This window comes from Pagrus major, chromosome 7 (assembly GCF_040436345.1).
Source record: "Pagrus major chromosome 7, Pma_NU_1.0".
NCBI lineage: Eukaryota > Metazoa > Chordata > Actinopteri > Spariformes > Sparidae > Pagrus > Pagrus major.
In genome coordinates this window covers 34,600,011-34,672,099 of record NC_133221.1, presented here as the reverse complement: position 1 = coordinate 34,672,099, position 72,089 = coordinate 34,600,011, and the positions used below count along the sequence as shown (strand labels likewise).

The following is a 72,089-nucleotide window of genomic DNA, read 5'->3' as shown; positions in this document are numbered from 1 at the left end:
AGTAAACAAGAACAATAAACATAACAGTGTTCAGACAGTGTCTAAGGTATCCTGCAGGTATGGGTTAGGGTGTAACACTTCAGTTCAAGTTCAATAAAGTTTAAGTTCAGTTCAGTTATTTTTCCAACTCAGTTCAGTTCAAAAGAAATATCTCCAACACTCCTACCTCTCTGGCAGCGAGTTTACCAGTAATCCATCCGGCAAATCCTCATTGAAGCGATGAATATGAAGGTGAAGATGAAGATGTCTTTTACGAACGAAGTCTGTGGGTTTGGCTCGCCATCTTGTGTCCCACAGCCGCGTGCGTATGTGTGGTCTCCCGCACCTAGGAAGAGTGTCTCTCTTTAGTCAAACTTCATTCAGGAGCAAGCAAAAAAACCTGACCTGTACAACAGGCCATAAACAAAATAAATTACTCTATCCATGCAAATGAAATAACCTTTTACAGCGAGTTTAAATCATAATGTTACTGTTACGTGGTGTAACCGGGCCCCACTCAGTGACATGAGTACTTTTCCTCCTGCCGCTGGGCCGTATAACTCCTCTTTTTACATGAAATAAAACTCTTTGGTTGATAAACCGCAGACTATTAGCCGCTAAACAGTTTAGTTTGACTTTTCTCAGCACATTTGTTAGCTAAGGCTATTAGCGCTTTGCTAGCGACCAGTCACTCACTCAAGTGCGAACAGTACAACGAAGCATAAAACAAGCTGAAACTCACCAAAACCGCTGTGGCTTATTCAAACATGGTCCTCATGAAACACCAAGTAGGTGGGTATTATTTTCCAGGCGTTAAACCGGGAACTGCCCTCCCATTGGTCCGACCTCCCATTCGTCCGACAAAATGCCCATTGGTCCGACCTCCCATTGGTTCGACCTCCCGTTACTCCGACAAAATACCCACTGGTCCGACCTCCCATTGGTTCGACCTCCCGTTACTCCGACAAAATCAACCACAAGTCGGACCAATAGGAGGTCGAACCAATGGGTGGTCCCGTTAGTTCGACCTGTCATCCCTACTTTCTGACAAGCGCTTTCATTGCGAGCATGCGTCTCTCTCTCTCTCTCTCTCTCTCTCTCTCTCTCTCTCTCTCTCTCTCTCTCTCTCTCTCTCTCTCTCTCTCTCTGAGAGTTTGTTTTAACTCTGCTGTCCCAATGCTTTGGCAACATTGTATATCACAGTCGTGCCAATAAAGCAAATTGGTCACCACCAGAGCTGCCCGACAAGGACAAGCCCGTCCCACACAAAGAAGAAAGTGGCGGCGCTTGGAGGAGACCATTGCTCGTCTCAAAAGGGACTACAGTCAAGGGGTCAGAAACCTAAGGCAGTACTGGGATGCAGTTCTGCACTGCCTCCACAATTTTCTTTGAGTGGGGCGGGAGGTAGGAGAGAGAGGATAAGGGAGGACAGAGGAGCAGGGAGGCAAGAGGGGAGGGAGAGAGGGGATGTGTGGATGAGAGAGAGAGGTGCAAGAAGGAGAGGAGGGAGGAAAGAGAGGAGGAGGATGGAGGAGAGAGGAAGACAGGCAGGAGAGAGAGGAGGAGGGAGAAGGAGTGTTGTTCAGTTGTATTTGTTTGTTATTTATGTTTTGTTCTATTAAAGTTCATTTTCAATTGTTGCAATATTTTGTCACGTGATCATTAGAAATCCTGTCTCCAACCGCATCTTGGTCACCAAACATTGTTTGATTCTCATTACAGATTTCAGCTAAATCTAACCTGAGTGGGCCAAAAAAAAATCCCCGTTTCCAGCGTGCGCAAAACGAATTATTCCATTCAACCTGGCAAAGTAAAAACATTTTTTTTAAAAACGGTCAATATTTCGTTTTTCTATAACCAAAAAATGAAACATTGGTGTTTGTTTTCCTGTTTTCAGCTAAAAACAGAACAAATAATAAACAGGGAAACCAAATAATAAATAATAAATCAACTTTTCTAGCGAGAGAGAGACAGATAGCGCACATGTATACACGTGTGTGTGAGTGAGTGAGTGGGTGAGTGTGTGTGTGTGTGTGTGTGTGTGTGTGTGTGTGTGTGTGTGTGTGTGTGTGTGTGTGTGTGTGTGTGAGAGAGAGAGAGAGAGAGAGAGAACCCGATCCACCTGTCAATGAGACACACATGTAAGAGTACGTGCGGTTTATTGTGTTTGTGAAGTTTTTTTCAATGTTTAATTATGGACACTATAATGAGCGCGCAGCAGTGCGTAAAAGCCGTGCGTAATGACAGCTCCTCCCCGGTGAAACACAATAAACTGCACCTCTTCTCTCACGTGTGTCTCATTGACAGGTGGAGCCTATATGAATAATTACATAAATTAATATACGCTGTAACGTCGGGCTTTTCCTTGCTCAGCAGCCTCGGTGAGCGGAGAGAGATAAACACAATGTAAACAGCTGAGAATTTGGACACCCATTTCTCGCAACTTCATGATATGTCTCTCCATTCATGAACATATCATTAATAATAGAGATGTATGGCTCGAGTTAGGTAATTATAACGTATTATATACAGAAAAAATAAATATTGACCGTTTTTTTGTTTTTGTTTTTTGTTTTCCTTTGCAAGATTGAATGGAATAATCGAATGGACGATTGCGAGGTGTGGAGAGATCTGGCACCTTTGATTTTAAATCAGCAGTTGCACATTTCTGCAAAATGCTAAAAAGTAAATTGCCATAAGGCAGAAATAGGTTAAGAGATTTTTCTGGTTTGTTTCCAAAGAGTTTTTACTCCGCTTTATTTCAAACACAGACTGTACAGTGAAAGGACATTTTTTAATTTCAAGTTGGCAGCTCTCAAATATCCGACCTGTCTGTTTAGATTACAGATGCATTAGTCCAGTTCGAACTAATGAGGACCTCCCATTAGTTCGAACTCTCATTACTCCGATTGTCGGAACAATGGGAGTTCGAACTAATGGGAGGTCGAACTAATGGGAGGTCGGACCAATGGGAGGTCGAACTAATGGGAGGTCGGACCAATGGGTGGTCGGACCAGTGCCATGGACCCGTTAAACCAACTGTCTTTGTAACTATTTCACTCGTTAATTTCTCTGCTTCTCTTCGCTTCTCTTCTGCTCTTGGCTCTGCTGCTCAGCTCTGCCAGGAGCATGTGTAAACACAGGGCAACGAATGCCTTAAAGGGAAAGCGTCATCACATTTCTTAAAGGCATTTTTTAAATCATTTCCATTAAATTATTGCCAAATCTGTGTTAAGTGGCTCTTAATGAAATGTATGCATTTTAATCCAAAAACACATTTATGCTTCTTAACAAAATAACCATATTTATGCTTTTAAAATAAATATTTATGTTGTATCTATTTTCCTTCTCTGGGCTGTGGACCATCTTGGATTACACTGTAATACTGTGTAGGTAAGTGAAGACTAGTCGTGTTCTACAAAGTGTTTTACCAAAAGAGTGTGTGCGTTTTTCTTTTTAGAAATATTATATCTGTGTTGGACCAACCTGGTAAGCATTGTATTACCTGTTTCACCCACATATTGCATTCCGCACTGTTTATGTAACCAATAAGTGGATTTACCAGGGTTATGGTAGCAGTATACTACCTATCCAGTTTATTCACAACTATTAATTTCTGAACTGAAATGCATCAACTTCATCTTCACAACACTTCATCAACACACAACCACAGCTGCATGACCTTAACTCTTTATCACTAGATTGAAATAAAAATAAAAACACAAAATATATTTCCCTCTTTCTTTCTTTGTGGAAACAAATGATTGTTTACATTTCTGAACAATTCAACACCAGATGGTCTTCAACTCAAAATGAAAGGAATCCTCAGTATTTTCATGATCTGCTTCCAAGATTGTAGGTAAGAACCCACAGGGAAGGAGCATGTCACGATGCAGGACCCGTTGTCTGCCCTCTCCATCCTCAGGCTTGACCACATAGACAGGGATACTCTCATCTGGCTGTTTGACAACAACATGAACAGTGGACTCCCACTTGTCTGAGATTTTGTGCTTCTTTCTGAGACTCAGGGTCCTTACAAGGACCCTGTCCCCCACTTCCAAAGGCAGAGCGGTCACTTTAGCATCCCAGTGCCATTTGTTCAACAGCTGCCTTTTCTCAGCATTTCTTGAAGCTAGCTCATATGCATGTCTCAGTCTTTTCTTCAGGTCACGCACATATTGTGAGTGCGTTTTGGGGTTGTGGCCTTGAGGGCTGATGCCCAAACATAGGTCAATGGGAAGACGCGGCTCTCTGCCGAACATGAGAAGAAAAGGAGCTTCCCCAGTCACATAATTTCTTGTACAATTATACGCGTGTACTAGGGGCCTAACATATTTCCTTCATTCCTCCTTTTTCTCCTCCAGAGTTCCCAAGAGACCAAGCGTTCTGTTGAATCGTTCTACCGGATTCCCTCTCGGGTGGTAGGGTGTTGTGCGAGACTTGGAGATTCCAGCATGCCTACAAAGCTCTGCTACAACTTCTGACTCAAAACAGGCTCCTTGATCACTATGTAGTCTGCGGGGAAAAGTTCTCCCATAACACTGTGGCAACAGTTTTGGATGTCTGGTCTCTTGTTGGATATGCCTGTGCATATTTTGTATAGTGATCAGTTATGACCAGTACGTTTCTAGTGTCTCTTGAGTCAGGTTCTATTGACAGAAAATCTATACAAATCAACTCGAGGGGACGACTGACTTTGATGTTAACCAGTTTTGATGCCTTTTGCACTCTAGCTTTCCGTCTAACACATCTATCACAGCTTTTACATTTTGTCTCAATGTACCTAGCCATTATCGGCCAATAGAATCTAGCTCTGGCTAGTTCCGAAATTCTTTCAATGTCCATATGCCCCACTTCATCATGAACACCTTGTGACTACTGGTATGACAAGTTGATGAAAACCTTCACCTCTTTGGTTGAGAACCCTGCGGCACAACACGCCGTCCATCAAGGGTAATTTTGATCGCTCTCGTAAGAGTAGGGCTACCTCCGGCTTCTCAGCTCTCATATCCATTGTCTCAGTGTTGATCCCACTTTCAAACATGTGAATAATTTGTGCTAGGGCAGCATCCTCTCTGCAAACAATGAGTGAGTGCAATCAAAGTAAGACACTAAGCATTTTTTACAGACAGCATACAGTACCTGTACCAAAGACAATGCCCGTGCCTACCTGAGACATGTAGCAAACGCTGTTCAAGTTGCATACACCTCCACTTGAAGTAAAATGAACGGTCATCCCCGAATCCGGCACTGACCCTGTCATCTTTGGAGGGCGCGAGGGCTCTGGTTGTTACGGGGAAGTATTTGATGAAAGCTTCCCATTGGTCCTCAGGTGGGACTTTCACAGATGGAGAACTGCAAGAAAAGAAAAGCACGTGTCGCCATCAGGTAGTTGTGATGTCGGACTGGCACCAATGAATGTCTTTAATATGGATCCATCCAAAGGATATGTGTCGAATCACAAACATGCTGTAATCCACCTGGCATTTTGGCTGAAGAGCTGCCTGATGTTGGATGCAAGGCCACTATTACTATTCCAGCTGATTTATATAACCTACAAATACTTGCAGTACACTTAACCCTACTGCAGCAGTCTTCATCCATCACAATATTTAAACATTCCACCAAAGAATCCCGTATATAAATTCTTGATAGGAATGGCAGTGTTAGCTCTCTGAACAAGTTGGAAACTCTGTTGAAGGTGCCCAGCATTGTCATATCCATCAACGGGCAATACTGGATAATGGGTGACAGTACGCGCAAAGGCAAATTAGGGCTGTGTCAGGGTGTGTCAGGGTCAGCATGAAAGATATGTTTTGGCACTGTAGGACATGCAGAAGGAACAATATCAGGGTCAGTGTGACGGACGGTGTTGGGGTCACCATGTGGGACATCACTGGGGTCACCATAAGGGACATCACTGGGGTCACCATAAGGGACATCACATGAGTCACCATGAAAGACATCACTGGAATCACCATGAGGGTCATTGTTGGGGTCAGAGTGATGGTCAGAGTCAGGGTTTGAATGGTGGTCAGAGTCAGGGACAGCATCAGAGCCAGTATTATAAAGAAGCACCTTCTGCTTCAAAGGTCCTTGATGTACCTCTAAGTGTTGCTGGTTGATGGCAGATGGCAGACTGAAAAGGTAGAGCAGAGAAAACTTGCTTCATGATAAGGTGTATGCCCACCATTGGCCCGACCAATCCGCCTATTCCAGACTTTTGGCTCTTTATACTAAAAAAATGGCTGAAAACATTTTGTGTTGACACATGAAAAATATAAATAATATAGGTGATGGAGCCTAGCCGCTAGCTAAAACATACAACATTATCCCAACAAACATCTTAATACACAGAATATTTAAACAGATAAGGCAGATGGCTTGGTTTAACAAAGATATTAATTGAACTTTAAAGGTCACAAATAGTGCTACTTACCTGCAATAGTCACAGTAGAAGTGAGCACGGCATTCTCAAAGGCCCAAAATAACTCTCATGGGTGCCACCTAGTGTCTCAACTTTAAACATCAATAAAATGTCAGAATGCAATTACTATTAAATACTTGGTTTCACTAATTTAGTTTACTAATGCACTGAAGCCCATGCCTTTTGCTTTACTTGCAGCTTTATTTGAGAGGTAAAATTATGATAATGCAACACTTTTCTCACTACATGAGCTATTATTACATTATGAGCTGTTATTACATTATGAGTCGTATCAATAAAGCTCTTAATGTAATAAGTTATTACATTATTACATTATGCGCAAAGCCCTTATTACATTATACGTCCGTGATTTCATTACATTATGAGCCGATTATTACATTATGAACTTTTATTACATTTAAATTATTACATTATGAGCCGTTATTACATTATTAGCCATTATTACATTATGAGCTGCTACAACAAATGTGAACATCACAGCTAGAGCTATATGAACTAGAATATATTTTTGATATTTTCTTATTTGTATTTGTTTTTCAGATGCTGCAGCCAAACAGGCAGCCGTTTCCTCATCCTCTGTGGCACATCAATGTACTTCAGTTCAACCTCCTGAACTTCCTGTTCTCCCCTCTTTTGATGATGTCACTGTGTCACAAAACCGTGCTGACGGTGAGGAGAAAAAGACATGGATCAGGAAAGGTTGTTCTCAACAGGAGTCTGGCTTGTGGCTCCACCCTGATGGCTGGCCGGTCTGCTCCCGCTCTCTACTTCATGTTTTACCCTGCGTTGCACACGGGCCTACACATGAAGGTAAAGGGGGGATAAATGACAATCTGATCGCAGTGGTTTGCACCAGGCATTACAAATGTTGCACAAACACTGGTGAATAATTGCATGATATGTCAACGGACAAGACGAGCAGGTAATACCATCAGCCATAACCATTTGCCGCTGCCATCAGGTCCTTTTGTAAATATGCAGATTGATTTTGTACATATGCCTAGTTGCCAAGGGTAGAAATACTTGCTTGTAATCACTGATATGTTTTCCAAATGGGAGGAAGCGTATCCATCAAGAAAAGAAGATGCATGAACAGTTGTAGAATGTTTGATAAAAGAGCTTATCCCGCATTTATGGGTAACTATGAGAATAAATAGTGATAGGGGCCCTGCTTTTGTTGCAAAAATTAGTCTTGCATCAATACTGGGGATCCAGTGGAGATTGCATGTTCCCTATCACCCACAGAGCTCAGATCAATTGGAGAGAATGACCACCATTAACAAAGATGATGACAACAGGGCTAAAATGGCCTGATGCCCTTCCGCTAGTGCTGTATGCTATTCGCAGCACGTCAAACTCCACAACAGGACTTAGCCCCCATGAAATCTTTTTTTTTTTTTTTTTTGAGGATTTAGCTCTTTATTTCTCGCTTTGTCAGTACAGCATGAAACACATGAACACAGATGCCTACAAATACTTACATCCCTGACAAATATAGCTCTTATTCTTTTTGTTTTTTAGAACTTACTCTCCACACATACACGCAAAAAAAACAAAAACAAAAACAGACGAAAAAGAACAAAAAAAACAGAAGGTTTACACAGTCAAAGTACCAAGGAGGATCAAACACAGCAATACGCCGACAGCACATCAAGATCTAGGAATGCATCCTGAAACCTCAGTCCATGCCAGACCACAGAGACCACTCCGGAGAGCCCGGGCCCCATCGTCTCCAATATGTTCTAGAAAGGGGTCCCAGATTTGAAAAAACGTTTATCATTAAGCCAGAAGCTTATAGCTTCTAGGGGGAGAAATTCCATAATACTCCGGATCCAGTGTGAGTCTGAAATCCACTGTAGAAGAATACATCTCCTTGCATTAAACAGCAGCACCTTAAGCAGCTTCAGTGAAGGGGGGGCTGAGGTTCAAAGCTGCTGGTTGTACTCCCAGGATACAGGAAATAGGTTCCAGGGCTAGTTTCCTCTTGAAAATAATATCAATTTCTTTACACACTTTGATCCAAAACGTCATTAATAAGAGGGCATTCAAAAATACAGTGGAAATATGAACCTTCAGTAATTTTACATTTATTACAGTATTTTGAAAGCAGAGGACTGAATTTGTTATGTTTCACAGGAGTAATTTGAAGCCTGTGTACAACCTTAAACTGCAACTCCCTAGCTTTGTTGGTAAACAGGCAGCCTGCGGAGCTCGACCAAACACGGTCGCACTCCTCATCTGAAATAGCCTCTCCAAAATCGGCTTCCCAAAGAGCCCTATCATGAGCTGTACATACGTTATTTGGGCTTGATAGGGCCCTATAAAACCTGGAAATAAGTTTTTTGGAGCCTGGGTTTTGGATGGCCTCCTCCACAGCCGAAAGAGAAAACCCATTAGGGTGTAGTTTAATAATAGAGGTAATAAAGCTACGTATTTGTAGGTATCTAAAATGATGGTTCTGTGGGAGATTATATTTGTCTCTCAGCTGCGCAAAAGACACCACAACATCATCTATCAACAAATCACCCACAGTCTCTATACCCTTACTGGACCACGAGGAGAAGGCGTGGTCTATCAAGCCAGGGCGGAAGTCTGGATTTGAGCGGATAGGTACGAGGCGAGAAATGAAGCCCTCCTGGCCCTCAAGTTTTCTTGCCAGTCTCCAGACCCTTATAGTATTCTGTAACAAAAAGTTGCCTTTTACATTAGGCTGTGTCCATTTCTTAGACACATATAAAATGTTACGGAGAGGAATAGGGGCCACTGGGGTAGCTTCTAGAGTGAGCCATGTAGAATCAGGGTCACCTCTGAACCAATGCCATAAATAACTACAAAGGCAAGCAATTTGGTAACGTTTAATATTCGGCACCGCCAGACCCCCTTCCTCGAAAGGGCGATGTAGGGTGGTGAGTTTCAGCCTAACACATTTATTTCTCCAGAGAAAGGGAGATAGAGAGCTATTTAAAACTGAAAGTGATTTCCTTGTTAAAAGAACCGGGATCATTTGAAAGGGGTATTACAACCAAAGAGTATGTTCATTTTGAAGAGGTTTACTCTCCCCAGAAGAGAACAGTGGAAGAGCCGTCCAGTGGGCTAAGTCTTCTTTAATCCTACGAATTTTTTTCGAAAGATCTAATTATCTCCACTGCTCTTACAATAGAAGCCTCAGGGTTACTCAGATAGAGAAGGACGTCGTCCACGTAAAGCGAAATTTTGTGCTGCAGAGGACCCACCTGTATGCCAGTCACTAATGGATCAGTTCTAATGGCCTCTGCCAAGGGCTCCATGGCGAGAGCAAACAAAATAGGGGAGATTGGACAGCCCAGTCTAGTGCCCCGCCTCACTGTGAATGCAGGGGATCTCATGCCATTTGTAATAACCGAGGCACGAGGGGCAGCATATAGAAGCGATATCCATTTAATAAAATTATCACCAAAGTTAAATTTAGAGAGAACATATAACAGGTAAGGCCATTCAATCCTGTCGAAGGCCTTCTCTGCGTCAAGGGAAATCACAAGAGATTTGACTTTTGACTGTGTGCCATGTTGTATAAGATTTAGGAGTCTTCTTACATTATTATAAGAGTTACGACCTAGAATAAAACCAGTCTGGTCAAATGAAATAATATCTGGGAGGATACTTTCAAGCCTTCTGGCCAGTATTTTAGCAAGTAATTTTCGGTCCACATCCAGCAGAGCAATTGGCCTGTAGGAAGCACATTCATCCGCAGACTTGTTTTTTTTAAGGATTAATGAAATATTTGTGTCCATCATAGTATTGGGAAGAGCTCCAGATTCAAAGGAGTAAGACAGCATCTTGAGCAAGGGATCACTCAGCAGGTTCTGGAAAGCTTTATAGAATTCAGGAGTCAAACCGTCCGGCGCTGGGGCCTTGTTATTTTGTAAATTCTTGGTAGCCTGCATGACTTCCTCTTTTGTAATCGGCTTGTTCAGCAGCTCTTTTTGTGTATCAGAAGCTCGAGGAAGATTGATGGATGACAAAAATGTATTCATCAGGGTCTCCGAATTACTACCAGATTCAGAATTATATAAACCTTCAGAGAATTCTGAAAATGAGTTGTTAATATTCTTGTTATCATAGACTTTTTTGCCTGATCTGTCTTTTATAACCGGGATGGCCTAGGAATCAGCCCTTGCCTTAACTAAATTTGCTAAGTATTTACTTGATTTGTTCCCGAATTCATGCATCCTTTGCTTCGCAAACAAAATGGATCTTTGAGCCTCTTTAGAGAGGAGAGTGTCCAGAGCTGCAGTAGTAACATCAATTTGAAGTCTCAAATCCTATGACGGGTTGAGGTTAAACTCTCCCTGCAGATTACATAATTGTTGTTCAAGCTTCTGCTGTTCTGCCCTCTGTTTTTTCTTTACGCTTGCTGAGAATGATACAGTAAGACCACGGATAACAGCCTTAGCGGTTTCCCAAAGCAGACTAGGAGAAACACCAGGGGTGTCATTTTCAGTGATAAAATATTGTCAATTGTAATATTGACTGTATCCCCATATAATGTCCCTTTAATCATAACATACCTGCCTGCACTATCAGCTCTAACCTCCACCCCTGGGGCAAGGACTTATGAACCAGGATGGCCACACCCCTGCTCCTAGTGGTAAAAGAGAAGGAATAAATCTGGCCCACCCATTCTCTCTTTAGTATTGAATGTTCGCTGTCATCCAAATGAGTCTCTTGGATCAGAGCTATTTGAACATTTTCTCTCTTTAAATAGATAAGTATTTTCTTTCGTTTAATAGGACCATGAATCCCATGGACATTCCAGGACCAAAGTCTAATTGTCCTGTTGTCAACCATAATCCCAATCGGCAGATACAATAAATCTGACCGAAACCCCCGATATTATGTCAAGACTCTGTGGAGAAAACCTTCTGACCAAACAAAAAATAAGACATAAAAACAGTGAAAACAGTGTGGAGAAGAACAAAACCCCAGCCCACCCACCCTCTACACCCCAAACGCCTCCCCAAACGAAGCGTCTACTACACTTCACACGGTGTATCCTAACTGCACTAAACCAGTGCTCCAAACCTAACAATATATAGCACCAAACGTCTAGAGAAAAAGAAAAGACAACTTGTCATGGACATTATCTGTATACAGATTCAAAATGAAATAGCCTACTCTCAGCATTCATCACACTTAATCAAATAATATAATATATTAAATTGAATTGAATTGAAATGGCGGCTTTAAATGGGAAAACACAGTTTTAAACAGTTGTGAAACAGATTTAAGCCGCCCATATTGGATAGTCTGTGGGGCTGTCATGGGGGGAAAACAAACCATGAGCCCGTGAAGAGTCACCCGTTGTCGGCGGTGCCGTCAGCTCGACCCGCCGGGAGCGTCGGGGCGATGGTCTCCGCGTAAAATCTCTCTGCCTCGTCCGGAGCAGCGAAGCTGTATCTCCCACCGCTGAAGGTCACCTGCAGCTGAGCCGGGAACAGCAGACCATATCGGATGTGGGCAGCCTGGAGCTTCTGCTTGACATTGTTAAAAGATGCCCTCCGTTTAGCGACTTCAGTGGTTAAGTCCGGGAAGATATGCACTGATTTTCCACGAAATGTGAGCGGGCCTTTCTCCCTGGCCAGCTGGAGGATTTGCTGCTTTACTCCGAAGTGGTGCACCTTCACGATCATTGGTCTGGGAGGAGTGTTGGAGCCCGCACCGGGCCGCGAAGCGAGGCGGTGCGCCCGGTCCAGCATCTCCGGTCCCTCGGGAATATCCGTGGCCAACGTCTCAGCGAAGAAGTCGGTCATGAATGTCGTGACTCTAGGCCCCTCCATGTCCTCCGGGATACTGACCACGCGTAAATTCTGGCGGCGGCTCCTTGACTGGAGGTCCTTGGTTTTCGTCATTAGCAGCTTGTTGCACTTCTCCAAAGTCTCACACTTCGCCTCCAGTGTAGTAATCCTGTCATCACAGTAAAATGACGTTTGGTGTGCTATTAATGATTAAATATACAGGAGCTGGCAAAGACGTGTCTACACAGTGGCCATGTTGACACGCCCCCGCCCCAATGAAATCTTGATGGGCATAGCGATGACCATTGGAGTCAGTGCACCTCTGACCCCGCATCAAGTCACCCTATTATGGATGGATGATTACATGTGTAACTGGGTCAATGTTTACTTTGTTTTATTCATCTGATCATTCATTATTGTCATTATTTATTTATTTTCCTAATTAATTATGGTGAACATTCTCAAAACCTGGTCAATGCTAATATTATCTAAAAAAAAAAAAAAAGTTTGAATTTCCTGCATTGTTTTATATCAGTTCTATTTCTAAGTTCCGGGTTCACCTGTAGCAAGGGGGAGCCTTATTGGGATAACACACAAAGGGGTACGTGGGTGACGTCGGACCAAACTCCTGGCAAAAATATGGCTGCTCTTGTTGTGGAGGCAGACTGTTCCTACCTGCAACTGTGTGTTTCCTGACTCTGCCCTGTGCTGCCTTTGCAGAATAAATGAACAAACTCCGATCCATGGTGTTGTCATCCTTCAGCCTATAAGCAACCATTTCACAACTGCTACATAAAACTGGTGCCGTGACCCGGATCCATTGGTCAGCCGCCACCGATCGCAGAGGTTCTGCTGTGTGCTTGTGACATCTGGGATATCAAGTTGGTGGACCTGTGGATCCTGTTAGTTGCTGAAGTGTTTGCTAAGACTGTTTAACACAGGCATTCAGAAAAAAAATCAATAACTAACCAAGGAGTCATATTGATACAAGTTGCATTTTCTGTGATATCTGTAAAACTTATTTCTGAGGGTTTTTTTTCCCATTATTGTATATGTGCATTAAATGTGTGTGATATGGCAGGCAGAGGTCAGAATACCTTTAATGTATCTACGCCAGCTTTTGATAGGAACAGGGGTTTATTCAACACAGATGGGGTAGTTTGTAGTAAGGCTACAGTGTTAATTAATGAAGAGCCCTTAGATTCAGATGATTTCACTGACACCCCTCCACTTGAGCCCTTGTTTTCCACACCTGCTGCTAACACTGAGAACACAGTCCAACAGCTACGTGATCTCATTGGTGAGTTGGGGAGCCAGATAGGTGAATCAATAGCCAGTCGTCTACTAGCCAGTCAGTCCCCATTCACCTCACAGCAGTCCCCTGCAGCTAGTTCAGCAAGGATTGAAGCACAAGACACGACCATTGACCTTTCCAAGGCAGTGGCGGATCTAGGATTTTTCTGAGTAAGGGGCCATAATATTCATAGAGGGGCCAAGTATTTGTCCAACATCCTTGCACACAATCCCTGGTTTTGGTAAGGTGTATACATTTCTCCAGTCACACCATGTTCAAACACTTGAATATAATTAAAAAAAGCTTACACAGTAAAATATCCTTACCAATTTTACATGCATTTTTACTGTACATAGACAAAATACTCTCAAACACAGACAGCATGTGAGAAAATCCAGCATTTTATTTATTTTTTAAAACCTTGCATCTTGGGGAAAACCTTAAGGACAGGCTGCACAGGACCCCCTGCTCTTAACTGGGAAATGTCTGGTGAGAAGCAAATTAAATAAAAGTTGGAGTCAATTGTTTATATCCCTCAACTTTTAACTTTCATGGCATTAAGAAACAGTAAGTGAATGAGTGCATAATTCACTGAAATTTAAAGACCATTTACAGAATGAAAAGCATACCATCAGGTCCTATTGGAGCAGAACAATCCTTTGACGTCTGCACAGGACTCTGTGCACCACACTGGAAGATGTCTGAAAGCAGCAAATGACAAATTATTTAACATAAGCCTACTGTCATAATACATACGCAAGCAGTTATTACTTTCCAAGATAGCCGCTTACCACCAGATCCTTCAGGATCAGCACTGATCGGTGACTCTGGTGGCTCAGCAGAATGGGGGGTTAAGTCACCAACTTCACCAACTTCACTCTGGTTGTCTGTTTCAGAGAGAATCCTGTCCCAGTTTGTGGCTAAAACACAAATATTTGTCACAAACTCCAAGCATGTATTCAGCTGAAAACATGTTGTCTATAAGACCACATTATTATTTATTCAAATCTGAAGGAAAGACTTGAAAGCTTGAAATATAAAAGTGAGTTGTGGTAGATGTGGTGATATACGAACCAATACAAATAAAAGCGATTACATTAAAGTTGTAGTGGCGGATTTGTTCTAAATAATAATGCCCTTTGTCCAAATAAAAAACATTATCAACAAAATCAAAATCAAAAAGGGCCACTGAGGCACTTAAAGAGTGAATCTTACGCAGGGTTGTGACAAAACAATTTTCCAGTCATTTGGGTACAGTTTTGTAGTTTATTTTCCATTTGAGTGGCAAACAACTGACATTGGCGTCTGCGTCTCTCTTGCCCTGTCACCCTGGTAAAAAAACCATAAACCCTTCCCAGTGCCTGCCTCCCACCACCTGCCTAGTCATATATATAGAGTCACCTGTGCCAGTGCCTTCAAAACAAAAGCCTAATCAAATATTCAAAATCACAAAAAACAATGCTACTAATATTGTAATCAAACTAATTAACTAACTTATACTCATAAAACATTAACAAAATAAATAAATGTTGAAATTATATTACAAACCAATAAATAGCTCCAACAAAAGTTATGGTAAATCTTATCACCATGAGGTGTAAAAATTCAGTGAACAATATGTGCCATGTCACAAGATAACAATATCAGACATTTCATACATTACTGCGTTAACTGTTGTTGCGCTCCCTAAATGATTTCTGACCTGATGAAGAGGGACTGGAGGTGCCCTGCTCTTGACCAGCCTCTGGTCTACCTCTTCTACTGCTCTCTCCCTGCTCTCACCCTGCTCATAACATTAGTTAACATTACTGTTAACTAATGTTAACTTTGCTTCTTAATTTAATGTTTGTCAGACTTAAGCTACATGACAGCTGTGAATAAATAGGGATTTATGACTTACCAACAAACTCCTCAAAACGTAGACTGCCACCGGTTGAAAAACTTTCTCTGCTGGATCGTTCTTCGATCTTCTTCTTCTTCTGTAAGCTTTATTGACGCTGGACATTCCTATTTGGCTCATTAGCGCCACTAGTGTTTGGGCATGGAATTGCATCCACCTACAATCTGATCATCGCTCTTGGACAAAGGACAGATGAGTGACAGGACAGGGGCACTTCAGGGGGCCAATCAGATTTCAGCTGGGGCCAATGCCCCTGTGGCCCCGCCCCTGTTCCAAGGTGAGCCTGGTCGTCAGATCAGATGTGAAGGAACCTCCCATGTATCGTGGCGATGGAGATGAAAAATATTCCATTCAGGACTGAATTGATATGATAGAGGTGTATTTGCACAAGAAACAGTTCTCGACCCACGAACATAGAGATGAGATTCTGAGTCATCTTCTTGGCAAAGCTAAAATTATTGTCAAAGTAGGACTGAAGAGCAGTTCGTCATCTGGCACAGTTGTTAATCCCGAGACAATCTACAGCATACTGAGAGGTTATTTCAGTGAAACCCCTGGGTCTTACCATTGGCTGACTTTTATGCCACAAAGCCAGCGGCAAAAGAAACACCAGTAGATTATTGGGTTAGGCTAAATACAGCTGCTGAGGCAGCAGACAGACACCTGAAGTGCCAAGGGAGCAAAATGGACATTATGGATGCAGAAATAGCTATGATGTTCATTAGAAACTGTCCTGACCCCAGTCTTGCTTGTGTTTTCAAGTGTAGGCCCATAAGTAACTGGTCTCTCACAGAGGAGCAGGAGGTCATCGATGAACATCAAAGAGAGTGTCAAGTTAAAAGACCAAATGTAACCACGGCCAAAGCACACGTTCTGCAGGTAACTACAGCAACAGCATCCATTAGCCCCCCCTGAACCCGACACTGATTTTGCCCAAGTGAACACGGCCAGATGCACCCCAACTAACCCAACCAAGTCAAATGAAGCAGCTGCTTAATAATTAGGTGCTCTGGAAAGTGTGTTGACTTTGCTAGAGAGAGTTTTAGAACATACCAACCAGTCTGCCCCTGCTGCTGGACCTCAGTTCATCCCATCAGCTCAGTTTGCCCCATGCAGAGTTTGTGGTAACAGCTCCCACTCAACACGAACACACTGCATGAGAGAACGGAGATGTTTGAGCTGCTTAGGACTAGGACATAGATGAAAAGATTGCCCCCAGGTCACTGCTACTCAGCAGGGCAACAACTCACCTGATCAGGGAAACTAAATCACTCACGCATGGGAGGGGACAGTGTGAGTGACATCGACGAGACCCTCAATCCTAGTGAAGATATGCAGTCAGTGTATGCAGAAAGCCTAAAATCTGCTCCACCTGGTGCCATTGTATTGTTCCAGAACATAACCCAGCTCAATAAATCTGACAGCCTATTCTATGCCAGTGCACAGGTGGATGATAAACTGTCATTACAAGCTCTGCTAGACACGGGCTCCATGGCTTGCACCATTAGTGAAGAGGCTGAACAGATGCTTAAGAATGTTGGTTCAGTATCAGAGACCAACTCTGCCCATCCTGATGTTGTGCTTGTTGGCTGTGGTGGAACCCAAGTCAGGCCCAAATCCATTCACAACCTGAAGATGGAAGTGTATGGTTGTACATTTATTGTACCTATTTTAGTGGTTTCGGGGCAGAAAGATCAGTTGATTTGGGGCACAAATGTCATTAAATATCTCTTGAAGCAGTTTAAACAGTCTCCCCATTTCTGGCAGGTTCTGAGCAAACCTCAGTCTACAAACGCACCTGAGATAATGCAGTTTCTTAACATGTTGTCTGGCATCAACAGATGGAAAGGTGACACTATGCCAGATTTTATCGGGTCTGTCAAGCTGGTGCAAGCAGTAACTCTTCTCCCAAAGCAAGAGCACCTGGTTTGGGGTAAGTTACCTGGAGTCTCACCCCTCTCTGAAGGCAGCGCTGTTCTGGTTGAGCCATCGAAGAACAAATCCACAAGAAAAACATCATCGTCTGTCAATCTGTTGCTTCTATGAATGGTGAGAGATGGATCTCAGTCAGAATCTTGAACACGTCTAACAAGGCTGTCACATTAAAGTGCCACACCAAGGTAGCAGATGTGTCCTCTTGCATTGCTATTGAGGATCTAGATGTGGCCTCTGAGCAAACATCAACTGCAGAGGTCAGAATGCAGAACCAGACAGTATGTGGTGAATCAGCCCACAGCTCAGATCCTCCACCATGTCCCAACTTTCGTGACATCTTGTGTAATCTGGGATTGGATGATCTGGATATTGATTCATGTGAGGTGACAGACCACTGGAAGTCACAACTGTTGCAACTGATACAAAAGTATGAGGACATTTTCTCAAGGAGCAAGCTTGATTGTGGGATGGCTAACAATTTGGTCCATCGCATCCATTTGTCCGACCAGCGACTGTTCAGACTCCCGTACCGGCGTGTTACACCAGAGGAATATCACAAGCTCCGACAGGTTCTCACGGAGATGGAGGAACGTGAGATCATTCGCAAGTCCAACAGCGAGTGGGCTTCCCATTAGTGCTTATATGGAAGAGGAACGGGGATCTCGGGATCTGCGTGGATTATCGCTGGTTGAATGCACGCACAATCAAGGATGCACATCCCTTGCCCCATCAATCTGTCTGTCTGGCAGCTCTGGGAGGTAATGCCATTTTCAGTGCAATGGATCTCACATCTGGCTTTTATAACATTGCCATGGCAGAAGAGGACAAAAAACTCACAACCTTCACAACACCTATGGGGCTTTATGAGTTTAATAGACTCCCACAGGGGTTATGCAACAGCCCTGCAAACTTTATGAGACTAATGATGGGCATATTTGGAGATGAGAACTTCCTAACTCTACTCTGTTACCTGGATGATGTGCTTGTGTATGCTCCCAATGAAGCTGAAGCTCTCAGGGGGCTTGAAACAGTTTTCAGCAGACTTCGTGTTCATGGACTAAAGCTGGCCCCTAAAAAAATGTCACCTACTGAGGAGGAGCGTGAAATTCTTGGGTCATATTGTGGATGAAAACGGTGTGTCGACCGACCCAGATAAGGTCAAGGCAATCGCCTCCATGTCTGAGTCTGATCTTATGATGGAAGATGGCGCTACACCGTCCCAAAGAAAGATCAAGTCATTCTTGGGTATGATCATGTACTATCAGCAGTCCATTCCTGATTTTTTCCGCATAGCCAAACCTCTGTTTGCACTGACTGCAGCACCAAAAGGAAAGAGAGGGAATGCAAGAGGCGCTGCTGCGTTCAGGAAACTGCACCCCAGTGACTGGAGAGAGGAGCACCACAACTCATTTGAACGTCTGAAAGCTGCACTCCTGGAGTCTGTCGTACTGGCACACCCTGATTTCAACCAACCATTCATTCTTTGTACTGATGCCTCCCAGGATGGCTTAGGCGCTGTGTTATCTCAGCTCCAGGATGGCGACAGCAAGGCACGTTCTATTGCCTTTGCCAGCAAAGCACTGACCCGCGCTCAGTGCAACTATCCTGCGCACCGCCTAGAGTTCTTGGCATTGAAGTGGTCCGTCTGCGACATATTTTGCTATTGGCTAAAAGGGCACACCTTTACTGTTTGGACAGACAATAATCCACTGATTATCCTCACAAAACCCAAACTCGATGTGTGTGAGCAAAGGTGGGTAGCCAAGTTACCGCCGTATAATTTCCGCATCAAATACATACCTGGTAGCAAGAACATTGTCGCTTATGCTCTGAGCAGGCAGCCATTCGTTCAAACCCGTGTCAGCCAAAGGCTCATAAAGGAGCCATATGCCGAGCTTTTGGAGGAGTCTCAACAAGTTCGAGAGGGTGTTGTTCAAGAAGTGTTCAGGGCTGGCGCCAACCACCAGAGCGTCGAACACCCACTTTCACTAGAGAGTTTCGAATGCTGCTCTATGACTGATGTTGAGGTGTCTGCAGTGTTGGCAGGACATGTTGAGTGGGATCAGGGGTCCAAACAAAGGGTGGTCGCTTGTCTTGCGCAGGATCTGGAGCAACTCATCCCACCAGGCCAAAGCACCCTGCCTGTCTTCTCTCTCCAGGAGCTCCAGGATCAACAGAGAAATGATGCCACACTGTTGCAGGTCATTCCGTTTGTCACCCGTGCAAGGCGGCCTTCAAGGAGAGAGCGAGCCGGATTGTCAATAAGGGTGCTTAAAACTTTGAAACAGTGGCATAGGTTGAAAATGCTTGATGGTATCTTATACCGAGTGTGTAAGGATACAGTAACTAGGGGGAAGCGCCATCAGTACATGGTACCCACCTCTTTGGTCAGCGGTGTTCTGCGAGGCGTTCACGATGATGCTGGCCATCAAGGTCAGAGCAGGACTTTGTATCTGGTATGGCAGAGGTTCTTTTGGGCTGATATGGAGCGTGATGTCAGAGAGTACGTCAAGACTTGCAAGCGTTGTGTTGTCAGTAAGACCTTGGAACCTGAAGGAAGAGCCAAGCTTGAAAGTATTAAGACCACAAGCCCCTTGGAACTAGTCTGTCTGGATTTCTGGTCTGCAGAGGATGCTAAAGGAAGGAGTGTGGATGTATTAGTGGCAACAGACCACTTCACTAAAATGGCCCACGCCTTCAAGTGCTCTGACCAGTCAGCAAAGCATGTCGCACGTCAGTTGTGGGATAAGTACTTTTGTGTCTATGGATTCCCTCAAAGAATCCATTCAGACCAGGGTGCAAATTTTGAAAGCCAGTTGATTCAGGAGCTGTTGCAGGTTGCCGGTGTAAAAAAGTCAAGGACAACCCCTTACCATCCCATGGGGAACGGCCACACTGAGAGATTCAACCGAACCTTGGGGAATATGATCCGGGCTTTACCCCCCAGAGATAAACAAAGATGGCCGCAGATGCTACAAACGCTGACCTTTGCATATAACTGTACAGCTCATGAGTCGACTGGCTATGCTCCCTTTTACCTGATGTATGGACGCATTCCCAGACTGCCAGTAGATGTGATCTTCTGCAATGTGGAGAGAGATAATGACATCACGGACTATGACAGTTATGTCAAAAGGATGAGAGATGACCTCAAGGAAGCCCTCACACTGGCCCAGGTCAATGCCAATCCCAGCCAACAACGACAGGCAGACCTGTATAACAAAGGGGTTAAGGGCACAGATATTGAAGAAGGGGATCAGGTTCTCTTGGCAGATAAGGGTGGACGCGGACGCAGGAAGTTGGCTGACAGGTGGGAGTCTACACTCTACACAGTTGTTTCCAAAGACTCAAGGTGCCATACTTACCATATTAAAAATCTCACCACCAGTCAAGAGAGGGTTGTCCACAGAAATATGCTGTTGCAAGCTAACTTCTTACCAGTGGAAGTGGAGCATGAAGTTGAGTCAACCTTTGACAGTGGCTCAGAAACAAGTAAAGAACACAGGAGACTCCTGTTGACTGAATCCGAGGTTGACCGGTCAGATCGCACTGCCAGTTGGGTAGCTGAGTCTGCTGCTCCTGAAGGCCCCCCAGAAACTGAGCCTGTGCCCTCAATGGCCCCTTGGTAATCCTGTATCACCCTCTTGGGTGTCACAGATAAGCGACGGTGTCAGCACTGAGACTGACGGGGAGAGCGTCAGTGCTGCGTCAGATCTTCCCATTGAAACAGACATGGACAGTAGCAGTAAAGCAAGCAGCAATGTGGCAGAAACTAGGCAAAATAGTGTACAATCAGGATCAGGCGACGGTCAACCAAAGAGTCAAACAGCCAAGGGAGTAACTACTAAACTAGCCTTAAAACCTGATGGACTGCCACCAAGTGACTCGGTGGGCCATATTAGGACAAGAGTAGGCAGGATTATAAGGCCAGTTAACAGACTGATACAGAACATGACACAGAAAAACACACAGCCAAATGGCATAGTTTCATAGTTTGTTATGTCTCAGGGACAATTCTAAGTTCACCATTAATGTGCTTTTTTTGTGTAAACATACAGTTTGGGTTATAGTTATCTAGTCAGCTACAGGGGATTGTGTATAAGGCACTTTCCTAAGCAAGAGTACATTAAAGAAGTCTGGCCAGCTTCTTCATGTTACTTTCCCTGCTAGTTGGGAGACATTCATGTTGCGTGTAGTAATGTATATTTGAGAGTGATAACTGACTATGTTGAGATTACCCTTAAGCCAGCTATTATCCTGTACTGGAGCTGTTTTGAGGAGTTCAGGGGGGAGTATGTAGCTGGGTCAATGTTTACTTTGTTTTATTCATCTGATCATTCATTATTGTCATTATTTATTTATTTTCATAATTAATTATATATATATATTATCTAAAAAAAAAAAAAAAGTTTGAATTTCCTGCATTGTTTTATATCAGCTCTATTTCTAAGTTCTGGGTTCACCTGTAGCAAGGGGGAGCCTTATTGGGGTAACACACAAAGGGGTACATGGGTGACTTCGGACCAAACTCCCGGCAAAAATATGGCTGCTCTTGTTGTGGAGGCAGACTGTTCCTACCTGCAACTGTGTGTTTCCTGACTCTGCCCTGTGCTTCCTTTGCAGAATGTAGGAGATACACTAATAATAAATGTTATTTATTAATCACTGGTGAATGAATAACAACAGGTAACAGGAAATATGGAATAACTAAGTAATGGGTTATTAGTGGAATATGGGCTGATGGTGAGATCACGAGTTAGGTTGAAGCATTTAAATATTGCAGGAGGGCTAGAAAAACAGAGAAGAGGCCCAGAGTACTTTTACTCTGGAGTGGATTCATTTGATGATGAACTCAACTGACCTGAGAGAAAGGAGTGTCAATATCTTGAGTGGGGGAAGAGGACAAATGGTTATCCAGAGCTGTAAATAAAGGAGAGGGGTTCTCCTGTGAAGCGTCCATCTGACGGTTTCTTGAAAGCAAAACAAGTCAGGTGAAGAGGTGAGAGACTTCATGGCGTCTCTTTCCTGAAAACAGTCAGCTTGCAGATGATAGGAGTAATTAATGCAAGAACAGAACCTCAATGGAATGCAGAGGCGATGGACATGTGTTCCTACACATGCTTCATGTCACAAGGGAAGATGATAATGAAGCTGTTAAGAGCAGTGAGAAAAGCACCACAGAAAACATGACAACTTGTGAAACAACACACAACTCTAGTGGAAATTGTTGTGCCACCGGGGCACAACAATTCCAGAGAGCAGAAAACCTGGAAAGGAAACTTGTCAAAAACAAAGACTTTCATAAAGAGTATCAGAGATTCATGTCTGACCTGATCAGTAAAGAGTATGCAGTGGAAGTACCTAAAGAAGAGACTGTGTCTGAAAATGATAGTGTGTGGTACATACCTCATCATGGGGTATATCACCCCCAAAAAGGGAAACTGCGAAGTTTTTGACTGCGCAGCATCATTTCAGGGCAAGTCATTGAATACAGAACTTTTACAAGGACCAGATTTAACAAATACACTAATAGGAGTGTTAACAAGATTCAGACATGACCACATTGGTTTAATGTCAGACATAGAGGCAATGTATCATCAAGTGAGAGTACCACCAGAGGATCAAGACCTCCTGCGATTCCTCTGGTGGCCAAATGGAAACCTGAATGAGCCCTTGAAAGAATACAAAATGGTTGTGCACTTGTTTGGGGCGACATCCTCTCCCAGCAGTGCCAACTTTGCATTAAGGAAGACAGCTGAGGATGCTAAGGACAAAATGGCACCTGCTGCAGTTAAAGCATGCACTTTTGCAATTTTTATTTAGATGACTGCCTTTTGTCAGTGTCAGATGAAACCCAAGCAGTTGATGTGGTCAGAGACTTCACAGCACTGTGTGAGAGTGGAGGATTTCATCTTACAAAATGGATGAGTAATAGCAGGACTGTTCTAGCCTCCATTCCTGAGTCAGAAAGAGCAAAAGAGGTTAAAGATTTGGACCTTGATCATGATGCATTACCTGACGGAAGAGTCCTTGGAGTGAACTGGTGTACAGAGTCAGATGTTTTCAAGGTCAGAATTAATGCAAAGAATACACCATAAACTAGACGTGGCATCCTGTCATTTGTAAGTGCTGTATATGACCCGTTAGGGTTTTTGTCACCTGTCATCCTTCCAGCTAAAATGATCCTGCAGGAGCTGTGTGGCAGGAAAGTCTCCTGGGATTAAGATATCCCTGCTGACCTGGCTCAAAAGTCACAAAAGTGGATTTTGGATCTTGCAAAACTTCATGGTTTCACATTGGACAGATGTCTAAAACCAGCTGGTTTTGGAAAAGTCACATCTGCACAAATGCACCACTTTGCGGACGCGAGTGAGAAAGATTATGGAGTTGTCACCTACCTTCTCATTAAAAACAAAAAGGGTTCAGTTCACTGTTCATTCATCATTGGGAAGTCCAGAGTGTCTCCATTAAAACAAACAACATTTTTACATTGCTGCTGCTGTCGCTGTAAAAATGGACAGGCTTATGACAAAAGAGCTGCAAATGCCACTGGAAGAATCCATGTTTTGGTCTGACAGTACCACTGTGTTGAGATATATTGCTAGTGAGAATGTTAGATTTAAAACCTTTGTAGCAAACAGAGTGTCACTTATCACAGACAACACTAAGCCAAGTCAGTGGATGTATGTGAACTCTGAGCTGAATCCAGCCGACCATGCATCCAGAGGCATGAATGCAGACACATTCATAAAGTGTCAGGACTGGACTGGTGGGCCAGATTTTTTGAAGAAAGATGAGAAACACTGGCCAGTTTCACCTGATATCAAAGAGATACAGAAAGATGTTGTTGAAGTTAAAGCTGCAGTGAGTGCGAATGCTACAAATGCATATGAGAATACACTTAACAAGCTCATTTGTCATTATTCAGAATGGCACAGATTAACAAGAGCAGTTTCCTGGATGATGAAGTTGAAACAACTGCTCCACAAACTGAGTGTACATCGCAAATTACTCACATTACAAGCAAGTGGGAGACTGAGTCATGAAAGGAAAACTGAGATTGTTGCAAACCAGATGCAAAAGTTCAAAACAACTATCAGTGGATCTTTGCTCACTACTGAAGATATTGCACTGGGAGAGATTGAAATTGTCAAACTGTATCAAATGCAAGGCTTATGTGATGAACTGATGACTCTTCAGAAAGGTGACAAGCTGAAGAGAAGAAGTCACATCATCAAGCTTGATCCTGTCGTGCAAGATCAAGAAAGATATCAGCAAAACCTGGTGAACAGAGAATGGCAAATGTGCCACAAGATCGCCTGATACCAGACAATCCTCCGTTCACTAGTGTAGGAATAGACTATTTCGGACCCTTTGAGGTCAAGTGTGGGAGGAGTATGGTCAAGAGGTATGGGGTCTTGTTCACATGTCTCACAGTCAGAGCAATTCATATAGAAGTTGCTAATTCTCTCGAAACTGATTCCTTTGGACGATTTATAGCCAGGAGAGGCCAGGTGTCTATAATGAGGTCAGATAATGGCACGAATCTGGTGGGTGCAGAGAAAGAAATGCGTGAAGCAATCAAAGGCTGGAATCAGTCAAAAATCTCAAATATGCTCATGCAGAAAGGAATCACTTGGATATTCAACCCACCAGCAGGTTCACATTTTGGAGGCATCTGGGAGAGGCAGATTCGTTCTGTGAGGAGCATTCTTAACCAGATACTGAAACAGCAGCCTCTTGATGATGAACGTCTCCACACATTGTTCTGTGAAGTCGAGGCTATTGTAAATGGCAGACCTATAACAAGAGTGTCAAATGATCCACATGACATTGAGGCTCTCACACCTAACCATTTACTTCTTCTGAAAAGCCAACCAGTGCTGCCTCCTGGAGTGTTTCAGAAAGAGGACTTGTATGCCAGGAAGAGGTGGAAACAGGTACAATACCTGTCTGACATTTTCTGGAAATGCTGGACCAGGGTACCTGCCGCTTCTGCAGGAGAGGCAGAAGTGGACTGAAATCAGGAAAAATCTGAAGGGAGGACATGTCGTTCTTATAGTGGACGATGGTGCACCAAGAAGTTCACGGGTGATGGGAAAAGTTGAAAAGGCAGTTTCTGATGCAAAAGGTCTTGTTAGACGTGCTTTTGTGAAAACTAAAACTAGTGTTTTGGAAAGACCAATAGATAAGTTATGTTTATTGCTTGAAATGGATGAATAAGTTCTTATTCCGTGTGTGATACACTTGTGTTTAAAGCATGTGATTTATGCGCCACACTAAACTTGAGTGATTGTTGAATTAAGATAATGTTAGATAAATGTGTACTTGAAGTACTGTTTATGTGAAGAAATGTATATTGGTTCATGTAAACAAAAAGAAACAAAAGTTCACTATATAGTCAGTGTTTCAGATTAAATGACGCTTTAATGTGTAGAAATGTAATTGTTATGCCCCAGCAGTAACAATTAGGGGCTGGAAAGTAAGCACCATTTATTATTGTTTAGTTATTTGCGAGTGCCAGTGGCACAACTTACCCCCAGGGGCGGAGCTTCGGGAGGGGCTGGGAGGGTTGGAGCGGGGACCTGGGGGAGTCAGGCCCCTCCCCCGGCTCCGGGCTGGGGAGGGCGGGCCTCTCCCACGGCTTGGGCCCGGAGGAGCTCAGATCATGCAAACAGTTTTTTTCTAATCACCACTATCAAGAGAGCTGGACGTATGTGGGCTTATATAGGTTGCCCCAGTCAGGATGAGTCATGGTTGCTAAAAACTTTACAAGACTGACTTTAGTGATGTAGTAGGTGTAAAATATTGAATAAAATGTTGTGCTGTATGACTGGCTTTATTTTCACTCTCACATTTCACTTTACGATGTGCAAATTTACCAGTGGATCGCCGATATTGTCTCCAAGTGTATTTTGGGCAAAATTGTCATCAACCGTCCACCAACGTCATCAGTCACTTGTCAACAGAGCGCAAGCTAGGTGGAGCATTTTTACTACGAAGTTAACATGAGTGGCAGTTCATATAAACATAAAAGTGGAGCGGGCAAAGTGCAAAGAAAAGGAAAAAAGAGAGCAAGGAAAAGCCAAATTACAAAAACTGGACACATATTTTGTTCGTCCTCCTGGAGATGAACCCGACATTGTTGTTGGCAGCGATTCAGGCCCGCCAATACTGCCAGCACAGTCAGGGAGCCAGATTTACAGGTAGCAATTCTAACAATCACTACACTATACACAATGTGTGAGTTAGTTGTAAACTGTTGATGGTTGTTATTGTAGTAGCCCAGCCGCCTAGCTTAAATCCCCTTCTTTCTCTCTCGGCTGTATAGCGGTGATGTTAGGGACTCAGCAGTTGCTAGCTGCTCCAGGGTAGAGCCAGACATGGTGCCTGACCAGCAGCCCCCCTCCTCACCCGCACTGGACACTGGAAATGAAAGCAGCAGGTCTCCTCACGCTACAGGTGACACGCAGACCGTGGATGATGAAAACCCTCCTCTGGAGTGTTTTCCGACTGATCGAGCCAATTTTGCTGAAAACATCCAGGACGCCAACATTAAAAGATATATCCTTAAGATGGGCCCATACAGACCCAAAGGTCCATTTCCCACTGATAACGACAATCGGTGTTTTTCGGAAAGTTATTACACCTCTACCACTAAAGTTGGGATGAAACTTCCCCGCAGCTGGATGTACCCCAAATTAGACTGCTGTTACTGTGAGCCTTGCTGGCTTTTTGCCAACCGAAATGCCCCGTATTACAACAATGCATGGGTAAACGGAATAAGAGACTGGAAACATCGTTCTGCCAAAGTTGAGAAGCATGAATCCACGCAAATACATCTTGCTGCATGCATAGTCTACGAGCAGTGGAAACTCAACAACACAATAGATGAAATGTAGAGGAATGTACGTAATGCAGCCTTGTTTTGGAGACAGGTCGTGGAGTGCATTGTAAATGTAACTCTTACTCTGGCTTCATGCAACCTGGCATTCAGGGGGCACAGGGAAGTTCTAGGTCAGGGAAATGCTGGCAAATTTTTGTCAATAATTGAGTTATTAGCTCGCTACGACCCTGTTTTGAAAGAGCTAATCAACCGACCAGAAGGGTCAGCGAAATACCTAAGTCACCAGATTCAAGATGAGATTATTTACATATTATCTCAACGCGTGAAAGCTGACATAATTAATGAAATAAACGAAGCCCCGTTTTATTCGATTATTATCATGGACACAACGCAAGATGTGTCAAAGATAGACCAGCTGAGCCAGGTGTACAGTTACGTAACTGTTGTTAAGAATGACATGGATATTGCAACAGATATACAGATCAATGAAGTGTTTTTAGGTTTTGAGGCGACTGTGGGCTCATCAGCATTAGAGCTTGAAAACCAAATCCTGGGCCCATTAGAGAAAAACGGAATAGATCTGACAAAATGCCGCGGACAGGGCTATGATGGGGCCGTGAATATGAGTGGTGCGTATTCAGGAGTACAGGCAAGAATAACAGAGAAGGAGCCCCTTGCCTGTTATGTTCATTGCGCTGCTCATAATCTCAACCTAGCTCTCAACGAAACGTCCCTGGAGTGAAGCAGTTCTATGACACTGTAGAGATCCTGTACAACTTTTTTGGTCACAGTAGCAAACGATGGGCACTCCTCAGTGAGTTAATGAAGCCAGAGAGCAGAACTGTCACATTAAAACGCCTCTGTCCCACTCGCTGGTCATCTTGACATGATGCGCTTTTTGCGTTAAGGCACAGATATGGAGACATTATAAAAGCCCTCGTCAAAATATCCCTGACCAGTGACAAAAAAGATGAGTGTGGTGAAGCAAGTGCGCTCAAGAATGCCATAAGCAAATTTTCTTTCATATTTTTAGTCAACATGCAAACCAAGATTCTTGAATGTATAAACGCTGCCTCACAGTTACTGCAAGCTAAGGACACGGATATTCTGAAAGCATCTACTCTTCTGCAAAATGCCATCAGTGTTTTGATGGAGTTTAGGGAGCAATTTGATGAGGCTAAGTCTGCCACTCTTGCTCTAGCTACAAAATGGGGAAGTCAAACGCAGTTTGAAGCAACCAGGGCCAGAAAAGTTGGGCGTCACTTTGATGAACTTTCTGAAGACAGTCGCCTCACTGACGCAGAGAGCAACTTTCGGGTGAATGTTTTCAATGCTTGTCTTGATATTATCATCCAGCAACTGCCCCAAAGATTGACCAGCTTAAATAAAACTGTGAATATGTTTGAGGCAATTCACCCCAACACACTGCTGCAAGCAGGAGATGAGGAGTTACACCAAGCTGCCCAGCGGCTTAGTGAGCACTACAGTTGGGACATCGGCCCCAGCTTCCCTGGCCAGCTGCTTTGTTTTAGAACCTCTTTCAGGGACAAGATACCAAAGCAAAAGTCTGTTGCGGATCTGGCAAAAATACTCCTTGTCAACCACTCAGCAGTAACTTCTACATTCAGTGAGGTTTGTACCGCCCTCCTTTTATTTTTGACTCTTCCTGTCACCGTTGCAGCCTCTGAGCGCTCATTCTCCAAGTTAAAACTTATTAAAAACCACTTGAGGAGCACAGTGGGACAGGAGAGACTGAGTGGACTTGCCATGTTGTCCATAGATTGAGAGACCAAAGAAAATGGACATACAGAGCATCATGGACGAGTTCGAGGAGCGCAAGGCTCGTCATATGCCCTTCCAATAGTGGTGAGTAGGCCTATAGTACTTCATATTGAAATTGTGTTTGTACGTGAACATGTGGGCCGCTGTGCCAGTTTTACTAAACTTTATAGCCATTGATATAGGCTAGTAGCCTACTGTGCTCTCATTAGTTGAAATACTTAAAGTGGGTGTCAAAATGATGTGGTCGCTATCCGTGGTGCTGAACTGCTTTGAATTTGTGTTGTTTTATTATTAGGAGCCATGTAGCCTAATGTTTTTGTTGTTCTCTTGGTTTGTTATACTTCATGTCCGTTTGATGGACTTCAAAATGACATAGTTGCTCTCCGTGGTGCCGAAGCTTGTAAGCCCCGCTGTTGCGGGCATGTGTATGTTGTAAAATGATGTTATGATGAGCTTTATTATTTGGGTTTAAAGGGCCCGGTCATGTGCCCTGCCCCCGGCCCGGCTCTGATTTGTTCCGCTGGTGCTTACCCTAACTTATGATTATGTACTATATATTACTTTATTGTATTTTATTGTTATTGTACATTGTATTCTTACATTTGATCACTAAATCTATGTGACATTCTTAATTTTAGACCAAAATCCATCATGCCACACAAATACAAACGGAAGACAGACAGGGTTTCTGGTTACTCCTCTTGAGGAGTTGGAAAGAGCAGTGAAAGAGGTGCAACAGAAGAAGACCATACGTCAGGTTGGAAAGGTGATGAAGATCTGTAGGATGAAAATAAAAAGATATATGGATAAGAAAAAAAAATAGGAGAAGTAACTAAGCCAGGCTATGTAAGAACAGCAGTCGCCAAACAAGTCTTCAATGAGAAGATGGAGAAAGAGCTAGCTGACCATGTCTTCTGATGTCGTACACTATCTTTAAGTAAACCACCCACACCACAAAACTTGGTGGTACAGCCAGAAGGGAGCAGAAGTTCATATTTCCCTGCAGTATTGACAAGTAGGATGTTAAGTTGTAAGCCTAGTAGGCTGGATCTGTGAAGAGTAAGAGTCAATTAAGTGTTCATGTGATGGTATAGGCCTTGTTATAGAAAAGTGGCCTTTGATGTTGTTAAAACTATAAATTAAGATGGGTACTCCAGCGGCCATGTTGGAGAAAGCAGCATAAAAAGTTAGCTCTCCAAGAAACCAATTAAAACTAGCTCTTATAAACATCATTAACAACAGAAAGCGGGCCAAAGTCAAGGAAACTTGACAACGAAAGTCAACGACAAGAAAAAACCCGATGGAGACGAGGTCTAAAAAAGAAAACACGAACATTGAAGAGACGGACTTGGCGAGGGGAGCCATGCCGGAGAAGGGAGTCGACGGCGGGGAACAGGACTCCGTAATATTAGCGGAGCTACGCAAGTTAAGACAAGAACACACAGAAGCGGCAAATGAAAACAAGAAAGCTCTGGTGAGACTAGAAACTAACGTAAGGGAGCTTGTGGAGAGAACTGCCTCGCTGGAGCGGCGAACTGTGGAAGTGGAAGACAGGTTGGGGGAGACTGAAGACAGGGCAGCGCGGCTGGAAAGATCAGTCGCCTTTCTCCTCCACCAGGAGGCCATGTTAACCGCGAAATGTGACGACTTGGAATCAAGGGCGAGACGCAACAATATACGGATACACGGGATTCCGGAGGGAGCAGAGAGAGACGACACCATAGGATTTGTGACTGACTTCATCCGCTCAACACTTAAAATCCCCATCGCCGTGGACATCCGCATCGAAAGAGCGCACCGCTCGCTGGTGACCAGACCGACAGGGAGCACGACCCCCCTGCCCCCGCGAGCCATCATCGCCCGCTTCATTAATCACCAGGTGAAAGACCGCATCATACAGCAAGCATGGAAACAAAAAATAACATACGAGGGACGGACCATCTACTTCAATCAAGACTACACCAACGACGTACAGAAGAAGAGGAAACAAGTGCGGGATGTAATAAAAAAGTTGAAGGAGAAAAACATAAAGGCACAGTCTCCATATCCTGCACAACTGAAGGTGTTTCTGGAAGGTGGGACTAAGACATTCGCCACACTGATGGAGGCTGCACCCATGCTGAAGGACATGGGGATTCACGTGGATGAGGACGAGTGGGAGAAACTACAGAGAGTGAGGATGCAGAGCAGCTGGACCGTGGCAGCAGGACCGAAGGGGAGGAGGAGAAAGCCACGCATCACAGAGGCAGACCTACAAGCCCTCATGCAGTGAACTCTAAGGTTCTAAGTGGTAAGGACCAGACAGCAGTCTGGAACTAAAAGTGAAAATAATCCTGAATAATGCGGACAATCTGAATACCTGCTAATTAAATACTAAAAGAGTATTAAAGAGCTAGTTATGGGATTTATACTACCTATATATTAATGTCAAAATTGGTTGAATGAGCGAAATTTGAGCTCAAATTGAGCAAGAAGCAACTTAATTACATCTGAGAAGTTGCAGGAGCACATTGTGCTATTCCCCAGAGAGACTTTGCCACACCTCTCTGATGATGGGATTTTTGGGAGTTCATGGTTGTTGTATATTAGTTCAAAGGGAGATGTGTATTATTTGTTTGTTTTTTCGCTGTGTACTGTTTTGCACAGTTTTTTTTATTTATAGGAGGAACAGAGCTGGTCTACAATTTAGAATATCATGAATAAGCTGAACCTGATTTCTTATAATGTGCATGGTTTAAATCATCCCATCAAGAGGAAGAAAATATTGAGTCAGTTGAAGAAGCTACAATGTGCAATTGCACTGTTACAAGAAACTCACCTGAGTGAAAATGAACATAAAAAACTGAGAAGGGAATGGGTAAACCAAGTTTTCCATGCTTCATATGGCAAAAGAAGGGGAGTGGCCATACTAATTAACAAATCTATACCCTTTTCTGCAGAGAAAGTGATTAAAGATGATATGGGCAGATATATTATGGTGGTTGGCACAATAGAAGAAATGACTGTTTCAATAGTGAACATCTATGCCCCAAATGAGGAGAATGAGACATTCTTCAAAAAAATAGCTAACATAGTTTCCAGTAATGGACAAGGGATGATAATCATGGGGGGGGATTTCAATACTACACAGGATGGCAAATTAGACAGGTCGCCACCAGAGAAGGGACCCAATACAAAAAAATCCAGAGTACTAAATAATGTTATAAAGGAATTAGGCCTTATTGATCCATGGAGAAATAAAAATACTAAAGGGAAGGACTTTACCTTCTTTTCTAACCCACATGGTAGTTATTCGAGAATAGACTTTTTCTGTGTGTCAAAACAACACATACACAAAGTCAGGAATTGCAGTATAGAGCCTATAACTATAAGTGACCACGCCCCCATCACACTTTCTCTTGAGCTGGGCAGGGAATCCTTCTTTAGGTACTGGAGACTCAATGTGTCGATTCTATCAGATGAAAAGATAATCAAAGAATTAAAGCAACATTTAAAGGAATATTTTCAAATAAACGACAATGGCGAGGTCTCACCATCAATTTTGTGGGAGGGAGGAAAAGCAGTCATAAGAGGGAAAATAATAGAAATAACATCCAGACTGAAAAAAGCTCGATTGAAACAACAAGAAAAACTAGAAAGCAAAATCAGAGAGTTGGAGTTAGAACATAAAAGGACATCTAACAGCTCCACTCTTCTCGAATTAAAAAAAATCAGACGCGAGTTAGATGAACTCCTAACATATAAAGCAGAAGGACCGCTCCGTTTTACAAATCAAAGATATTATGAGATGGGTAACAGAGCAAGCCGGCTACTGGCTTTTCAACTGCGAAAAGCTCAATCAAATAGAACAGTCACTAAAATAAGACATCCCAGCTCCAATCTAATGACAGCTAAGCCAACAGAGATAGCAGAAGCCTTTGCAGAATACTATAAAAAATTATATAGTGACTCAGAGTCTAATCTCACTGAGACTAAAACAAAAGAATTCTTCAAAAAAATACGGTTACCAACGTTAACAGCAGAGGAAGCATCTGAAATGATAAAACCAATTTCATCACAAGAAATAAATGACACTATAAAAACCCTTAAAAGTAACAAATCACCAGGTACAGATGGCTTCCCTGGAGAATTTTATAGATGTTTTGCAGAAGAGATTACACCAGTGTTGTGCGGAGTTTTTAACTATGCTCTGTCAACAGGAAACTCTCCAGGTACTTGGTCAGAAGCTATAATTTCTGTGCTACATAAGGAGGGCAAAGACCCAACTTCATGTGAGGGATATAGACCTGTTAGCTTGCTCTGTAATGATTTAAAAATTTTAACAAGCATACTAGCACAGAGAATGCAACAACATATTACTAAATTAATCAAACCAGATCAAACTGGGTTTATCCCGGGGAGACAAGGAGCTAATAATATAAGGAGAACATTGAATCTTATATCATGCACTAAAAACAATCGACAACCTACTATGCTGCTTAGTCTAGACGCACAAAAAGCGTTCGACCGCGTGAAGTGGAACTTCTTGTATCAAACATTAGAGGTTTTTGGATTCCATTCACCTTTTATAAACTGGGAAAAAATTGTTTATAAAAATCCCAAGTCACGGATTAGGGTCAATGGTTGTTGCTCAGAATTCTTCTACCTCAAAAGAGGAGTCAGGCAAGGTGACTGCCTGAGCCTGCTGCTGTTTGCTGCAAGTATTGAACCATTGGCGGAGTCAATAAGACAAAATAGAAACATAAAAGGAATAAAAGATGAGGGGGGCATAGAACACAAAACATCGCTATTTGCGGACGATTTATTAACATATATAAGTGAGCCCTCCACGTCTATACCAGCTTTACTAGACAACTTGAAAGAATATGGTGAAATATCAGGGTATTTGACGAATGAAGCCAAATCAATAGCTATGATGCTCTCAGGACATTGTCCAGGGGAACTTAAAGATAAAGTCCACTTTAAATGGACCGAAAAAGGCTTTAGATACCTGGGTATAATTATCACTCATGGTACAGCTCAGCTATTTGAGGCCAACTATGGGAAACTGATGACTGAGATAAAGAATGATTTGGCTAGGTGGGAGATTTTGCCATTGACTCTGCTCGGAAGAGTAGAAGCAGTAAGGATGAACATACTGCCAAGACTATTGTTTTTATTCCAGTCGTTGCCCATTGTAGTCTCTGGAGCTTTTCTAAAAAAACTGGACAAAATCATATCCAAATTTTTATGGCAAAATAAAAAAGCGAGAATTAAATACAAGACGCTTCTTGGCAAAAAAGAGAAGGGAGGGTTGAATTTACCTAACTTAAGAAATTATCATTGGGCGGCACAACTCAGAGCCTTAATTATGTGGATCACTAAAGAGAAAGATTCGATATGGGTGGAGATGGAGCAAAATGCATGTCAAAATGTATCATTAGAATCACTCCCGTTTCTGAATGAGAGGGCTTGGAGGAGACTCAGGATGGGCAACGAATGGATCAAGGGAACCATGAAAACTTGGTCAGCAGTACGAAAGAACCTGAAACTGTCGAACTCTGTAAGCAGGGCTACTAAAATAGCAAAAAACCCAGATTTTGTACCATCTGTCATGGATTCAGGATTTATCAAATGGGCTGACAAAGGGCTAATATATATTGACCAAATATTCCAGGGACAAACAATGAAATCATTTACTCAACTTCAAAGAGAATTTAACTTACCATCTCATGACTTTTACAAATTCTTACAGCTAAGGGACTATCTACAGAAACATCAGGAATAGGAGAACATTCGTAAAACACCATCTAAACTAGAGGAGGCAGTCTGGTCATTCTCAGAGGATAAGTCAAAAAAAGGGGTTATATCGAAAATCTATAAAGCACTACAACATAAATCCGAGGATAACAACTTGGATGTTAAAGAAAAATGGGAGCTGGAAGCAAACATCATAATAACAGAAGAAGAATGGGAAGAAACATTTAAAGAGGGACATAAACTAACTAATAGCCCAACATGGAGGGAATTTGATTGGAAAGTGAAGATGCGTTACTTTTATACCCCATTTATTACATCAAAATACAGCAATACAACAGATCTATGCTGGAGGGAGTGTGGAACAGTGGGTGACACCACCCATATATTCTGGGATTGCCCTAAAATACAGGATTTCTGGAAGAACATTCAGAAGGAGATTAAATTGATTTTGGGTATTGAGTTCCCTCTGGAACCAGCACTTTACATTTTGGGTATAATTCCCGATAATATGACGGACAAGAATTTTAAATACCTACTGAGAATTCTGCTACTGATAGCAAAAAAAACAATAACAGCTTCCTGGTTGAAACCACAGCCTCCAAGCATAACAGAATGGAGAGACAGGGTAAAAAATGTGTTTATTATGGAGAAGATCACAGCAAGACTACAGCTTAAAACAAATTTGTTTGATTCGAGATGGTTATTAATAAGGCAGGCAATGCCTGAACTCTAGTCACCTCCATTTTTATTTTATTTTATTTATTTTTTTCATTTAATTTTATTTATTTTTATTCTATCAATATAGCAGGGTATCTACTGTCTTTCCTTTTTCTTTCCTTACTTTTGATCTGGTGTTGTTTTTGTATTAGCCTACTTGTAAAGTGCTGCCACTGGAAGGTGTTTTTTTATTTATTTTCTATTTTATTTTATGTTTTCTTTATAAAGGACTCATACTAAGGTTGAACAATGTTAAAGAACGGAATATGGATGTGGACTGGACTGTGGAAGTATGACGTATTAAGTACGAGAACAATGACTGATAATTACACCGATCTAAGCAATGAAGGGATAGGGAATGGAAGAGACAATAATATATGTGATATACATCTCCCATGTTGTTGAATTTGTGTCTGTATGTATGTTTGCATATGTCAAATAAAAAATAAGTTAAAAAAAAAAAGAAAAACTATAAATAAATGTTAAATAAGTAATTTTGTATTGAATTTGTCTTGCTTTTATATAGAATTATCGTTTGTGAGATTAAAATGATCTGTTTTACTTCAATTATCAATGGCACAATTTACCCCGGTGTAAAGGGGGCAAGTTGTGCCACAAAAACACTTTTTTTTCTAAAGCTATATTTCTCAAACAGTTTATTTAAGATCCAAAGTGACTGTTCCCAGGGATGCACAACATCCTAAACTATATGTACATATTTTAGTTCGAGGCATTACTGTAATCCCCTTGATTTAAAGGCACTTTAAGTAAAAAATGACACTACTTACCCCACTCTCCCCTACAGGCCATGGAACATGCCAACACCAACTCATTCAAGGATTAGTTGTCTATAAACACACTCTGTGGCATCACAACTGGGCACTATGAAGTTGAGCTGCTAATAGAAGTCACTACTGAAGCTAACAACGCTAACGTGATTAATGCTAATGACGCTAATATAGCTAGCGCGATAATCGCGGCGCTAATGCTAATGTTGCTAAGCTAGCGGGAAAGCCGCGTAGCTAATTTTTTTTATTTTTTTTTTTACACACTCAAATATGTATATATATAGAGAGAGAAATAAATGGATATATATGTTGTTTTATAATTTCTGTTCATAGTGTCAACAATAACCAGAGGTTATATTGTTTATCCATCAGTAGACCCTATCTTCTCATATTGGTCACCCATTTGGCTTTAATGGGATTTTAGTAACCGGGGGTTACACACATCACACAGTAGAAATACACAGTACTAGAAATACACAGTAGAAGTACACAGAAAACAGTAGAAATACACAGTACATAGTAGAAATACACATTAGAACTACACCTCACACAGTAGAAATACACAGTAGAAATACACAGCACACAGTAGAAATACACATTACCCAGTAGAAATACACATCACAGAGTAGAAATACAGAAATATACAGCACACAGTATAAATACGAATCACACAGGAGAAATACACATCACACAGTAGAAATACACAGCACACAGTAGAAATACACATAACCCAGTAGAAATACATTGTAGAAATGCACATCACAGAGTAGAAATACAGAAATATACAGCACACAGTATAAATACGAATCACACAGGAGAAATACACATCAAAGTAGAAATACACAGTAGAAATACACAGTACATAGTACAATACACTGTAGAAACACATATCACACAGGAGAAATACATTAGACATACACATCACACAGTAGAAATAGACGTAGAAATACAGAGCACACATTAGAAATACACATCACACAGTAGAAATACACTGTAGAAATACACATCACACAGCAGAAATACACAGTAGAAATACACAGCACACAATAGAAATACACAGTTGAAATGAACAGTAAAAAACACAGCACACAGTCGAAATACACAGTAGAAACACAAAGCACACAGTAGAAATACACAGTAGAAATGAACAGCACACAGTGGAAAAACACATTAGAAATACACAGTAGATATACACAGTAGAAATGAACACAAAGTAGAAATACACAGTAGAAACACACAGCACACCGTAGAAATACACAGTAGAAACACACAACACATAGTAGAAATACACAGTAGAAATACAGAGCACACACTCGAAATACACTGTAGCAATACACATCACCTAGTAGAAATACACAGAACATAGTAGAAATACACAGTAGAAATACAGAGCACACACTCGAAATACACTGTAGCAATACACATCACCTAGTAGAAATACACAGAACATAGTAGAAATACACTGTAGAAATACAGAGCACACACTCAAAATACACTGTAGAAATACACATCACAGTAGAAATACACTGTAGAAATACACATCACAGTAGAAATACACAGCACACTATAGAAATACAGAGCACACAATAGAAATGCACAATGGAAATACACATCACAGTGGAAATACACTGTAGAAATACACAGAACACAGTAGAAATACACTGTAGAAATACACAGAACACAGTAGAAATAAACATGACAGTTGAAATACTCAGTAGAAGCACAGTAAAAATACAGTGGAAAACAAACAACACAAAGTAGAAATACACAACAGAAACACAGTAGAAATACACAGCAGAAATACACAGTAGAAACACACAGTAGACATACAAAGCACACAGTAGAAATACACAGCCCACAGTAGAAATACACAACACACAGTAGAAATACACTGTAGAAAAACACAGCAGACAGTAGAAATACACAGCAGAAATACACAGCACACAGTAGAAATACACAGTAGAAATAAACAGCACACAGTAGAAAAACAGTAGGAATAGACATCACACAGTCAAAATACACAGTAGAAATAAACAGCACACAGCAGAAATACACAGCAGAAACACACATCAGAGACACACAGTAGAAATACACAGAAGAAATACACAGCAGAAATACACAACACAGTAGAAATACACAGTTGAAATGAACAGTAGAAATGCACAGCACACAGTCGAAATACACAGTCGAAATACACAGCAGAAATACACAACACAGTAGAAATACACAGTTGAAATGAACAGTAGAAATGCACAGCACACAGTCGAAATACACAGTCGAAATACACAGCACACAGCAGAAATACACAACACAGTAGAAATACACAGTTGAAATGAACAGTAGAAATGCACAGCACACAGTCGAAATACACAGCACACAGCAGAAATACACAGCAGAAACACAGTAGAAATACACAGCAGAAACACAGTAGAAATACACAGCAGAAACACAGTAGAAATACACAGAATTACACAGTAGAAATAAACAGAACACAGTAGAAATAAACAGAACACAGTAGATATACACAACACACAGTAGAAATGTACAGCACACAGTCAAAATACACAGTAGAAATAAACAGCACACAGTAGAAACACACAGTAGAAATACACAGAATTACACAGTAGAAATAAACAGAACACAGTAGAAATAAACAGAACACAGTAGATATACACAACACACAGTAGAAATGTACAGCACACAGTCAAAATACACAGTAGAAATAAACAGCACACAGTAGAAACACACAGTAGAAATACACAGTACACAGCAAAATTGTGAGTGTTAATTCAACTCACACAGTGTTAAATTTAACATTTTGAAATAAAGGAATAGCTGAATGTGGCTATCCTTTCTTGACTGTTGCCGGTTTGGGGAAACGAACCCACCATAGATGATCGTTCAGAATCATGAGGAGTCAGTAGTTCAGGTTTAATTAAAGTTCATTATTGATGCTTGTGATTGAAAGCATAATAGGTGTGTGGTTTCTATAAAGGATATAAACAAATAAAGATTACCAAATTCAGGCTGGAAACTTCGACTGAAAAACTTCATAATTGTAAAAATATATTTCTCACTATAAACAAAGTGCTCGTTAGAAAACCACCGTGAATGCATCATAAGTGACAGTCAAACAAAAATCATCAAACCCGTAGAGCACCCAGTGAACCAACATCCCAACATATGTGATCAAACAAACCCAACACCAGCTCCCATAATGTGTACAAACCTATAGCAAATATCACAGAACACCAATTCATGACATTACTCACATAGATAAATACGCACACCGTGCTGAGGGACAAAAGGACCGGCTGTGTGGGAAAGTGACATGACTATATAGGGGATGACAGGTGTGCTAATTAGGTGCACTGCAGGTTTCACTGGCCCATCCCCCGGAATGTACCATTGCTGTGGGGGAGTGTGATTATCTTTTGTACACACTTTTTCCGAGTTTATATAATTCTCACGGATTCTGAGTCAAAATTACACTTTGAACAGTGATAATATTTTAACTCTATTAGTGTTAAATATTTGACACCCTTGGTGTTGTTTTATGACATCACATAAGTGCACTTTCAACTAGAAATTGTGTTATTTCCTTTCATTAGTGTGTTAATTAACATTCATTGTTTTGTTTTACAATACATTAAAAGTGTAATTGTGTGTTTACTACCCTAACATACACCAAATCTGAAAATTCTTGTAGTCACCTGCAAGGCTACAGAAAGTTAACATACAAAACACACACTCTTTACTGTTACATCATTAGTTCAAATGTGTTGACCAGCAACAGTGATCAAGTAATAAAATCATTCAAACAAACATTTTATATTTTTTTTATTCAAAAAATTACTTACTTCCCAGCACCATAGGAATTAGCACAATAATAAGATCAGGCGCAACTTAAGCATTTACAAAGAAAATAATGGCCCAATATATTGGCTCTCATCTCCACCATAAGCACTCTGTAAGTCGAAGGGCTTATAAATCACAAGACTGTCTGCTTTAACAACATCTTAGTCATTACTTTCAAATACTTTGTAAGCATGAAAATGTTCATTGAAATGGTCAACCACAAGCTTGTTCACAAGAAAGCAGATAACAGTGTCACAGGCATTTCATGTTCAATCTCACTGCAAATTATTAATGGGGAATTGCCATTTTTTACAACCTGGACCTTATTTCTAGCATAAAATACGATCATTTACTCACTCAGATAACTTTGGTGTCATTTGGAGTCGTTCGGACGAAATTAGATCCAGTGGAGCGCTGCGTATATCCATATAATGCGAGTGACTCAGAGGGGAACGGCAATTCCCCTTTAATCCTGCCCTGTACTCTGTCCCACTGATTGTAACCCAGTTAGTTGCATGGATGTCTTGCGATACAGACTCAACATGCAAAGCCAACACATCACTATAGTCCTCATTGTCCACATTAATAGATTTCATAGGTCCATACTTAATACATTTTGACATGACATGCAATAGACATTTGATGTTTTTTTTTGCAAGAGATTTTGTGATGTTTTTGAAGTTTTTAAGAGCGTTTTTGAAAATCCTGTGTTTTGCCTCAAATCTCATTCTCCACATATGTATTAGTGGTCCAATTTTTTGGATACAAGATGGATAGTGTATCATAAAGTGATGTTTCGGGATCAGATTTCTATCGGGATACAGCTCTTTCAACAACTCATGATGTTCCATTATCAAATGCTTAAGAAGTATAGTCATGCCAAGTGTAACAGATGGAGAAAATATAATGTTAATTATCTGCAGTAAAAGCAGCAGCAAAAACCAGTTTCGGTTTCCTTCTGGCACAATGTCATCAAAAAGCAGAGCAATGTTTCTTATGAGACAAAGAGTCTAAATGGAATTGAGCCCTATATTATTGCCACTACTGTCCAAGTTAATCCTTGTAGGTCGATTTTTGCGCTCCACATACCCATAGTCAAAGGCATAAATTCTAGACAACAGATCAGGTTTCGATAAAACATTTTCCAAGAGATATTCCAACAGTAACTTCAGCTCATACTGAGCCACCCCTTCAAGAATGTCATGCATAATGTCCAAAGAAAAATTATGACATATAACATGAAAGAACTGTAGGCTGTTAAGAGTCGAGTTCTTTTTTAAACCAAACACTGATAACTTCTGTGGGTCTGACAGCAACTCATTGCAGTGCATTTCAAAAAGTTCCTTTCCACGCAAGATTATCTTGGGGTCATCCTCATTGTAAACATTCTGGGCATCATCTTTTTCTATCAAACATAAACGACAAAAATAACGTCCACTGAAAGATTCTGTAAATCCCAGAATTGCGTGCATCCTAGAACAACTGGATTTGTGAAGAATTCTGGTGTTTAGAGAACAATGGATGTGTCTTAGAATAACTTCCATCACAAAAGTCTTCGTATCTGTCAGGTCTTGATTTACAAGTTTCCCCAAGCAGTTTACAAATATCAGCATTTCAGCACATTAATTTTATCATTTCTAAAATTGGTGTGTAAACAAATGTATTGTTCACTGGGACTTGATCATAAGTACCTGATTGTTTATTTTGCCTTGTATCAAATCGAATTCCTAGAATTTTTTCTACTGGCTCCACAACACCTCATTTCTTGTTGAAATAATTCAATCTTTTACTTTCAGTATTGAAGTTAACAAATGGGTTTTCAAAAGTCTCCAGAACTTTTTCCAATGTAGCTCTTACAGGATTATCTTTAGGCACAGCAGACAGTACTTGCTGCTTAACCTGAGTGTGCAGTCCACTAGCAAGTTCTTCCAAATCACCAACAACTGATGAAACAACACTATTTGCTATGCCACTTCCTTGTAGTTTAGCAATAATTAAAGCACAAATATTTTCCGTATTTTCTTTGTTCCTTTGACCTGATCCATTGTCCTCAAAACACTCGGACTCTGGGCTCTGCATGGCACTTGTTCCAGCAACTTCTGAGGTATCTTGGGGCATGTGGAAATTAGTTTGAAATGACTCTGGCCTTGCTGCATCTCCACTTTGACGAGAATCCTTCTCATGAGAACAAATTAAATGTTTTTTGAAACCTGAATATGTTGAAAACCGGAGCCTACAACGATCTTGTGCACAAACTAACTTAAACCTGGTGCTAGAATAAAAACTGTGATCAAGTCTTAGATGAGCTATCAAGGACTGACAGGGAACATGCACAGCTTGACAAATGAAACACTTAAACATTTAAGTACTTTAGTTGAAGACTTTAGCACGAAACTCACAAACTCTGGGAGACTCATTTGTTGTTATTACATCAATATTGAAAACTGTTGTTTGCACGAAGGTGAAGAGCTGGCCCAGGTACTCATTCGTACGACAGGTTGAACACGTAGTGGGATTTAAACAGTTCTTCAAATGCACCCAACGAGCTAGTGGCTTGGCAGGGGTTGAGCTGTTTGTCCACAACAATGTAGAAAGTGTCAATCCTGTTCCTGGTTCGACCAACAGCAAGGATGTATGGTTGTCTACCATCTCTTCTCCGAAGGTGTTCATCCAAGCTGCAGCATGACTAAAAACAGAACGGTAACATCAACACAATACACTATCAAGTTTTCAACTGCTCACTTGGGTCTGTACACCAGAAAAGTTGAGTTGTTAAACAAGCCATGACAAACTGTGTGTGTGTGTGTCTATGGAGAGAATTTTGTTCCTTTATTATTCAATCAAATAGAATAGATTTGAAACCAAAAAAGAGATTTGAGAGCAAAAGAGAGTAAGTGGCGATCAAATAATTTTTTTTTTAGATCGAAACAGAACAGGTTGCAATTGAAAAAAAAATATGAGAGAGCATATTTCTTCAACTTCAATCAAAACTAGTGTTTGTAAGTAAAAACATACGACCATTTTGCTTATAAATCAGTCCTATTTGCTTTCAAGTTAAAAACCTTTGCTTGCAAATCAGTCCTCTTTGCTTGCGAGCTATAAAGTTTTGTTTGCAAATCAATCCTCTTCCCTTGCAAGTTCTAAAGTTTTGCTTGCGAATTCAACTGCACTTGATGGCGGGGCCTACGCTGGTAGATGAGAGAAGAGTTTCTATTGGTAGGTTTGACCTGGCTCCAGCGCCAGCTATGCCTTCCGCATTACACCCACTTCTCCCTTGTGCTGTGTTGTTTCGAAGTAAGTTGATAGCCTGTTGCTCTTGAAACGTTTCCCATAAGTAATGAATTGCGCTATATATCGTTGGCTATACCTTGCCGTACATTCACAACAACAACAACACAAGTAATGAATTATAACGCCCTGCTGCTGCAAGCACGCTGATTAGCAGCAACATGGTTGTCTCTGCTAGTCATGGCCTGAGCAGAGTAATCTAATGAGTGAGTGAATTACAGGGAGGCGTATACAACGTAGGGCTGTGATTTAAACATTTAGTGTTGCATGGTACTTGCGGTGCCAAAACGTCACGGTTCCTACACAACAGTACTACCGTGGATTACTAAACTACCGCTGAACGCGGTGCCAGATTCCACTGTGGGCCTGCCGTACGTTCACAACAACAACAACACAAGTAATGAATTATAACGCCCTGCTGCTGCAAGCACACTGATTAGCAGCAACATGGTTGTCTCTGCTAGTCACGGCCTGAGCAGAGTAACGTAATGAGTGAGTGAATTACAGGGAGGCATATACAACGTAGGGCTGTGATTTAAACATTTAGTGTTGCATGGTACTCGCGGTGCCAAAACGTCACGGTTCCTACACAACAGTTCTACCTTGGAGTAGGGGTGTGCGATATGACGATATTAGATCGTGAAGGATCAGAATGTGTAGACGATCTGCCAAAGTGCAGAGATCGTGGGATCGTCTAGGGTACATTCTATAAATTACAGTTCTATGCTGATGCACCGACGCACCAAACATATGGTCGTCAACCTGACCGACCAATCATAGCGAATTACGGGCAGTGACGCGCTTTCTTACCCGCCTCCTTGTTTATGTGTGTAGCGGTAGCCGCATGCAGAGCCATGGCTGAAAGCCAAACGGAGGAGTTGGTCGCTTTTTAAAAAAAACAACAAAAAAAAAAAAAAAAAAACAGCGTTTCACCATCTCTCATCTCTGCCAGTTAGCCCCTCCACCTGCCGCCTCTCTCTTGCGCACGCACGCACGCACACACGCACACACACACACACACACACACACACACACACGGGCGCATGGATAGGTCGCGCTTGGCCACTAATAAACGGTAAATTGTACAGTGTTCAAATTCCCGCGACCTCCCACCCCCCGTCGGATAGTCCGACCACTGACGGACTTATTTGACCCTTTTCAATAAGCTGTTTAGTGTTTGGATACTTAAATCCTGTTAAAATGACCGTGTTGAATAAAACAAACAGTAATGTCTTCATTGATATTTTACTTTCATGTTTATTGAAACCTTTTATGTTGCAAGAGTGCACTTTATCAGAGTGTTGTTGTTTACCTTTTAGTATGTTTACGTTGTTTGCACATGTTGGCAAAACTGCAACTATTTAAATTAAAATCTGTTCAGAAAGGTTCTTTGGCCTAAATTGTCTGTTTTTCTTTTTTTTGATTTAAGATCGTGATAAAATCGAAATCGTGATTTTATTTTTAAAAAACCGTGATATGATATTTTTGCCATATCGCCCACCCCTACCTTGGAGTTTCCACTGTGTAGCGGGCTGCCGCTACTCCTCCCGGCTCCCGTTCTCACTACAGCTGTTCTAATTTTAACAAACACACGTGGCGAATAATTTAACAAATCCACGCACATATTTCTAACCAGCCAGCATTACTGGTCTATACAGGAGCAGCTGCGTCAGACGGTCCGACTTAAATGACACTGAATGATGCTTTTGACCTCCGAGATGTAGAATGAGTAGGCTATAGAAGAGAAATGCAAATTTCAGCACCACTGATCTGTATAATCAGACCAAAAGACATGTCCTGTGATTTTAAGCCTCCTTTCATAATTAATAGAGGCCGTTATAATGTAGGCCTAATATATTTATTTATGTTATGTTATGATACAAAAAATACAGATATTATGACCCCTCAATGATCATGCTTTACTTTATTTTCATGACAGAATGGATAACCAAACTGCAAGATCACAAGTCCAGGTAGGCTATGCATGCACATATATGTATTGTCATTGTGGTGGGAATAGCTGTATTGTACAGCTTGTGCAGTACCGGAATCAACTGTTAAGACCTTATATATCGATTTCGAGTATCTGCATTTGGTGTGCACCCAGGAGTTGCAATTCATTCGAGCTGGGGCAGCTTATCTTGACGTCCTTGAGTCTGTGTTGGACCATGTACAACAGCTGTCTGAAGTTGTCAGGAATCATCTATCACACAGTACGGTAGGGCTGAACGATTTATCGTTTTCTGATCGAAATTGCGATTTCAGACAACGCGATCATGTGATCGCCAAAGCTGCGGTTTTTGCAGCGCTCCTGACTGACCCAGGATCTGTTGTGTCAACTATTTTACACATACATGCTGTCTCTTTACCATCCTGCCAAGCTCACCGATCAGAAGCGGCATGCTACTCGTGGACAGGTCACGCTAACCAATCAGTATTAACCTGCTCCTTAACGTGTTCTGAAATGGCTCCAGCTGGACCAGAAGCGGAGTTAGGGGATTTAATCCCCAAGAAAAACAGCACGTTGGTCATTTGGGAGTATTTCAGGTTTGAGGCTGCAGACGTGCACCAGGTACTGTGCAAAACCTGTCGCGCTAAAGTTGCAACATCCAGCGGAAACACAACCAATTTATACCGGCATTTGCATGACGAGTGCATGACGAAAAAGTCTGGTGAAACGTCCGGTGAAAATGATACTCAGGCCCACTGTAGCAAACAGACTACAATTACAGCATCTTTTGCCAACTTGGGAACAGGATCAAGAAATAAGACTCAATAGTGACACAACGGCCGTTGCGGCCGTTAGGGTAACTGCAGCCATCAGCCGTGCATGCTTCTTCTTAATAAATACATTTGGAAGCAATAATTAACTTTAGTTTTCATCCTTGCATTAGAGTAATAGCATTTAATGTTTAATGTTACTGTATATTGTGAATATTGCACTGAAGCTTGATTTGAAGGAAATCGTGAATCAAATCGAAATTGCAATATCTGCCAGAAAAATCGCAATTAGATCTTTTCCTAAAATCGTTCAGCCCTACAGTACGGCCCCTCCACTGTTTGATGATGTGGCTGTTGTTGAATGGAGTGGGAGTGTGGGGCGACCCCGCCTCAACATAGACAGACAAACGCTGCTGAATCTTCTTGGTACAGAGTTACCACTGACATCTCTTGCGAATCTCCATGGGATTTCAAGATCTACCCTTTACAGACGAATGCAAGAGCATAACCTCTCTGTCAGAGAAGGGTATTCAGACATCCCTGATCATATTCTAGATTTAAAGGTTAGATCAGTGAAAGCAAGATTGCCCCATGCTGGCTACAGGCTAGTCAAAGGATCCCTTAGATCAATGGGTTACCGGATTCAATGGAGAAGAGTAAAAAGTTCTTTGCAGCGTGTGAATGGTGCAGGAGTAGTAGCTCGAATGGTCCAGCTGTCTTGCATTGCAAGACGGACGTACTCCATTCCTGCTCCTCTGTCACTTGTCCACATCGACACAAATCACAAGTTAATCCGGTGTGTTTTTGCCTACTGAACTTCTTCTAATCAATTGTGAATTGATGTCACTCACTTGTAATATCAGTGATGACTAATGTAGAGGCTAAACCTAGTGCTTAAAGCCACTGAGGGGCTGCATAGAGGGCTGAACTTAGGTTGACGCGTTTGCCGAACACTGCGAGACACAGACGACTTCGGAATCGGTTAATTTGCGATCATGGTTTATTTTTCTCACCAAAACATCTTCTAGTGTGAACAAAGTCCATGCACCATTACCGATGCGACTCGCCTGCCGCAGCATGACAGAGCGGTCGAAAACTGTGTGCTCTTCCCCTTTGCAGCACCTGACCCCTGACCCCGGAACAATAACTCCCACCTATGTAGACTCCCCTTTCGTGGTGCGCTGAGGACACCTACTGGCCCCATACAGACACGCAGTCACACGGAAATGGCTCATACAACTAACAATCAACTTTTTGGTAGGTACAACATTGTGATTTATGGAGCAATTGATGGCTTCTCGAGGAAGGTAATCTTTTTTCACAACCTTGTTCACCATTTTTTGTTTTGAGCCACTACATGAACCACTACACACACTTTGTTACAGATATTTTATCTGGACACAGCAGGAAACAACAAAGCAGAGACAGCTTTGCAATTCTTCATGGATGGAGTTCAGAAATGTGGATGGCCATCAAGGTAAGTGCAGTTGTTCAGAAGAAATGTGACAAGATTTTGTTGTCAACACACAATGTTAGCAGTAGTAAACTGAAAAATAATAATCCATGTTCCAAACAGCTGGAGTGACTGACTGATCACTATTCCTCATCAGTTCAATGTTATTTTACTCAATGTCTAATTTAAGTCTATTTTTGAGGTACTTTTAGTTCTCGAGTGCATTTCCATTTTATGTTAATTTGTAGTTCCACTCCACCACATTACATATATGTAATACATAATATGTAATACTTTCTATCCCGGTACATTTGATGGTTAAATATGAAACCTTTCTGTCTCATGTATTCAGGGTTACATTTCTGATGTCTGAGTTGTTAACAGCTCCGCAAATGATTTTTCATTCTAAACTTCTTTCATGGTTTCATGTCAATAAATGTTTAAATAATCAAATATTTCACCTAAAGTCAAAGGTTAGGGAAAAAAAGTAATTCCTCTCCCATTAATCATCTCACCACCCCTCAAATTTCTCTGCTAGCCTTTTGGCGTGGCATGGGACTTAGGTTGTAAACAACTGGACTAAAATTAGTGCATATAAAGTGTAAACAATTTCCACCTCCAGTAGCTAAAACCTTAACATGCTGTTCCAACACTAATGCTTCACTATTAAAAATCTAAATATGTCATACATAATAATGCATCAGTCAGAGGGATCAAAACACTACTTTTACCACAATACAGTGAGCTGATAATAATTATGGACTTTAACTGTAGCATTTTTCTACAGAGAACTTCTACTTGAAATTCAGTATTTTTACACTGTTGTATTGGGAGTTTGGCTTAACAACATTATTTTTTTCTATTCTGCAAAACACAGGCATTTCATGTTCAATCTCACTGCGAATTATTAAAGGGGAATTGTCATTTTTTACAACCTGGACCTTATTTCAAGCATAAAATACGATCATTTACTCACCCAGATAACTTTGGTGTCATTTGGAGTCGTTCGAACGAAATTAGATCCAGTGGAGTGCCGCGTATATCCATATAATGCGAGTGATCGGGGCACCGAAGCGCAGCCTCTATATAACGCATTATCTGCTGCCAAACTAGTTCATTTCACCAATATTTTGTTATGATACGCTAGCGCTATTCCCCTGAGTCCGGGGTTGCCTGTTATCAACATCCGGGGTCTGTAGGTTGACCTACTAACCTCTTAAATAGATAGATCGATATATATTCCTCCACTCTCACTTTATGTCTCTGAACTCCCTGGCACAAGATGTGATGACTAACCTGTGACCGTCTGTGTAAAACTGGCTTTTCAATTCAAGCTTCGGGGACCAAACTACACCAGCTGCTTTCACACAACTGACTGCACTCCGTGTTCTTGCTCTGTCCTACATTTTTTATTTTGTACATATATGATGCATCTAGTCTGGCATGGTGTCCCACAATGTGCATGGGATCTTCTCAACCTATCATAATTAGTTGTTCTAGCTTAGTATCCAAAGCTAGATGTTTTACTCTTTATAGTAATCTGTGCTGTCCCAATGTGTTGTTTCCACCACAAATCCAGCAACCAAAATCAGCTGTACTGCGAATTAAAGAGCAGTATGGAAAAAACAATAGTAGTACACAATCTAAAACAGTTACATAATGCAAAAACAGGCATTTGGGACAGAGACTGGATGATAGAGAGGGTACTGGGGGGGGTACTACAATAACATCAATATTAAAGTTAACTTACACATTAACTTGAATTAACTTATTTATTCTTCACAAATAAATTCTCAACAGTATTAACAAACCACATCACACTGTCAAATCCTGCACCATTTGATTGCAGTTTGCAGTAGTATTTTGAAGGACTCATAGTCTTTGATGTGGGCGACTGGAAATGTGATAGTGTCAGTGCAAGCACCGACAGTTGGAAAGCAAATACTATGAGTCGGCATGTCATTCATACATTCATGATTAAACTTCACAGTGATACTGAATTTCTGCCGCTCCGCTAAAAGCAGATGTCTGTGGGCTTGACCCGTCATCCACTGCATGACAGAGGATACAGTCAGGGTATCTTCTGTACGATCAGGGTGTGCATCTTGAAAAGACAAAAAGCTTAAGTCATAAGAAATCTGTTCACTCATTTTATATGCCAACAATTTGGTGAATTGCTCAGTGTTTTTCAGCAGCCTGGGTTGGTTTGCTGTAAATGCTCATGTAATTTTTTGTTAACAGCAGGCCTGGAGGAAAATTAGTGTGGTACTTGTGATTTTTCTTTATTCTAAAGTGCACTACTAGTTAAAAAAGGTAAACATCTGTGAGCTATCTTCTCAGCAAAAAGCAGTTTGGCTAAGTAAATAAGTGCAAAAGTATGGGATGTTTAGAGGGTAAATCTTTCAAGAGTTCAGAAATGTAAGTGGGAGCTTGTCCATGAATGGCCTGATAGGTGATAACCAATATTTTAAAATGAATCCTGAAATAAACTGGAAGCCAGTGCAGAGAAAACAAGATGGGGGTGATATGGCATTCTACTACTTACTTTAAATTGAAGGTTGTACATACCTTCAAGTTCAAGAAGGAAGTCCTGAAAGTAATCCAAGAATTTCCGTTCTTTCACATGCTTACTTGAACCACTTGAGCTGAAGTTCAGGGCCAGATGGGAAAGGATGTAATGTGAGTCCACCTAGATTAAAAAAAAAAAAAGGTAATCTGAGATTCCCTGATAATTACCCGCTTAAGAAGCAAGGGGTAAACTAAGGAAATACCATGTAGTACAACTTGTAAAAACCTCGAAGCTATACTGTACAATAGCATACCAAATCATTGTCTCCAGCGATGAAGAGGCTGCAACACACTTCCGGCCTTGTCTGTATCACTTTGATGAGGTTATACACTTTCAGGCCCTCACGTAGTTGTTGGAGTATGGGCATGCGTTTTGTCGTCACATGAAGTCAAATTGTCCTGAATACAGAAAAATTAACTTCACACTATTGCCTAGGTGTAGCACTGAAATGGTGGGAAGGTGCGAATACAGCAATGTAAAAACACTATTACAAGAAAAGATCCTGCACGAAAACTCCTACTACAGTAAAAGGAAATAAGTATTATCAGCTTTTTGTAGTTAAAGAATATAAAGTACAATATTAAATCATCATAAAAATGGAAATACTTAGGTGAAATACAAGTACCTTCAAATTGTACTGAAGTGCAGTACTTGATGAAAGGTAAATTTTAGTTACGTTCCACCACTGACGTTATGGCAGCAAGCTCAAGAATAACGCCATGAAAAAGGCTTTGCTACTATATGCAGGCAATACTATTTCCTTGTATTCCTATATTAACACAAAACAAACTTTCAACATTTTAACAGGAGCAGAGTGCCTCAAGATCATTTGGCTTTACTCAAATGGTCAAAAAGATTTCACATTCAAGCCAAAGAGCACCTTGGAAAAGACTTTTGGAAAGCGCTTGCCATTATTCTCACATTTATTGAGGGGAAAGCAAACTACACATGGCAATCTGGGGTCACACTGCAATGTGTTACAAAAACAGTAGTATTTACCTCAATATGCTGTCTTTGTGCTCCATGTCTATTTTCCCTGTGTAGCCACAGTCCACGATGTCTTGGATGTGGGCTGTCATGTCATCTGCTTCTTCAATCTTAAATAATCACACCCAAAACATTAAATTATACATTTATTCTTTTCAGTATTAAGTAGTATGTGTGAAGCACTTTAAGACAATATTAAATAGGTACAATGTCTGAAAAAAAAAGTAAACTTACCGCTTGTATCAGTGGTGAGTGAGTGGTATCATAGACATCAGCAGAAAGATTGCCAGAAACAAGGAAGTCGCAACACCATTTTTGCAAGAACCGTGGTGCTGGTCCTCCTTGTGCTATGCTCACTGCAAAAATTTCCCCTGCAGCCCTACAAACAAGAACAGGATGGTTTAAACAATGTAAGTACAAGGGGAAGTCTCAGTTCTGTTTCACAATCAGAATCATATGTGTATATATATATATCTATCTATATATCTATATATATCTATATATCTATATCTATATATCTATATATCTATATCTATATATCTATATATCTATATCTATATATCTATATCTCTATATCTATATCTATATCTATACTGAAGAGCTCATCCAGGTCATTGAGCGAGTATTTGGGCATCTTTCCCTTTTCACCATCACCTTCAAAAAGTCTTTTTTCTATCCCAGCCACCATTGCTATAATCCAGAACAAAGTAAGTCAAATCTTGGAGACTGTCAAACAAGTACAGAGGAAAGTGTCTGATTATTCCAGTCATGTGACTATTTAATTAACTGCTCTGTTATTCTGTGTAGGAGATACACTAATAATAAATGTAATTTATTAATCACTGGCGATTAATAAAACACTCATTCATGTGTTCCTACATCTGAAACAAAACACTCCGAGTTTCCCATCTCAGGCTGAATCAACTCAGAGTTGGTTTTGTCAAGCCTGTTTGTAGAAGGCACCTCAGTTCAGAAGTCAAAGAAAACAAAACAACAGAATCAACAAGACCACAAAGAAAAGATACACAAGCCACAATTAATGATTCTTCATTTGATTTTTACCCTGTGACAAAATTACTCATGAATGTCCAGTACTTACCAAACAGAAATTCTTTTCTTAGGGCCCCTGTATCGAGCCCCGGCTCACCCAGGAATGTAACTTTCAAGGGATTAACTGGACTGCCATTTTTTTGACGTTTCCACATCTTAAGACCTCTTTCCACCACATTCTCCTGAGACACACATAAATCAAAGGTCTTGTCGGTGTCCACCTGAGATCTGACCCACATGATGACATCCTCCTCACTGTAAGAATATATCAAATCTCGATATAAGACAGATATTGGGACATATGTTTTTAAGCACATATAAAAGCATTATATTAAAAAAATAAAAAAAATAAAAAAAAAAATAATGATAATAATAATAATAATAATAATTATAATAATACCATGAGATAAGATCCAAATCAGCCTGAAGTGTGTCTCCTTTACAGGCTCTGTCCTCAGGACTATAACAATAAAGGCAATCATTATTGATCTTCACAGATAATATGCTGTCAAAATTAGTGTACAAACCAGACATCTGGCCTTCTAAGTCTCAAAAAATAATAAATGCAACATTTCACGACACATACAAACTTGTAAAAGAATCTACAGAGTAGGAAAAAAATGTCAGACGACCAAAAACAATGACCTGCATCCACAAAAACTTGCATGAACCTCTTGCAAATAGGGCATTGGACCTCATCTTCCTGCATGCAGGCATATGAATTAACAACCTGAGCAAAAAGCTTCAGGCAAACTCTTATCATCAAAACAGTAAAACAGTGACAGTAGTACAGTAAAAAAAAAAAGTGCTCTACTTGTTGATGGCTGTGGTCTTCACAGGTTAATGAGGCAGATCCAGATGTAGATTGGTCAACAAAGATCAAATCTTCATCCTAGATGTAAAACAAAAAAGATGCAATAACAGCTCTTTAATATTATGTCAGAGCTAAACTAGGGGTGTTAAAAACTTTCAACAGTAACTTTTAGCAGACTACTGTGCCACTGTCATTCAGTCTATTCAACAGAATTCATATTTGTTACAAGATAAGCTATATTTGGTTCACAGCTTAAAGATGGCTCAAACAGTCAATATACACACATATTAAACTTTTACTAACTAACTTTGATAATTAACAGTAAGACATTTCACCTGTGTTTCAGGGCTACACTGCACTACACAATCATTGTGTTGCAATCCTTGCAGCTAGCCTTTGGCATGAGGGCAAACTCAGGAGCACTAGCAGGGAGAGGTGTAAGGTCAAGTTCGTCCTGAAGAGGAACAATAAACAGGACAAACTTCCCTCCCCCTGAAGCACTTCTTAATACGGCCCCAGTGTAGCCCTCAGCCTCTAAAGGAAAAACTGAACGTTTCCTCCTTCCATTTCCACCTATTAAAATGACAAACAATATAAAGGACATAAACCATGATGTATTCATGTTTTTCTGCAGTATTAACACAGCAAACATAAAAGAAGTTGCATTTTAAGTACAGTAATTATATACCTGCTGCTTTAGAAAGGAGCCACCTGTCCTGGAGCTGTGTCATCCTGGGGAATGTCTTCACCACCAAATATTTTTTGAGGTATATGAAAGGCATTGCACAGAACCCTTGATGACACAGGCAATTAGGCAATGTACTTGCTTCAACATGCATAATACCTCAACATGTGATATGTCAGAATCTACTGACATAGTCCTCTTCCCCAGGCCAGCTTACATAAAAGTTAACTCCTCCCTGGGGTTTGGAGTTACTTCCACATTAGATCCAAGTAAAAAAAAGGAAACATCGAACGGCTTCCATATCTTCACAGCCTTGGCTATAGGCATTTGACCTCTGGGGAGTGCTCTTTTCTTGCCTCGGAAGAATCCAGGGAAAGACCTGTGTGATTGTAGAAAAATAATGTTATTAGTTCCAACTTAAAGTAAGCCGACTGTCAAGCCACATGCACCACATCCAAGTACCAGAGAAAATAATACAGATAAACAAATTAAACCACACAACCTAAATCAGCAGCTCCATCATTGCGCTACCATCATGGCAAAGCCAGAGTAATGTAATTTATTTTACCTGAATAATCCCATACCATTAATGGTGAAATTGCAGGTACAGTATAATGTCTACAGTAGAAACAATGTAGAAAAAGTATTAAAAATGTGCAGTGATAAAAGCCTAACTTGGTCATGTTCTCTCCACATGAAGAGAAGAGACTGATCCTGATAAAATACATGTAACGTGAAAATGTGCATTTACATGACACATTTAGGTGGTCAATTTACATGGGTGCAAAACTGTCTACCTGGCCATTTCAGTCTGGACTGAGAGTCGCTGACTCTGTCCCTGTCCCTGTCCATGTCCCTGACTTTCATTCGGCATCGCCCTTGAAATCAGAGACAGGAAGTGTCTGGCCGTCTCTGTGGCTTCACGTGCATCATACTGGAAAGGGATTTCACATGTATGGACATTGGTAAAAGGACATCAGTACATTACAGTACAATGCATTACTGTCACTTAGGCTGTACAGAAACAAATTAAGCAATGATTTACCCTAGCTTGCGACTGCTGTTGGTTTTCCATTCTGGCATTAAAAGAAAAACGGACGTATTATTTTGACAGTATTTATGCAACATTGCATAACAATAAAAGTCATGGTCAATAAAAAACAACAGCGAATGAAGATCAATGTAGTGTTCCCAATGAATCTGTAGATCCATTCCATAATATTACAGACACATAAATCTGAGTTTGGTAATGTGCATGAATTTGTTAAATTATTCGCCACGTGTGTTTGTTGACATTAGAACAGCTGTAGTGAGAACGGGAGCCGGGAGGAGTAGCGGCAGCCCGCTACACAGTGGAAACTGGCACTGCGTTCAGCGGTAGTACTGTTGTGTAGGAACCGTGACGTTTTGGCACCGCAAGTACCATGCAACACTAAATGTTTAAATCACAGCCCTATGTTGTATACGCCTCCCTGTAATTCACTCACTCATTAGGCTACTCTGCTCAGGCCGTGACTAGCAGAGACAACCATGTTGCTGCTAATCAGTGTGCTTGCAGCAGCAGGGCATTATAATTCATTACTTGTGTTGTTGTTGTTGTGAACGTACGGCAGGCTGTAGCCAACGATATATAGCGCAATTCATTACTTATGGGAAACGTTTCAAGAGCAACAGGCTATCAACTTACTTCCAAGCAGCACAGCACAAGAGAGGTGGGTGTAATGCAGAAGGCGTAGCTGGCGCTGGAGTCAGGTCAAACCAACCAATAGAAACTCTTCTCTCATCCACCAGCGTAGGCCCCGCCCATCAAGTGCTGTTGAATTCGCAAGCAAAACTTTAGAACTTGCAAGCAAAGAGGACTGATTTATAAGCAAAATGGTCGTATGTTTTTACTTACAAACATTAGTTTTGATTGAAGTTGAAGAAATATGCTCTCTCGTATTTTTTTTTCCAATTACAACCTGTTCTGTTTCGATCTCCAAAAAATTTTTTTGATTGCCACTTACTCTCTTTTGCTCTCAAATCTCTTTTTTGGTTTCAAATCTATTCTATTTGATTGAATAATAAAGGAACAAAATTATCTCCATATGTGTCTGTCTGTGTGTGTGCGCGTCTGTGTGTGTGTCCCAAAGAAGTCCTCGCTGTTGAGGAATTGTAGCCAACATGAAGACGTTCAGTTTAGTCCTCTTGTTTGACTATGCCTTTCCAAGTCATTTCAAATTGAGTTAATACATATAAAATACTAGCTAATTGGATAAAAAAAAGACATGCATACCTTGTGAAAGTGCAACATTTTGTCCACTGCATCACTGGGGCTTATCTTGGTCCTCTTCTGTCCAGCTGTGGGTGGCAGGAGATGGAGACGGAGCAGCAGAGAAGCCATGTCACTGTCCCAGGCTATCAGGAGGATAATGAGGTGAAACAAGCCATTAGTATCAAGTTGGAATGCACAAAGTAACCAGCACTTGCTGTTAGGAATAAAAATCCATCATGGCGATTAGCTTACTGGTGTCATCGTTCTCGTCAGTTTCTCAGCAGTTTTTAGAAGTCGGCACACCTCAATTGACTGAGTCAGGTGTCTGGCCCCATTGATAACCTTGGGCCTGAAAGTTGTGTCCCACTTCTCAAGCATCTTGGAGGCTGTTTCAGCTCCAAACAGCAGAAGGAAGTCTTGATTCAGCTGTTGATCACATAAGCATATAACAGGGTTTCTGCAGGTTTGAACAAGTCAAATTTAAGACTTTAAGACCTTTTTGAACTAAATTTAAGACCTACACGAAGTACGAAACAGTAAGGAAAAATAAAGTCCCAGAATTACTTTAATAACTAAATGTATTGCCATTCACAGAGCAACTCAAACAATGAAGAATGGAGTGAGTGTGTGTCAAGGTTATTATAGTTTTTAAATTTCATTAGTTTTTATTTTAATTTGTTTTTTCAGTTTGCTTTTTATTTCAGTTGAGGGTCCTCTTGCAGAGCGTACACTACGCTTCAGATTCATTATTATGCGGCTTTTAACCAACTGAATTCTGGTTGTTCAAGCCAACACGCTAAACACTTTCCCATAGTGTAGCAGATTTCGCAGTCGAAGTCTGTCCGGAACTGGCGAAGTGTACGGTGATAAATTCCGACTGGACTGTTGGCAAAATGCCACTTACGTTCCTGGATACTGCAGAAAGAAGTACAACACACAAAGCTAACTGTGAATCTCACAACACGTTTCCCAAAAACAAAAAAAGAAAAAAGAAAAAACAAGGCGATGACGGAAGCGGTAAATGAACGTTCATATTTAAGACCTAACTAAATGTAATTTAAGACCTATATGCAAAATATAGACGTATTTAAGACTTTTTAAAGGCCTTAATTTTAGATACATGAATTTAAGACTTTTTATGGATGCGCGGACACCCTGATATAAATACACAAAATTCAAAAAAGGTCAGAGTATTGTACTTGCATTCAAGCAACAAAACAATGAAGTGTAAATAAATAAAATGGACAACTCACCAGCTCTTTGACATCTAAAAACCGTGGAAATGACATCTGTGGTTCTCTGTGGGTCATGCACTAGGTCTTGGCGATATTGAAAGGTCATCTTCATCTTCTGAAACACACTTGCTTCATCATGAGAGTGAATGAGAAATGATATGGCTTCCCTGCAGGCATCTCCATCAAGCTGCTCAGGCAAAGTGGCTGCCAATCTTCGGCGCTTTGGTCCTTGTGCTTGAGCCACTGTAGCTATCTTGGCTGGTCTTTTTACTGTATTCCTGGACATGGTCTTAAGGTGCCATGCTAAATATCCAGTGCCTTTCTCCGCATCATAGAAGTGCTCCTGTTAAGATATTTATAAAACATCATTACAAAAGTCTTATCATTCCTTGATTTTACAAAAAATGTGGTAACAGTATTAATGAAAGGATAATCACTTTAAAGTAGGTTTGCCATTTTCTAATTCATGTGTAGTATCCTATTGCCCGAATTCATTCCAATTGCAAGACGAGGCATTTTCACTTATTTGATGTCATTTTGCATCCTAATGCAATGTTTATGGCAGAGTTGAACTTTTTGTAGCATACTCAAGTTTAAAATATTTTGTTAGACTTAGGTGGTGTCAATTATTTTTTTACAAATACAAGAATGTAGAAATGTCAACACTATTTTGATTAGTATCTGTGATGCATCAATCATTTTAACTAAAATCCCAAAAACTGTAAAACAGTAAAACTGGTGTGTTTTCTGGAAGTAATCATTTTTTAAACTTACATAGCCCATAGGAGAAAAAGGATCCTTCAGTGAAGGAAAGAGTGTTACAATTCCCCGGGAATACTTCTCCTTATGTTTACGGGAAGGCATCCTCCTTTAGAAACAACATTCCAAATCAGTTTATACTGCATCAAACCCCAATAGATGTTATCTGATGATAGTGCTTGTAGGAACACATGTCTATCGCCTCTGTATGATGTTGAGGCCCTGTTCATCTGTAAGAAAACTATTCACAGGAAAGAGGCGACGGCCAGTCTGACCCCTTCTCAATAAAGCTTCTCAATAAAGCCTTCAGATGGCGACCCTTTTTAATTAATTTACAACTTAAAACCCATTTGTCCCTTCTTCCCCCTCAAAACAGATAAACTCCTCTCTCTGGTCAAGCTGAATGAGTTCAGCATGGATTTGTCTACTTTCTTCACATCAGGAGGGACAGAAAAACTGTTTCATGACAAGGATGTGTTAATATCAAATGTCTTTGCAATTGCAAATTAGGTATCTCACTCACTCACTCTCCACTCTCCAGAGTGAAAGGACTCTGGAAACCTCTTCCTTGTTGTTCTAATCCTCCTTTGTGATTTATGAAGCATCTGGTTTTCACTGTGTGATATTCCAATCTATAATGGTTTCTGCACTCATCCAGATTTCAAAACAGTTCTAATTAACCATTATACCAGGATCTCACCTTCTTAATTTTAACAAATTGGGAAACAGTAAAAGAAGTTCATATAACTGATTTTTTTAGCGTTTCTCTGCGATGAAGTTTGGCTGAGAACAAGTTTGTGTGTTTAATGTGCCTTGTGTTCGGTGGAACCACAGCACCTCCTGACGGTGAGTCCTGGTACAATTGGACAGGCTCTGAAAAATCTTTTGTTTAATATGTTCTTTTTTTTTTTTTTTAGTAAATGTCTCTGATATGTCTTTTTAAACTAGTATTAAGCTAGAACTAGAAGAAATATGTATAAGTGATCAATTCTATCAGTTCTACTGTATATTCAAGTGTGTTTTATGTTTTGATCCAGTTTTAATTCCTTTTGAATGTTCAGTGATTTTAATCATGTCATATTATTTCATTGTTAGACAACGTCCACCTATTTAGCCATGGTTAAGTTCTGGGAAAGGTGAAGCACGATCTCGAAACATTAAAAACGATAGTTTAAGTTGAATTAAGTTTTGTGAGTTTAGACATATAATATAAGTCGTCTAAAGTGTGAACGCTGTCAGCCCGCCCCTTAGTCCCGCCTGCCACTCCGGACAACAAAACTGAGAGACATCGCTCTCTCGTTCTTCTCTTCTTTTAATTTTTCAACTCTTTACTTTACGACACGCTCCAAGGCAGCAATCTCTGCAGAATTGACCACGTGTTGATTTTTCTCATTTTTATAATTTGCGGTGTTGACTCACTTTCTTTAAGTGCTTTCACTTTTGTTAAGTGCTAACAGAACAAAGTTCTGCTTTGATTTTTTATATATATATATATATATATATATATATATATATATATATATAAATAATCGTTAAGTATCACAACCTGATTCAGAGGAAGTGAATTTAATTTAATTAATCTTGTATTGAGTAACAACGGAAGATCCGCCCGGCCATCCTCTCATTATTTCATTCAAGTTGAATTAGTTTACGAATCAGACGCTTAAGAGCCACCACTCAAACCAAGAAGAAGAACATCTTTAATAAAAACCACCATCATTGGTAAAGACTTGCAGTAGCCTTCTGCTTCAACAAACCGTGCGAGCAGTTTCCAACAACAGAAAGACTTTGTGCCAAGCCGAGATCGGTCCTGCCTCCAACGCTCACAAGCGGTGCCATTCCGCTGGGCAGCGGACCGAGTTCATCATCAGCTGAGTGTTGGACGAGTTGCGCTCTTCCTCTGACAATGGAACGAGGGCGTCACCCACTGTGAAATCGGACGAACCGCGACTTCCCTCTGGCTCTTGGACCGGCACTGCAAGCCCGCAGTCGAGCTACGAACTCCGGAGGAAAGACCCAAAGTTGTGGACGTCCCAACTCTCCGGACATAGTAGACTAAGCACCTTGCACACTGCTGGATTCACATGCATGAAAGAGTTGGTGTCTTTTTGGCTTTTGATTCATATCTTTTAGCTTAAGAAGAATTTGGTTAGGGTCTCGTTAATATTAAAATTACTCTCATAATATTTGAGTGCTTCCCCGACCCTGATTTCACCATCCGTCCATGTCCATATAATCCCATTACTTTAATCATCACAGACTCCACACTTTCTGTTATCATTGTTGTTTGTTTAAATCACCATTTCATTTATTTACCCTGATTTATCTAATTAATAAACATATTTAACCGTATGTCGTTGTCTGTGCAGGTTTGTTTTTAATGTGGAGAACCGATGGAAACTGTGTAGAAATCACTGCTTCATTTATGAGATTTAATACATTGATTTAAAATTGATTAGAATTGTTCCAAGTTAACCTTGTCCAGTCGGATTTGATTAATTCCCTCCGGATTATTCAAATAGACAAAACATCGGAGGTGGTGCCCCATTTACGAGTGCTTTATTAATCGCCAGTGATTAATAAATTACATTTATTATTAGTGTATCTTCTACATGCTCATATAAACAGGTCAAGACCATATTCTTAAAATGCAAAAACATACAATTGAAAAATGCCCCACTTGCTATGTTAATTCAATGCAATGTATTTTGAAAATTCATGATAATCTTTCTTAATATAATGTTTACAATCTAACAATTCACTTAACACTTACCCATGCCTCCAAGTCATATGGCTGGCCAATATGTTGACAAGCTGTCTCCGGGTGCGGTGAGTGAGTGACTTTTCTGCCTCGTACTCGTCGATGACATCCTCACCCCCAGGTTTGCAAAGCAAGGCATTTTTTACCATCTATTTGTGTAAAAGAAAATAAAGTTTTCAGTGTACAAATCAGTCTTTCAGGATAAAATCATTTTAACAATATACCACAAGATTAAGAGTAAAAGTTAAAATCACTGATTCAGGAGGGTTTCTCACACACAAAAATGGATCAGCAATTTCAGCAAAAAAAATCTAACCAATTGTTTAACTGATTATGCAAGTGCAATATGATTTGTGATGAAACAATGTTGTTTCTTATCTGCCTTAGATTACTAAGTACAGAGCTATTAGCCAAACCCAATCATTCTAAATGTCACAAATACTCTGATGAGAAACTCATTTAGTTTTACACTTTATGATGGTCAACAATGTAATTTACATCTGCTGCCCTTGACTACCTCTTTTGCAGCCTGTGACTCAGAAACCTCTGTGGTAGGCCTGGGTATGACTTCAGAGCTGGACGTACGTCTGCCTATGGGAATCCCATATTCTATTCGACTGGAGTGGTCATTGTCACTTGAAGAAAGTGATGTCTTCGTATCTGTGAGGGAGGATGGTGTTGAATGATCTAAAGGCGAGAAATCTAAAAGAAATAAAACGTAACTGTGACATGCCTGAAATGTAGCATTTGGTGGTTCCCCAGACACTGGTTAAAAATCACACCTGATCCCACATTTTCAAACTGTTTTTGCAATTAGATACAGATCTTTCTTTTAAATATATTTTTCTATAATCTACTTTGTTATAGTAGTCAAGGCAGAGACATGAGATCTCAACTGATATTTGTGAAGCAAAAAAACCCTGAACATTGATTACAACTGATTTTATAATGAGACATACCTTCCTCTGAAATGCCAACTTGTGTTGTTGGACTTGGACCAGGATCGATCTGTATCTCAAGAATGATGTCTTCCTCCAGTGTCTGAGCTGTGTAGTTAATAGATTTCATGTGATCAGAATCAGGTTACAAAAATAACTACTCACTTTTTCAAATATAAGATGAAGCAAAGAATACAGTTAGATTATAAAAGGATTGCACTTAATTTTAAAACACAGCTATTGTCAAGAAATTAAATAGTATAATCATAGACTTATGCCAGCAGTTTTTTTTCATACCCCATTGATTTGGCCAATTCTAAATGATGATTATGTTCTAATGAATATCAAAGTAAATTACTACTCACTTTTCACTGATGGTGACTTAACCAATGTCTTAACTTACTGTCAGGCATAAATCCGGACTGGCCTCTATCAGTTCAGAAAAGATGTCTTCCTCAACTACTTTGTTGGTTTCATCAAAAGCATCAGGTTTCAGTAGCATCAGGAAGCCCAAACTTGTATTTGACTGTAGGAAGATAATCATGAAAACAGATTAAAAAATACATGATGCTGATCTTAAGGTGCAGTAAGTGATTCGCATTTGTGAATATAAGTGTTGAATAGCTCTACTTTCCGACAGCCATCAGTGCTTTAGGGTGTGTGTCAGTAACATGGATCTCCCAGTATCTCTGCTCTGCAGTAAACAGAAAATAAGTTCCTACTAGTTCTCTACGGATTGGCTGGAAAGAGGGTGTAGGATACCAGAAAATGTCTTTTCTGTTTACTGCAGAGTGGAGGACCCATGTTTCTGACAAAACACTAAGCTAGTGATGGCTGTCACAATGTAGACGACAATACTAACACTTTTTGGGGGGATAGATGCAATTACTTACACCACCTTTAAACTGCACTTTAAGGATGACTGATCAAACTTTTCTCTTTAAACATCTCTGAAACTACATAATGCACTTGTGCAGTAACCGCAGCGTCAGAATGTTGCATTTTGGTCATTACCAACACCAGTGTGTACAATACAAAAAGCTTTTTTTTTTGCAAATTGATACCCAAATTGAAAACCAAAAGTGCCATCCTAAATACATAAATCCTTGTCTTTATTTGTTGTGAGGGCAACTATGAGATGGCTACTCACCTTGAGCGATGAAATCCAAAGAGGTGAACCCTGACAGTAATCGGATGTACTTCTTGGTATTCTGGTACTTCACCTTGAGCAACATTGCCACATCTTTAGACTGCACCTTGTAGAATAAGTGGAGAAATGTGGCTGTTAAACTTCATCAGATGCAAGGAATTAATTTTTGAGACTAAGATGGAACCAATGTGGTCCCTTGTAGGAAAGTGATGAAACGGACAGCACTCAAGCAGAAAAAACTGAGTCTCTTCTATGAATTGTAACGTTTTTTAACGTCCAGAAGGGAGCAGGCGGCGAGATGTCCGCTGCATAATTTCTGCATCCTGCTAGTGATGTTACGTTCACGAACAATCCGATTCTTTTGAACAGCTCTTTGGTATGAACAAGGGGAACCGATTTATTTGAGAGCCAATTATTTAACCTCTTATCTTGAATAGCCACTTGAATAGCCATTCGTGGCTATTCATCATCTTTGCATTGATTATGTAAAAAATAAATAAATTAAAAGGGCTCTTGGAAAGGAACGGAGCCATAAGATCTCCCTTCAAAGAGCCGTAAATCTCATCACTTCTGCCCGTTGCATGCGCCTTGCCTTGCCTGGTTCAAACGGTATATTTTCAGTGAGTGTGAACACGTATATCACGGACAATGTGTAGCCTAGTTGTGTGTTTGTGTGAATGAGTATAAACGGGTGATGTCCGTGCATGATTAAACAGAAATTGTCTGAAAAGGGCTACAATTTCACTACGACGACGCCACCACCACCACCCCTCCCCCACATTGATGCGCAGATTTAAATTTGACAAAACACTCACCATCATTTGACTTAAAAAACGCTAATTCATCCACCACTGGTCACCTTAGTACATCTTAACACATTTATTTTAGCTTAACACTTGATATTTGGCCGGATAAATAAGTTGCCACTCAATAACTTTGTTTTAAGCAACCACTTGTTGCCAGCAAACGTGAACGTAATTAACAGCTTGTCTCAACCAGGTCAATGACAATTAATTCGCTTCACACCCCATGATATGTTAACACGACTTCATACAGAGATTACCATCCCGTAGAAGTAAATATATTCGGTTCTTACCTTATTTAAGCCGTATAATCCTATTACCAACCGACGTGAGTGAAAAGGGCATCCAAACCGGATGTTGTGATTAACTCCGCCAGGAGTGAATGTAACTCAGTCACAGGTGTTAATGTTCAACTCGCTTGATTGACAACGCTGGCAGAGCTATTTGATCACTACAAGTGTTGAAACCAGTAGGTGATTTGAGGGGGGATGCCGCCCCCCTTGCAGAGGTGTATAAAGTACTTGAAAAAAATAACTAAGTAAAATTACAAGTACCATAACTGAAAATGACTTTGGTAAAAGTTAGTCACCCATAAGAAAATTACTTGAGTAAAAGTCTTGAAGTAGCTCACATTAAATGTACTTAAGTATCAAAAGTATCTTGTGAAAAAATATACTCAAGTATCAAAAGTACAAGTAAAGTACCCTTGTTCTCTTTATTTCACTTTCAGGTGAATGAAATAGATGTGGTATGATAAAACAAAAACAAAAAAACACCTGAGCAAACATGTAGAGTGAGTGAATCAAGTGTCTCGTATCTGCCTGAGAACACAACTATAAATAAAGTGTCTGTCTGCCTAAGAACACAAAAAAATGCCTCCTATCTGCCTCAGAGAACACAACTAAATAAGGTGCCTTGTGTCTGGTTAAGAATACAACTTAAAAATACAACTTAAAAAATACATTCTCACTACACACAGCACCATCACTGCAGACTGGTTGCACATCACTTTTCTGAGCAATGTCTTGCACAAACTGTATTGCAAAATTAAACTTAAGGACCACTTTTCCACTTTTAAACTATGTTGGGGGAATCCTCATGGGCTGAGGCATACTCACACCACACACACAAACTTTCTGGTTCTGGTTCAAGTGGTGATAGAGAAGTTGAACTCGCGGTTCATCCTCAGCAGAAGTTGATTTTCAAAAGTGTTCGCAGCTAGCCGTGCTCTTTTTGGGCTGAAGATGAGACCTGCTATGCTGAACAGTCTTTCACAGGCTGCAGAAGCAGGCAGAGGTGTGCTGAGTTTGACAGACAACTTGAGAATCACAGGAAATGTCTTCAGTATCTTGATGTTGTCTGTTGAGTAGGTCGGGTACGAATCAAGCTGCTTGGTGGCGCTTGGTGTTTCTCGGGATCTTTTCAGGGCATGGAAGAAATCTCCCTCATCAGATGAGCCGGATCCAACATCTGCTGAAATGGAAGAATCCTCCAACTGCTCCCTGATGTAGTCCAACCCTGAAACACAGGGAGGGTGAAACTACCATTAGTACAGCCAGGGTATGTGCACATTTTTATAGGACAAATTTAATTACATTTATGACATTTTCCATAACTCTAAAGGAAAAAAAAAAAATTATATTGACAAACAATACTATCAGAAACAAAAGGCCAAAATTAGCAAAAAATAAATAAAATAATAGAAAAAAGTTGAGACAAGTTGTGAAAATAGCAGATCTACAAGCTCGCAACGCGAGGCAGTGTGAGCTTGCAGATTGGCTACTTTCACAATTTCTGTATCTGCCAAATTCAGGGAATAAACAAGGAGAGAAACACAAATTTGATTTGTCTTGACTCTAACAATTCCAGACATCTTGAGATATTTTCAGGCCCCGAACTTCAAAAACTAAATTTACAGTACCCTGATTACAGCTGAAACACTATCAACCTAATTCGAAATTAGACTGATGTATGAAATGAATAATAAAATAACAAATGTAGTAAGTGTACATTAAATTTGTAATTTAATGTATATTTGCTACATTTCCTTTATTTTAAAGATCTTCATGTTGTCTTACCAATTCTCAGTGTAGCATCATCTTTGATCCAGGCCGTTCTGAACTTTGGGATGAGAATCACTGCAGCAATCAATTCAGGGTCTCTTAACATCTCGCCAAAACGGTTCTGGATGCCCACTTGAATGGCTTCAACCAACGGCTTGCAGTGCTTCAGTTCAATCTTTATTTTTTCCAGTTTGCTGCTCAGCAGGGAAATCGTCAGAAGAAGACGATCACTTTACCCAGCAGCTGGGAAGCAAGACACGGGAACTTTCCTGTGTCCTGAGGAGCTGCAGCATTTACTCATGAGACAAGCAGAAACCTAAACTGTACATTTACTACTACTAGACAACTTTACTGTTAATTTCTTCTCTTCTCCATCACCCACACCTGTCAGCTCTGAGCTCAGCCACCGTCTCTCTGTCTCCGGCTTCACCACTCGCTACGCTCTTAAAGGAGCCACGCTGCTCTTAAAACACCATGTTTCCATCCAAGCATGTTTATGCGGCATTTCTAACATTGGAGTAGAATTCCCTTGATTGTGGAATCTGACGATTATGCAAAATGATCGCGGTCAGCTAAAATAATCACTATCAGGCGATTATGTAATAATTGTGACAGGCCTAGAGGCAGTATTTTCTAACCATGTCGGGGGAGTTATTCTTATGCGTTTTAGAATAATGTCACTTGCCAGGTCATGTAAGGGGTAGACTACAGAATTTATTATACCTGTCAAAACGAAAATAGGAACTCCACTATGTCTCTCTTTACATTTATTTTGTCCCGTTGTCGGCTTCAGCTAAGAAAGAAATAGTTCGCCCCACACGTCCAAAATTCTTAGAAAACATCAGATAACCTATCGCAATGATTGCAGGCTCTTTAGTGGAGCTCTGCTTTGAATGAAGTTCCATCATGACAAATGAATGGACAACTTGTGGAGTGACACGAAGACATGAATCAGAGGCACAAAAACCATTGACAGCGGTGAGCGGTCATTATGACCCGTGCCTTGCGCCTCATCTAGGATCAAAGTCACCAAAACATCAAAGGTGTGGGAACCTCTTAGTTGTCTGCAAGCTAGGGCTGCTGATTGTCTAGTTAGGTCTGTAGGGTTGACCCAGTGGGCAGTCACACCGAGGAAGCTCCTTCTCCTAACTGACCAGCAGCCTGTAGTGGTGGCGATGTGGTCCACTTTACTCATCTCCTCAGTTACCACGCTTTTCATAGTCTTTGCTAAATCTTCAATCCTTGATCGCAGGGTGACCCGTGTGATGACTTTGACAGTAGGAAGGAGATCTGCGAGAAGCTCTCTGAAGGCTTCATTTTCAACAGTTGACAATGGCTGGAGCCCATTGACAACATACTTAACAATGGCCCTGTCAACTGCACTCTGAGACATGGATCACGTATCCAGCAAGGTGGTCTGTCTTTTCTGTGAAGTCAGCTGCTCATGTTTTTTCAGATGGTGTGGATGTGCTCTCTACATGAAAAATACATGAATAAAATAAATAATATTACTAGTTTAAATGATACTCAAGACATTATTACCACAATGACAGGTCTGGATTGTTCTAACCACTTTCACCCTGGTGTCCCAATTGTGGGCATGTCCAATTGATAAAAATGTTGGTCAACTGTCAACTATATTTTATCTTTCAAAAATGCCATATTGTTTAAAAAATAGCAGATCTACAAGCTAAAACATCATGCAGCACACTGAGCTTGGACATCTGCTTTCCCCCCTTTTTTCTTTGTGGTTAACATAAATGCAGTTTTGGTTCCAACTATTGCAGATGTGCTCTGTATCTGGTAGTTATTACATGCACATACATGCACTTTTTTTCATATCTGCTCTAGACCCAGACTGGCAATAGCTGTGCATTACAACAAATACAATTAAAAAACAAAAACAAAGCTATTTTATTAAACAGCATGCTATTTCACTACAGCTCCTATGAACAAAAATGCAGATTTTCAATATTGCTTAACTTCAAGTTACAGATCTTGTGCGATCTGATTGTGTATTTTTCAATAAAAAAAGTGAAGCGCTTGATATTGAAAATTTATCATGCGGGAGGAAAAGTGCCTCCTTCGAATAGGTTAAGATGCTAACCCTGTTTTATCGACACTCCTGCAGAACAATTTGCGCAAGATATTATCTAGAATAAAGTGTAGCCTAGGGCTGAACGATTTTAGGAAAAGATCTAATTGCGATTTTTCTGGCAGATATTGCGATTTCGATTTGATTCACGATTTCCTTCAAATCAAGCTTCAGTGCAATATTCACAATGTACAGTAACATTAAAACATTAAATGCTATTACTCTAATGCAAGGATGAAAACTAAAGTTAAAAATTGCTTCCAAATGTATTTATTAACAAGAAGCATGCACGGCTGATGGCTGCAGTTACCCTAACAGCCGCAACGGCCGTCGTGTCACTATTGAGTCTTATTTCTTGATCCTGCCCCAAGTTCCCAAGTTGGCAAAAGATGCTGTAATTGTAGTCTGTTTGCCACAGTGGGCCTGAGTATCATTTTCACCGGACTTTTTCGTCATGCACTCGTCATGCAAATGCCTGTGGTGATTTTTCAAGAGCCGGTATAAATTGGTTGTGTTTCCGCTGGATGTTGCAACTTTAGCGCGACAGGTTTTGCACAGTACCTGGTGCACGTCTGCAGCCTCAAACCCGAAATACTCCCAAATGACCAACGTGCTGTTTTTCTTGGGGATTAAATCCCCTAATTCTGCTTCTGGTCCAGCTGGAGCCATTTCAGAACACGTTAAGGAGCAGGTTAATACTGATTGGTTAGCGTGACCTGTCCACGAGTAGCATGCCGCTTCTGATCGGTGAGCTTGGCAGGATGGTAAAGAGACGGCATGTATGTGTAAAATAGTTGACACGACAGATCCTGGGTCAGTCAGGAGTGCTGCAAAAACTGCAGCTTTGGCGATCACATGATCGCGTTGTCTGAAATCGCAATTTCGATCAGAAAACGATAAATCGTTCAGCCCTAGTGTAGCCTAATAACATACTGTGGGTGTGTGTGTCGCGTAGGTTTATCCATACTTGTCCACGCCACCACGTGTGATACTAAAGTTACTAGCAACGTTAGCTTGCACGTAATGTTGGCTAACAAAATATGTAGGCTAAAATGTTGGCTAAAACTATGTTTTATCAGGAAATTACATATTTATACTCCTGGCACATGAGATGACATTGGCAGCGATTAACGTTATTTAATTCATTTACCTCAATGTGTTTCTTAAGGTTGGACGGAGAGTTCTTAAACGCCTTTATCTCATGGCACTTTGGCAGGCACAAGAGGCACTTCAGTACGGAGCCCCTCTGGTGACATGTGGAAAAAAAATAATAATGCGTGGCCACGAGATATTAACTCGTGCCCACGCATTAGTATCTCGTGCCCATGCATTATCTATCTCGTGGCCACGAGATACATAATGCGTTTGCTTTCTTTAACTTAGATTATGTCCATAATCCAGATGGAGCTCCTTAGCACAGTATCAAAGTCATTATGGAGATCTGGGTAGTTTTGGTAGTTGGTTGGTAACATCAGATAGCACCCACATGTATGTGCCTGGGGGACACTGGAACGTAGACATCTCTATGAACTGAACACTGATGGGGTGTCCAAACAGGATATCTGCCCCTGTGCAGAAGCGGAGGAATGATTTCAAAGTAGTGCTGTCTGATTCCCCTATGTACCTTTTCAAATGTATTGCCACAGTGTTCTGCTGGGAAGTCATCTCTTCTGGGAATTTCAGAAGTTCCTTAACACGTTTTGCTGTTGGTACGCGTTCCTCCAATATTTCAACAAGAAACTGTGGATACAATGTGTCTGATAAAGTGCTCAGGATGGGCCTCCAGCATTCAATAACGAACATTGGAGTCTGGATTAGGGTTTTGTGTGCCAACTGTGATATTAATCCAGCGATTGTGTCTTCAGAGGCAAGGTAGTGGCAGTCATGTCCATCCAGCACATCATGCAGGTCATCTCTGTCAACAGACTCGAATGATTCCAGTGCAGTCTCAATAATTTTCCTCTCTTCTTTTGACACATACTGCAAAAAGCTTTCTGTCAAACTGCTGTAACCTCTACCATAGAGAGTTTCTTCCAAAAATGGAAGAGGGAGAAGCAGTGGAAAATACCTGATGGTTGTCCAACCCATCACTAGAATTCTTGCAACTGCCTGCCATTCCTGCTGTTTATATTCATGCCTAAGGTACGGCGTCTTCACTTCAGTACCTAATGTACATTTGCTGTAGAATTCTCCCCAGAATTCTGAGAGGCAGTCACGTAAAACACCTGAGCCTTCCCCCTGTTCCAATTGCCCATTGGGAAGTTTTCTTCTGATGTGTACGTCTTTGTTCATGATATCTGGATCAATAAATGCTGCCAAGAGGTCAGCAAGGCAGTTACCCCTTTGCACAACAACAACCTTTGGTTTTGATTCCTCCCAAGGCAAAGTGTCATCCAGATCAAAAGGATCACCAGTTGATGCTCCAGCTATCACTTCCTGATCACTGGAATTGTTAAGCTGCATCTCTTCAGCTTGGGCCTCAGGAACATCTATTCCATATGCACTGGTGTCTTCTTGTCTTATAATAGTAGACTCCAGTCTCATTGCTGAAGTTCCTTGGTCTCTTCCTTGTTCACCATTAAACATGTCTTCAGCCAATACAATGACATCAGCTTGTTCTAGTATGGTTAAGTCAATAGTTACATCCTGAACTTGGATGGCTTCCTCAGCAACATTTTCTGTCACTTCTGAAGTTGTTGCTGGGGGAGAATCAGCCGAGTTGTCTTGAGCATGTGTCTTGCTGTATTTGGTGTAAAGGTACAGTCTCAGTATTTTTACTTTGTTTTTGTCATACAGGTCATCCACTGTGCTGTCTTGCTCAACCTCGTTTTGTGAAAAGTCACACATGAAACACACATGATTCTCCAGCTTCAGTGACTTGAAGGCCCCATTTGGGAAGAAGAGTGCGTCTGCCATTTTTTGGACCTCTCGAACTGTAGTGTGTCTGTCAACAGAGACATGCCTCGTTCCACCTCCCTTCACAGCCCGTACCTGTTTGAATTCATTTTCTTTTTCGTTAAAGTTCATCCAACCAATTTCTAGCCTCCTGGCCTTTTTTTTGGCATTTTTATTTCCTTTTAATTTATCTGATACCTGCAATCTTTTAACAGCCTTGCTCTCTGGCACACAGACCTTTGACCTTATTCTCTCCAGCAGCTGATCTCTCCTAGATGTTCCTGGATCTGAATGATGATGGTTGCGACAGAAGGCAACAGCTGCCAATCTGTCTCCATAAAGTGGAATGTACTTTGACAGATCCACTTCGGACATCAGTGGAATTACTGAAGAATCAATCTGCAAAAGAGACACCAACATTTTTATTTTATATTAAAGAGAACTTGGAAGAAAGCAGAAAAAAATTGAATGTTGAAAAATATGTGAGCACCAACAAATTCTACACAAATAGTGATTTAAATTAGACTAGGTCACACTGATTTTAGTTCAAAACTTCTACGTACAACACCAGGAAACCTTTCTTCTTGACTATATTAACATGTGTTAGGGAAACCTTTAATTCTATGGAATTTTAAATGAAAGATCTTAATAAGATTTGCATGACAATCAGTCTGTCTCTATAGATTATTATTGGGGGGTAATAATAGACTCATAATATAATTTTCCCCCCGTTGACAATGACAATTCCATTGCATGACATTCTGGCTTGTATGTTTCAACATTTAGGGGAGGAATAAGCTCACCATGTCATTTTTTAGTTTTTTAATTATTTCTTCTTGAATTCCACGGTCCTGCAGAAACTGCAGGAAGGCATCTTCCTCTCTCTCCATACTGTATGTATCCTTTGGAAACACAAGATTCAGATTCAAATTTGCAGATTATAAACACCATTCTGTAATAATTGTTAAAAATCATAAAATTTGACATAAACACGAAGGACTCACGAAGTGGTCTGGTCAAAATCTAGGTGAATTGACCATTAGTCAAGATCCAGCTATAATTCTACATTATGTGTCTGCGTGAACACCCTGAAATAAACTTCCTTTGGGTCATGTATTAAAATGACAGGGGTAACCACAGACAGTACTGTTAAGCTATATAACGTACATCACTATACCAAAATATTATTATTTGAAATGTACAGTTAAACTAGTAGGCCAATTTAACATTTGGTAGCACTCTCATAACGTTAGATGCCAGCAATAAATAATGAGCACATTACGTTCACATTCACCCAACACACCAACATTTTACCATTGTTATGAGGGACTTGTACGCTACCTGAAAAGTAGTAAAAGGAGTATTTTTTTTTCAATGAAAGACGGAATAAGACAACTTCATTCAATCGGTCAGCTCAGAGCCTACCGCTCTGGGTAAGGCTAATGAATTGAATGAGGGTGTCCTTTATTGTTGCTCAAAGCAATGCGCCCTCTGCTGGATCGTTGCTA

General features: G+C 40.8%; 3 long non-coding RNA genes and 1 pseudogene across 5 annotated transcripts; all 4 read right to left on the bottom strand.

Moving 5' to 3' along the window:
- Positions 1 to 13,880: 13,880 nt before the first annotated feature.
- Positions 13,881 to 15,442, bottom strand: LOC141000121 (uncharacterized). Of its 2 annotated transcripts, XR_012179515.1 has the most exons (4): positions 15,396 to 15,442; positions 14,287 to 14,415; positions 14,125 to 14,196; positions 13,881 to 13,981 (listed from the first exon to the last, which is right to left on the bottom strand). It is a non-coding gene; the product is annotated as an uncharacterized lncRNA (long non-coding RNA). The 2 variants fall into 2 exon arrangements; XR_012179514.1 differs by lacking the exon at positions 15,396 to 15,442 and having other exon boundaries at positions 14,287 to 15,385.
- A 26,989-nt stretch (positions 15,443 to 42,431) lies between these two features.
- Positions 42,432 to 62,041, bottom strand: LOC140999981 (uncharacterized; annotated as a pseudogene).
- On the bottom strand, positions 50,350 to 51,441 carry LOC140999983 (uncharacterized). The gene is made up of 3 exons (XR_012179507.1): positions 51,314 to 51,441; positions 51,092 to 51,189; positions 50,350 to 50,490 (listed from the first exon to the last, which is right to left on the bottom strand). It is a non-coding gene; the product is annotated as an uncharacterized lncRNA (long non-coding RNA).
- LOC140999982 (uncharacterized) lies at positions 52,197 to 54,502 on the bottom strand. 2 transcript variants are annotated; one of them, XR_012179505.1, is made up of 5 exons: positions 54,426 to 54,502; positions 53,788 to 54,007; positions 52,944 to 53,021; positions 52,530 to 52,589; positions 52,197 to 52,384 (listed from the first exon to the last, which is right to left on the bottom strand). It is a non-coding gene; the product is annotated as an uncharacterized lncRNA (long non-coding RNA). The 2 variants fall into 2 exon arrangements; XR_012179506.1 differs by lacking the exons at positions 52,197 to 52,384; positions 52,530 to 52,589; positions 52,944 to 53,021 and adding an exon at positions 53,282 to 53,516 and having other exon boundaries at positions 53,632 to 54,007.
- Positions 62,042 to 72,089: the final 10,048 nt, after the last annotated feature.